At 44.1% G+C, this 72,089-nt stretch overlaps 2 protein-coding genes across 5 annotated transcripts; one reads left to right on the top strand and one right to left on the bottom strand.

The window, feature by feature from the left end:
* The first annotated feature begins 37,582 nt into the window (after nt 1–37,582).
* Nucleotides 37,583–41,890, top strand: LOC123426363 (serine/arginine-rich splicing factor RS2Z33-like). Of its 4 annotated transcripts, none has more exons than XM_045110186.1 (7): nt 37,583–37,685; nt 38,723–38,919; nt 39,620–39,659; nt 39,787–39,882; nt 40,121–40,317; nt 40,403–40,468; nt 41,400–41,890. In XM_045110186.1, the coding sequence occupies exons 2-7, from the start codon at nt 38,729–38,731 to the stop codon at nt 41,656–41,658; spliced, it is 849 nt and encodes a 282-aa protein (XP_044966121.1). In that variant the 5' UTR covers nt 37,583–37,685; nt 38,723–38,728; the 3' UTR covers nt 41,659–41,890. The 4 variants fall into 4 exon arrangements, with proteins under 4 accessions (XP_044966121.1, XP_044966112.1, XP_044966129.1 ...); XM_045110177.1 differs by having other exon boundaries at nt 37,593–37,764; XM_045110194.1 differs by having other exon boundaries at nt 37,595–37,743.
* A 1,417-nt stretch (nt 41,891–43,307) lies between these two features.
* LOC123426354 (receptor-like protein kinase HERK 1) lies at nt 43,308–46,872 on the bottom strand. The gene is made up of 2 exons (XM_045110167.1): nt 46,430–46,872; nt 43,308–46,308 (listed from the first exon to the last, which is right to left on the bottom strand). The coding sequence occupies exon 2, from the start codon at nt 45,965–45,967 to the stop codon at nt 43,442–43,444; it is 2,526 nt and encodes an 841-aa protein (XP_044966102.1). The 5' UTR covers nt 45,968–46,308; nt 46,430–46,872; the 3' UTR covers nt 43,308–43,441.
* Nucleotides 46,873–72,089: the final 25,217 nt, after the last annotated feature.

Here is a 72,089-nt window from a genome sequence, read left to right as displayed (position 1 = left end):
CAAAGTAACAGCAGTAGCAACAGAGTAACAGTAGCAGCAGTGACAGCAGTAGCAGCAAAATAATGTAGCAAGGACCAGTAGGAAAAACTCCTAGGCGTTGGATCGGTGATGGATGATTATGCCGGATGCTATTCATCATGCAACAATTATATCATGGAGAGATATGTAACTAGCTCCAGTTTGTCAATCTAATGTAGGCATGTATTCCGTATGTAGTCATATGTGCTTAGGGAAAAGAACTTGCATGACATCTATTGTCCATCCCTCCTGTGGCAGCGGGGTCCTAATGGAAACTATGGGATATTAAGGTTCTCCTTTTAATAAAGAACCGGACCAACGCATTAACACTTGGTGAATACATGAACTCCTCATACTATGGTCATCTCCGGGAGTGGTTCCGGCTATTGTCACTCTAGGGTTGCAGGGTCATAACACATAGTAGGTGACTACAACTTGCAAGATAGGATCAAGAACACACATATATTGGCGACAACATAATAGGTTCAGATCTGAAATCATGGCACTCGGGCCCTAGTGACAAGCATTAAGCATGGCAAAGTAGTAGCAACATCAATCTCAGAACATAGTGGATACTAGGGATCAATCCACGTCCAAACTAACTCGATTACATCATAGATCTCATCCAACCCATCACCGTCCAGCAAGCCTACGATGAGATTACTCATGAACGGTGAAATGCATCATCGAATTGGCGATGAAGGAAGGTTGATGATGACGATGGCGACGATCTCCCCTCTCCGGAGCCCAGAACGGACTCCAGATCTGCCCTCTCCGGCGCCTCCGTATCGTAAAACGTGATGAACTCTCCTCCTTGATTTTTTTCCGGACGAAACAGACTAAATAGAGCTGGATTTGGAGGCGGTGGAGCGTTGTGGGCCCCACAAGCCTGCCAGGCGCGGCCAGGGGGGCCGCGCCTGGTGGGCTTGTGGGCTCCACGCTCCACTTCGTCTACTGATTCTTGCGCCAGTATTTTTCATATATTCCACAAAAATTCTCCATAAATTTCCAGGTCATTCCAAGAACTTTTATTTATGCGCAAAAACAACACCATGGCAATTCTGCTGAAAACAGCGTTAGTCCCAGTTAGTTCCATTCAAATCATGCAAATTAGAGTCCAAAACAAGGGCAAAAGAATTCGGAAAAGTAGATGCGACAGAGACGTATCAACTCCCCCAAGCTTAAAGCCTTGCTTTTCCTCAAGCAATTCAGTTGACAAACTGAAAGAGACAAAAGAAAAACTTTTACGAACTCTGTTTGATCTTGTTGTTGCAACTATGTCTAACTCATAACCAGAATTTCAGCAAGATCACAAGCAAACCACATAAGCAAATGACATCTAGGTCTCACGGTAAACTCATATCAATGGCATAATCAACTAGCGAGCAAATAATAATAAGTCTCAAACGTCAACACTTCAATCAAAACAACATGAAGCAGTACGGACAGGTGGTATCTTGCTAGCTCTTTCTGAGACCGCAAAACATAAATGGAGAGCACCTTCAAAGACCAAGGGTTGACTAAACATTGTAATTCATGGCAAAGAAGATCCAGTCACAGTCATACTCAATCACAGTTAAAAGCAAAGCATAAAAATGACAGAGGTGCTCTCTAATTGGTGCTTTTATAAGAAGAGGATGACTCAACAGGAACATAAATAGACATGCCCTTCGCAGAGGGAAGCATTGATTTGCACAGGTGCCAGAACTCAAGCTTTGAAAATAGAGGTAATAATTTTGGGTGGCATGCTTTCATTGTCAATGCAATGACTAAGAGTTCTCACCATCTTCCACACTACTAATGCTATAGGCGGTTCCCAAACAGAAAAATAAAGTTTTGACTCCCCCACCACCGATCAATCACACTCCATGACTAGCCGAATCCTCGGGTGCCGTCCATACCAACATCAATCCAGGGGGAGTTTTGTTTGCAATTATCTTTTCGATTTGAGCATGGAACTGGGCATTCCAATTACCGACCCCTTTCTCATGAATGATAGTGAATAAACACATATCGAGGATAACACGCCTAGCATGGAAGATACTGATAGCCCCCTGTCACCACATGAGCGGTTCAGGCATGCAAAACAGATTATTTCTTGAAGGTTTAGAGAGTGGCACATGCAATTTTACTTGGAACGGCAGGTAGATACCGCATATAGGTAGGTATGGTGGACTCAAATGGAACAACTTTGGGCTTGTGGAAGTGGATGCACAAGCAGTATTCCCGCTTAGTACAAGTGAAGGCTTAGCAAAAGACAGGAAAGCGACCAACTAGAGAGCGACAACAGTCATCAAAATGCATTGAGATTAACTAACATTGAGTGCAAGCATGAGTAGGACATAAATCACCATGAACATGAATATCATAGAGGCTATGTTGATTTTGTTTCAACTACATGCATAAACATGCGCCAAGTCAAGCCACTTGAATCATTCAAAGGAGGATACCATCCTATCATACTACATCATAGTCATCTCAAAATCCATGTTGGCATCCAAGACAAACCATTATAAGCTCCTAGCTAATTAAGCATGTCATCAGAAGCTATGATCTCTAAGTTGTCATTGCAAACATGTTTCTCTCACAACAAAGCTGAATCAGGAACGATGAGCTAGTCATATTTACAAAAACAAAATAGATCGAGTTCATACCAGCTTTTCCAGGCTCAGTCGCTTCATCATATATCGTCATCATTGCCTTCCACTTGCACGACCAAACAATGTGAACAATAATAAGCGTGTCGTGCATTGGACTAAGCTCGAATCTGTAGGCAAACACAAAGGAGAAGACAAAGTAATATGGCTCTTTAACCGATAAACAGATATGCATGCGAGAGCCACTAAACATTGTAACCATGGTCTTCTACCTTGACCCAAAGAAAAATAAAACTATGTACACGGGAAAGCTCCCAACAAACAAAAGAAGAACAAGAAAATCTTTTTGGGTTTTCTCAAACTAGACATACACACGAAAAGAAAACGAGAAAAAGAAATAAACTAGCATGGATGATACAGTGGCAAAGTGTGAACACCGACAAACAAAGTGAAAACATAAGCAAGAATATAAAGTCGGTGAGAAACACGTACTCCCCCAAGATTAGGCTTTTGGCCTAAGTTGGTCTACTCCCAAGGATGGTCCGGGCGATACCCAAAATCATAATGGGGGTTATATGGGAGCGCTGCAGCCACTGCCTGAATAGCTACCTCACAGAGACGAGCAGCCTTTGCATCCCTCTCATCCTCTGCCTCTCCTCTGGTTATGTAATATCTCTGTTTTACCTGAAAGTCAAAGAAGGCAGGAGCAGGAAGGGTAATATGGAAAACACGCTGCCGGTTAAATATTAAACAGTATAGGAGGGATTCATCATCCCTCTCAAGGAACTGGTAGCGTGTCAAAGCGACGCGGTCAAGGAAAGTTGTATGGAGCGGGGGATCTCCTTCGCGGATAGGTACTCCAAGAAAATTTGCTATGCGATTGGCATAGTCCCACCAAAGAAATCCCCTTCATTAGCATTATTATTCAGCCTCCTTGCTATTATAGCTCCCATGTTGAAACTTCTATCACCAGTTACTGCGCTCTTAAGAATACTAAGGTCACAGAGGTGACAATGCTCAATCTTGCCGTTAATGCATCTGCCTATGAAGAGGGCAAAATAATGCAAGGCAGGAAAATAAATGCTCCCCATGGTAGCCTGCGTAATATCTCTAGTTTCTCCAACAGTTATACCAGAGAAAAAATCTCTAACCGAAGATTTAGGAGGATCATTGAGACTACCCCAAATAGGTACCTTGCAAATTCTATTGAAATCCTCTGAATCCATGGTATACGATTTGTCATAGAGAACAAACAGTACAGATGTATCGCGGCCAACTAAAAATTTGAATCTACGAACAAAAGAGGCAGTGAGAGCAACATACTGTTCACATTTATCATAGATGAATTCTTCGAGTCCGACGTTGTGAACAAGTGTATCAAACTCGTCCTTGAAACCTGCCTCAATCATGAATTCATGAGAAGGCCATTCACATGGTTGTACCTGTGCGTTCCTTGGTTGGTAAGGATCGGGCTCCCGAATCGCAAGATGAGGACCTCTCTTGCTTGAGAAACCACCATGATAGTTTCTCCTGAACATCTTCCTTTTCTGAAATTTTCAGTGACCCAAAGAAAAAGTGAACAAGGCTCAACTAAACTCGTAGCAACTACTCCCTCAAGTGCCTAGAGGCCATATTACGCATCCAAACTACTTGGGACCAGCTAAAATTAGCATGCAAAGCTCAAGAACGTGGTCACCAAGGCAGCAAAAATACGCGAAGTATAAGGCACTAGAGCAAAAACTAATTGGACCAATGGAGGGGTCACTTACCAAGGAGTAATTTCCCCAAAACAGTTTGGAGAATGGTGCTTTGATCAAGGAGATCGAAAATCCCAACAAGAAGAGCAAGAACACGGGTTTGAGCTGTGAAACGATTTTTTCTGGAGGTAGGAGAACCAGATGGGAGCTAGAATGAGTGGAGGGGATGCACATGGTCCCCACAAGCCTGGTAGGCGTGGCCAGGGGGTGCCCGCGCCTCCAGGGCTTGTGGCCCACTGGTGCAGCCCCCATTCTAGCTCTTCGTCTCAGTATTTTTCAAAAATTCAGAAAAATCATACTTGATTTTCAGGACGTTCGGAGAACTTTTATTTTCGGGGTACTTTTCTACGGGACGCTAAAACAGAAAACAGGGAAAACTAAACTAAACCTATCATTTTTCTTCTAGCAACCAAAGGTGAAAGCTTGGAACAGAGGTTTGTGACTCCTCGATTCATCCATCTCATGGTCATCGAAATAAATCCGTCAATGAGGTTGATCAAGTCTCCTCGACAAACCTTTTCGAATCGTAAAAGAAGACAGATAATTTTCGAATAGTCACTAGGTTACCTCAATGGGGATGTGTATTTCCCCAACAAGTAAATCATACTTCATCTTGACAGGAGGTATAGGGCATTCAAAGCTCCCAATAAGAATGGATGAAGTTTTTTCGATAGCATTGATGCAATGTACTGGATATTGTTTCTTCGGAAAGTGCACCATATGCTCATTACCGTTGAAATGGAAAGTGACATTGCCTTTGTTGCAATCTATAACAGCCCCTGCAGTGTTTAAAAAGGTCCTTCCAAGGATGACCGCCATGGCATCGTCCTCGGGAATATCCAAGATAACAAAGTCTGTTAAGATAGTAACGTTAGCAACCACAACGGGCACATCCCCGCGAATGCCGATAGGGAAAGCAGTTGATTTGTCGGCCATTTGCAGAGAGATTTCAGTGGGTGTCAACTTATCTAGTTCAAGTCTATGATAAAGAGAGAGAGGCATAACACTAATACCGGCTCCAAGATCGCATAAATCAGTTCTAACATAGTTGCCTTTAATGGAGCAAGGTATAGTGGGCACTCCGGGATCACCTAGTTTCTTAGGAGTTCCACGCTTGAAGGTATAATTAGCGAGCATGGTGTAAATCTCAACCTCATGTATCCTCCTCTTATTAGTCACAATATCCTCCATGTACTTAGCATACGAAGACATTTTGAGCATATCTGTCAAACGCATTTGCAGAAAGACAGGTCTAATCATTTCAACAAATCGCTCAAAATCCTCATCATCCTTTTTCTTGGATGGTTTGGGAGGAAAGGGCATGGGTTTCTGAACCCATGGTTCCCTTTCTTTACCATGCTTCCTAGTAGCAAAGTCATTCTTATCGTATCTCTTATTCTTAGGTTGTGGGTTATCAAGATCAACAGGTTCAATCTCCACATCCTTATCGTTGCTAGGTTGAGCATCATCATGAACATCACTATTGATATTATCATTAGGCTCATGTTCATCACCAGATTGTGTCTCAGCATCAGAAATAGAGACATCATTTGGACTCTCAGGGGTAACAGCACCAGGGTTGCTAGTGTGCAAGTTCCTATCATCTTTCTTCTTCTTCATAGGATGACTAGGTGCTTCAGTGCTAACTCCTTGAGAATCTTTTTCAATTCTCTTAGGATGACCCTCGGGATACAATGGTTCCTGAGTCATTCTACTGCCTCTAGTGACGACTCTGACAGAATTTTCATTCAACTCATTGAGCAAGTCATTCTGAGCCTTAAGTACTTTTTCTACCTGAGTAGTAACCATAGAGGTATATTTAGTCAGAAGCTTAAGATCATTGGCGTTTCTGTCCACACAAGCACTTAAATGACTAAGCATACGAGCATTCTGTTCCAATTGTCTGCTAACATAATCATTGAAACTTTGTTGTTTGGCAACAAAGTTATCAATTTCATCCAAGCATATGCTAGCAGGTTTATCAAAAGGAATATCACTCTCATCAAACCTACGCAGAGGATTTACTTCGACTACCTGTATCGGGTTATCAAGACCATGGATCTCTTCGATAGGTGGTAGATTTTTGACATCTTCAGATTTATGGCCTTTCAATCGCACTTAGCTTCTTGCGTATCTTCAGGACTGGGGAATGGAATACCTCTTTTCTTTGGAGTTGGCTTAGGAGGTGGTTCGAGAATAGTCCAAGCATTCTCCTTGCACAAGATATTGTTCAATAGGATCTCAGCTTGTTCTACAGTTCGTTCCCTAAAAACACAATCGGGACAACTATCTAGGTGGTCTCTAGAAGCATCGGTAAGTCCATTATAGAAGATATCAAGTATTTCATTCTTCTCAAGAGGGTGATCAGGCAAAGCATTCAGTAGCTGGATGAGCCTCCCCCAAGCTTGTGGGAGACTCTTCTTCAACTTGAGCAAAGTTGTATATTTCCTGCAAGGGAGCTTGCTTCTTATGGGTAGGAAAATATTTTTCAGAGAAGTAGTAGATCATATCCTGGGGGCTACACACACAACCAGGAGCAAGAGAAGTGAACCAAGTCTTAGCATCATCCTTTAGCGAGAAAGGAAACAGCTTAAGGATATAGTAGTGGCGGATCTTTTCCTCACTAGTGAATAGGGTGGCTATATCGTGCTGTTTGGTAAGATCGGCTACAACCGTTTCAGACTCATAACCGTGAAAAGGATCAGATTCGACCAGAGTGATTAACTCAGGGTCGACAGAGAATTCATAATCCTTATCGGTCACAAAGATAGGCGAAGTGGCAAACTTCGGGTCATATTTCATCCTAGCGTTCAGAGATTTTTCTTTCCACTTGCACAGTAATTTCTCAACATCATAGCTATCCTTACATGCAAGAAAGTCCTCAGCTATCTCTCCCTCCATAACATAACACTCAGGCATATGAGGCAATTCATATCTAGGAGAGCTAGTTCTATCAGGCAAAATAGCAGGTTCTACCTCAATAGTATGAGCAGTTTCAGAAGTATCATCACATCTAGCAGCAACTCTAGCCATTTTTGCATCAAGGGCACCTAGTGGCAAAGCAGTATCAAGCATAGCATCATCATAAGCATCATGGGCAGCAGAAGTAGCATCATCAAGGACAGGTAATACGTCTCCAACGTATCTATAATTTTTGATGGTTCCATGCTATTATCTTGTCAACTTTGGATGTTTTATATGCATGAATATGCTATTTTATATCTTTTTTGGGACTAACCTATTAACTCACTGCCAAGTGACAGTTTCTGTTTTTTCCGTGTTTTTGGCCCATTTTCAGATGGAGTCCAAATGGAATGAAACTTTACGGCGATTTGTTTTGGACCAAAAGAGACCCCCGAAGCTTTGGAAGAAGGCCAGAAGAGCCACGAGGGAGTCACAAGCCCTGACGCCGCCACCACCCCCCAAGGTGGCGCAGGGCAGGCTTGTGAGCTCCTCGTGGGCCCAACCGACGTAATTCCACCGCCATAAATTCCTATAAATTCAGAAAACCCCCAAAAAACCTAGATCGGGAGTTTCGCCGCCGCAAGCCTCTGTAGCCACCAAAAACCAATCTGGAACCCGTTCCAGCACCCTGCTGGACGAAGAATCCATCTCCGGTGGCCATCTTCATCATCCGGCGATCTCCATGATGAGGAGGGAGTAGTTCTCCCTCGGGGCTGAGGGTATGTACCAGTAGCTATGTGTTTGATCTCTCTCTCTATCCTGTTCTTGAGATGTCTTGATCTCGATGTACCATGGGCTTTGCTACTATAGTTGGATCTTATGATGTTCTTCCCCCTCTCCCTCTTGTAATGAATTGAGTTTCCCCTTTGGAGTTATCTTATCGGATTGAATCTTTGAGAACACTTGGTGTATGTCTTGCACGTGTCTATCTGCTGTGATCAACTTGCGGGTTTGTGACAATTGGGAACCTATGCATATGGGTTGGCACACGTGGATTCATGTGAGTACTTGATGTATGTTTTGGTGATCAACTTGCGGGTTCGTGACATTGGGAACCTATGCACAGGGGTTGGCACACGTTTTGACTCTCTGGTAGAAACTTCGAGGCACTCTTTGAAGTTCTATGTGTTGGTTGAATAGATGATTCTGAGATTGTGTGATGCATATCGTATAATCATACCCACGGATACTTGAGGTGATAATGGCGTATCTAGGTGACATTAGGGTCTTGGTTGATAATTATCTTAAGGTGTTATTCTAGTACGAACTCTATGATGGATCGGACGGAAAGAATAACTTCGTGTTATTTTACTATGGACTCTTGAATAGATCAATCAGAAAGAATAACTATGTGGTGGTTTCGTACCCGACAATAATCTCTTCGTTTGTTCCTCACTATTAGTGACTTTGGAGTGACTCTTTGTTGCGTGTTGAGGGCTAGTTATATGATCCAATTATGTTATCATTGTTGAGAGAACTTCACTAGTGAAAGTATGAACCCTAGGCCTTGTTTCCACGCATTGCAATACCGTTCGTGCTCACTTTTGTTACTAGTTACCTTGCTGTTTTTGTAATTTCAGATTACAAAAACCCATATCTACCATCCATATTGCACTTGTATCACCATCTCTTCGCCGAACTAATGCACCTATACAACTTACCATTGTATTGGGTGTGTTGGGGACACAAGAGACTCTTTGTTATTTGGTTGCAGGGTTGCTTGAGGGAGACCATCTTCATCCTACGCCTCCCACGGATTGATAAACCTTAGGTCACCCACTTGAGGGAAAATTGCTACTGTCCTACAAACCTCTGCACTTGGAGGCCCAACAACGTCTACAAGGAGAAGGTTGCGTAGTAGACATCAATAGCCGACATATCAAGATTTCTAGCAGAAGGTGGTGCCGCAAACTTACTCATAACTAAAGGTGAATCAAGTGCAAAGCTAGATGGCAGTTCCTTACCTGTCCTCGTAGTTGAGGGCAAGACTTTAGTTCTTGGATCTATCTGATTCCTCATAGTGACCAGGAGATGTAAATCCCAAGTGACTCAGAGAATATAGCTCTGCTTCCCCAACAACGTCTACAAGGAGAAGGTTGCGTAGTAGACATCAAGCTCTTTTCTGGCGCCGTTGCCGGGGAGGTTAGCGCTTGAAGGTATATCTTCAGATCTTGCAATTGAATCTTTTTGTTTCTTGTTCTTTCGCTAGAAAACTACAAAAAATGGAATTGAGGATGCCGCATATGCTCCACCTTTTCGATGTCTTTCGTGAACATGATGGGAAGGAAAATTGTGCTCAAGTGCTAAAAGAAGAATTACATAGAATGCTTGCCATAGAATATGTGAATGATGAGCATGATTGCAATGTTGTTAGCATGAATTCTATGAATACCCATGATGCTAATGATATGCAAAGCCACAAGCTTGGGGATGCTATATTTGATGAAGATGATCTTTTTAGTTCTTCCACTTTGAATGATCAAAATTATTTTGATGAAAGCATGCCCCCTATCTATGATGATTATTGTGAGGATACTTATGCTTTGAACAAGATGGATGATAAAGCTTGTCATACTTTCGAAACCCCTTTGCTAAACCTTGCTTTTTCATTGTGGACACAATTTGTAGTGCTCAAGTCTTTTACGATACTCCCACTACTATTCTTGAGAATAGATTTCCTTATGTGGAGAGTAGTAAAATTTCTATGCTTGTAGATCATGAAAAGAAAGCCTTAGGTGCTGGTTATATTGTTGAATTCATTCTTGATGCTACTGAAAATTACTATGAGAGAGGATCATATGCTTCTACTTATTGCAATAGTATCAAGCTTCCTCTCCACATGTTGAAATTTTTGAAGCTATGCTTGTTTTGCCTTCCTATGCTAGTTGATTCTTGCTCCAATAAATTGTTTGATCAAAAACTTCATATGCATAGGAAGTGGGTTAGACTTAAATGTGCTAACCATTTGCTCCACGATGCTCTCATTGTGTTTCAATCCTTACCTTTTATGTGAGCATCATTGAAATCAATGCCTAGCTAAGGGCGTTAAACGATAGCGCTTGTTGGGAGGCAACCCAATGAATAAATTTTTCTTTGCTTTTTGCTTCCTGTTTTTTTTTCTCCACACCATCATAAATTTGTTATGATTGTTTCTTTTGTGTTTCTTTTTGTGTTTGTGCCAAGCAAAACCGTTATGATTAGTCTTGGTGATGATTGTTTGATCATGCTGGAAAAAGACAGAAACTTTCTGCTCACGAAAAGAATTTTCATTTTTATTCTATAATAGATTTTGAGTTGATTATTTTTTTTGCTGATTTATATGCAATTTATTCAGACTGTCGTAATGTTTCAAATTTTTTGAAGTACCATAAGTATACGAAGTATAAAGATTGCTACACACTGGTCAGCTGTTAACAGGTTCTGTTTTTGTTGAGTTGGTTCCTTATTTTGATGAAACTATGGATAGTATCGGAGGGTCTTAGCCATGGAAGATTGAAAATATAGTAACCCAACATCAGCATAAGTAGAATTTAAGTTTTCTACAGTACCGAAGGAAGTGGTGGTTTGCTTTCTCATACTAATGTTATCACGAGTTTAAGTTTCGTGTTGTGAAGTTTTCAAGTTTTGGGTGAAGTTCTTATGGACAAAGAGATAAAGAGTGGCAAGAGCTCAAGCTTGGGGATGCCCAAGGCACCCCAAGTTGATTCAAGGATGCCGAAAAATCCTAAGCTTGGGGATGCCCCGGGAAGGCATCCCCTCTTTCGTCTTCAATCCATCGGTAACGTTACTTGGGGCTATATTTTTATTCACCACATGTTATGTGTTTTTGCTTGGAGCGTCTTGTATCGTAGGAGTCTTTTATTTTTGTTGTGTCACAATCATCCTTTCTGCACACCTAGAGAGAGATACATGCACTCACCGTGATTTTGTCGAGCTTCACTTATATCCTTTGGTAGACAATTCAGCTCACATGTGCTTCACTTATATCTTTTGAGCTAGATACTTTTGCTCTATGTGCTTCACTTATATCTTTTAGAGCGCAGCGGTGCATGGCTTGGTAGTTGATCTATGCTTTGAAAGTAGTCTCAAAAGGGGTAGTTATCCAAAGGGATACGAAAACTTCCACCTTCATGTGCATTGAATAGTTAGAGAAGTTTGATTCATCTCAATTAGTTTTGAGTTGTGGTTATGGTAATATTGAAGTCGTGCTAGTAAGGTGTTGTGGATCTAGAAATACTTGTGTTTAAGTTAGTGATTCCCGTAGCATGCACGTATGGTGAACCGCTATGTGATTAAATCTGAGCATGATTAGTCTATTGATTGTCATCCTTTGCGTGGCGGTCGGGATCGCGCGATGGTTTATACCTACCAACCCTTCCCCTAGGAGTATGCGTTGAATGCTTTGTTTTGATTACTAATAAAAATTTTGCAACAATTATATGAGTTCTTCATGACTAATGTTGAGTCCATGGTTTATATGTACTTTCACCTTCCACCATCACTATCTTCTTAGTGTCGTGCAACTTTCGCCGGTGCACAAAACCCACCATTAGCCTCCCTCAAAACAGCCACCATACCTACCTACTATGGCTTTTTCAAAGCTATTCCGAGATATATTGCCATGCAACTACCACCATGACATGTGCCACCACTTCTACATTGCCATTGCATGATCATCAGATAGCTAGCATGATGTTTCCATTAATGTCTATGCCATGCTAGATCATTGCCACGGTACACTACCAAAGGCATTCCATATAGAGTCATCGTTGCTCTAAGTTTTGAGTTGAAAGTGTGATGATCATCATTGATGGAGCATTGTCCCATGTGAGGAAATAAAATAGGCCAAAGAAGCCCACCAAAATAATAATAATAAAGAGGCCAAAGAGCCAACCAAAAAAATGAGAGAAAAAGAGAGAAGGGACAATGCTACCACTTTTCCACACTTGTGCATATTAAGCACCATGATCTTCATGATTGAGAGTCTCTCGTTTTGTCACCACCATATAGCTAGTGGGAAATTTTCACTATATAACTTGGCTTGTATATTCCAATGATAGGCTTCCTCAAAATTGCCTTGGGTCTTCGTGAGCAAGCAAGTTGGATGCACGCCCACTAGTTTTCTTTAAGAGCTTTCACATACTCTTAGCTCTAGTGCATCATTTGTACGGCAATCCCTACTCGTTCACATTGATATCTAATGATGAGCATCTCCACAGCTTATTGATATGCCTAGTTAATGTGATCATCTTCTCCTTGTTTGCCTTGCAACCTCCACCACACTCCATTCCACTAATAGTGCTAAAACCATGGCTCGCGCTCATGTATTGCGTGAGAGTTGAAAAGGTTTGAGAAAGTAAAGGTGTGAAAACAATTACTTGGCCAATACCGAGGTTGTGCATGATTTAAATTCGTTGTGCAAGGATGATAGAGCATAGCCAGACTATATGATTTTGTAGGGATAACTTTCTTTTGGCCTTGTTATTTTGAAAGTTCATGATTACCTTGCTAGTTTGCTTGAAGTATTATTGTCTCCACGTCAATAGAAAACTATTGTTTTGAATCTAACGGATCTGAACATTCATGTCAGGTGAGAGAAGTTACAAAGGACAACTATGCTAGGTAGCATGCAACATCAAAATTCATTCTTTATCACTTCCCTACTCAAGGACGAGCAGGAGTTAAGCTTGGGGATGCTTGATACATCTCCAACGTATCTATAATTTTTTATGGTTCCATGCTATTATCTTGTCAACTTTGGACGTTTTATATGCATGAATATGCTATTTTATATATTTTTTGGGACTAACCTATTAACTCAGTGCCAAATGCCAGTTTCTGTTTTTTCCGTGTTTTTGGCCCATTTTCAGACGGAGTCCAAATGGAATGAAACTTTACGATGATTTTTTAGGACCAAAAGAGACCCCCGAAGCTTTGGAAGAAGGCCAGAAGAGCAACGAGGGAGTCACAAGCCCTGACGCCGCCACCACCCCCCTAGGTGGCGCAGGGCAGGCTTGTGACCTCCTCGTGGGCCAAACCGACGTAATTCCACCGCCATAAATTCCTATAAATTCAGAAACCCCCCAAAAAACCTAGATCGGGAGTTCCGCCGCCGCAAGCCTCTGTAGCCACCAAAAACCAATCTGGATCCCGTTCCAGCACCCTGCCGGAGGGGGAATCCATCTCAGGTGGCCATCTTCATCATCCCGGCGATCTCCATGACGAGGAGGGAGTAGTTCTCCCTCGGGGCTGAGGGTATGTACCAGTAGCTATGTGTTTGATCTCTCTCTCGTGTTCTTGATATGTCTTGATCTCGATGTACCATGGGCTTTGCTACTATAGTTGGATCTTATGATGTTCTTCCCCCTCTCCCTCTTGTAATGAATTGAGTTTCCCCTTTGGAGTTATCTTATCGGATTGAGTCTTTGAGAACACTTGGTGTATGTCTTGCACGTGTCTATCTGTTGTGATCAACTTGCGGGTTTGTGACAATTGGGAACCTATGCATATGGGTTGGCAAACGTGGATTCATGTGAGCACTTGATGTATGTTTTGGTGATCAACTTGCGGGTTTGTGACATTGGGAACCTATGCACAAGGGTTGGCACACGTTTTGACTCTCTGGTAGAAACTTTGGGGCACTCTTTGAAGTTCTATGTGTTGGTTGAATAGATGATTCTGAGATTGTGTGATGCATATCGTATAATCATACCCACGGATACTTGAGGTGACAATGGAGTATCTAGGTGACATTAGGGTCTTGGTTGATAAGTATCTTAAGGTGTTATTCTAGTACGAACTCTATGATGGATCGGACGGAAAGAATAACTTCGTGTTATTTTACTATGGACTCTTGAATAGATCGATCAGAAAGAATAACTTTGTGGTGGTTTCGTACTCGACAATAATTTCTTCGTTTGTTCCTCACTATTAGTGACTTTGGAGTGACTCTTTGTTGCGTGTTGAGGGCTAGTTATATGATCCAATTATGTTATCATTATTGAGAGAACTTCACTAGTGAAAGTATGAACCCTAGGCCTTGTTTCCACGCATTGCAATACCGTTCGTGCTCACTTTTGTTACTAGTTACCTTGCTGTTTTTGTAATTTCAGATTACAAAAACCCATATCTACCATCCATATTGCACTTGTATCACCATCTCTTCGCCGAACTAATGCACCTATACAACTTACCATTGTATTGGGTGTGTTGGGGACACAAGAGACTCTTTGTTATTTGGTTGCAGGGTTGCTTGAGGGAGACCATCTTCATCCTACGCCTCCCACGGATTGATAAACCTTAGGTCACCCACTTGAGGGAAAATTGCTACTGTCCTACAAACCTCTGCACTTGGAGGCCCAACAACGTCTACAAGGAGAAGGTTGCGTAGTAGACATCAACAGCCGACATATCAAGATTTCTAGCAGAAGGTGGTGCCGCAAACTTACTCATAACTGAAGGTGAATCAAGTGCAAAGCTAGATGGCAGTTCCTTACCTGTCCTCGTAGTTGAGGGCAAGACTTTAGTTCTTGGATCTATCTGATTCCTCATAGTGACCAGGAGATGTAAATCCCAAGTGACTCAGAGAATATAGCTCTGCTTCCCCGGCAACGGCGCCAGAAAAAGGTCTTGATAACCCGCAAGTATAGGGGTTCACAACAGTTTTCGAGGGCAGAGTATTCAACCCAAATTTATTGATTCGACTCAAGGGGAAGCCAAAGAATATTCTCAAGTATTAGCAGTTGAGTTGTCAATTCAACCACATCTGAAAGATTTAGTATCTGCAGCAAAGTATCAGTAGCAGAGTAGTGTGATAGTAGCAGTGGCAACGGTAACGAGTAGCAGCAAAGTGACATTAGTAGCAGCAAAGTAGCAGCAGTAGCAACAGAGTAAGAGTAGCAACAGTGATAGCAGTAGCAGCAAAGTAATGTAGCAAGGACCAGTAGGAAAAACTCGTAGGCATTGGATCGGTGATGGATGATTATGCTGGATACTATTCATCATGCAACAGTTATATCATGGAGAGATATGTAACTAGCTCCAGTTCGTCAATCTAATGTAGGCATGTATTCCGTATGTAGTCATACGTGCTTAGGGAAAAGAACTTGCATGACATCTATTGTCCATCCCTCCCGTGGCAGCGGGGTCCTAATGGAAACTACGGGATATTAAGGTTCTCCTTTTAATAAAGAACCGGACCAACGCATTAACACTTTGTGAATACATGAACTCCTCATACTATGGTCATCTCCGGGAGTGGTTCCGGCTATTGTCACTCCGGGGTTGCCGGGTCATAGCACATAGTAGGTGACTACAACTTGCAAGATAGGATCAAGAACACACATATATTGGCGACAACATAATAGGTTCAGATCTGAAATCATGGCACTCGGGCCCTAGTGACAAGCATTAATCATGGCAAACTAGTAGCAACATCAATCTCAGAACATAGTGGATACTAGGGATCAATGCCCGTCAAAACTAACTCGATTACATGATAGATCTCATCCAACCCATCACCGTCCAGCAAGCCTACGATGAGATTACTCACGAACGGTGAAGAGCATCATGGAATTGGCGATGAAGGAAGGTTGATGATGACATTGGCGACGATCTCCCCTCTCCGGAACCGAGAACGGACTCCAGATCTGCCCTCCAGAGGAAGAACAGGAGGTGGCGGCGCCTCCGTATCGGAAAACGCGATGAACTCTTCTCATTGATTTTTTTCAGACAAAACGGACTAAATAGAGCTGGATTTGGAGGCGGCAGAGCATTGTGGGCCCCACAAGCCTACCAGGTGCGGCCAGGAGGGGCCCGCGCCTGGTGGGCTTGTGGGCTCCACGCTCCACTTCCTCCGCTGATTCTTGCACCAGTATTTTTCATATATTCCACAAAAATTCTCTGTCAATTTTCAAGTCATTCCGAGAACTTTTATTTCTGCGCAAAAACAACACCATGGCAATTCTGCTGAAAACAGCGTTAGTCCGGGTTAGTTCCATTCAAATCATGCAAATTAGAGTCCAAAACAAGGGCAAAAGAGTTCGGAAAATTGGATACGACGGAGACGTATCAAACACCATGGCAATTCTGCTGAAAACAACATCAGTTCGGGTTAGTTCCATTCAAATCATGCAAATTAGAGTCCAAAAAAGGGCAAAAGAGTTTGGAAAAGTAGATACGATGGAGACGTATCAGAGCCCGCCACCTCCTTCTCCACATCCGCAGCGGTTGCGAGTTTACCATCACCGTCGTGGACACCGCCAACGTCCTTCACTTCATCCGCAGTCACCGCGCAATGAAGCTCCACTACTAGATCTCCGGTCGCTGCTCCGGTGTTGCCACGAGCGTCCGCCATCGGACAGATGGAGGCGATGAAGGTGAGGAAGAGGATGAAGTGTGGGAGAGCAAGACGGTGCGGTGGTGGTAGTGGAGGAAAGCAAGATGACGCGGTGGTGGAGAGGAAGACGATGCGGCAGGGAGGGGATTTGGGGGAAATGGTAGGGGCGATGCGTTGGGAGGTCGTTCCACCTCTTTATACAATGGGACGTTTCGGGCATGTCCCATGGACACATGCTACCCCACGACCGTGGTCAGTTGCATGTGCGGGAGCGGCCCCACTCGTCAGAGTTAACAGTCAGAGGCATTGACCCGACAGCAACGTCCGTTGTAACTTATTCTGAGGGTTTCGGACAAAGGAGTGGGGAAAAGTGAGCAAAACTTAAGAGCGTGTGGATGAATGAGTACAACTAAGGAACTAGAGGCACGGGAATAAAAAACCCTGATTTTTAATAAACATTCTGTAATACCCAGCTAAGCCCAGCAAACTTCTCAGCTTGGTTACATTATCTGGAGAAGGCCAATCCATGATAACTTTTATTTTCTTGGGGTCAGTTGACACCCCTTCTGCAGATATAACATGGCCTAAATATTCCACTTGTTGCACAACAAACAATATTTGGACAGTTTTGCACACAACTCATTGCCTGTGAGAATCAGTAAAACTGTCTAGATGTGTGCTAAATGCTCTTTGAGTGATTTACTATATATGAGTATATCGTCAAAGAATACCAAGACAAATTTCCTCAGATAAGGGCCAAATATATCACACATAACTGCTTGAAATGTACCTGGTGCATTAGCGAGACCAAATGGCATGACCAAATACTTCAAATGGCCTAAGAATGTTCTAAAAGCTGTTTTAGGAACATCTTCAGGATGCATCCTTATCTGATGATAACCTGCTCTCAAATCCAATTTATAGAAATATTTAGCTCCATGCAGTTCATCCAACATATCCTCTATGACAGGTATAGGGAACTTGTTCTTGATTGTGGCAGCATTTAACTTTCTGAAATCAGTACACGGCATCATAGAACCATCTTTCTTTTTGACTAGCACAACAGGGGCTGCATATGGACTCTGGCTATGTCTGATAAAATGAGCAGCTAATAATTTCTTGATTTGCTCTTCCATTTATTGCTTTTGATGCTGAGGAACTCTATAGGGTCTAGAATGGGGTGGATCAGTCCCAGGTTTGAGAGGAATTGTGTGATCAAACTCTCTATGAGGAGGGAGTGATGCAGGTTCTTCAAACAGATCAGCATAATCCATGAGCATTTTTTTGTAGCTGAGGGGGAGTTTGAAACCCTTTTGGTGCTTCCAGAACTATATTGTGCATTTGCAATAGAAATCCTTCTCCTCCTTTTTCCAAAATTTTGCTAGTTGTTTTTGCTGGTACTTCTTTGACTGTCTCACCATTGTTATAGATAGAAGTGGAGATAGTTTGTTGTCCTTGGAAGGTGAAACTGAAAGTATTTGCTGGGATATTGAAAGCAACAAGACTGATAGTGGCAAACCAATCATACCTAAGATCATACCATGACTAGGGAGAGGAAGTATCCTGAAGTCATGGCAAAACTTGAGTTTAGCTAATTGAACTGTACACTTTGGAGCTACAGAAGTAGACATGAGTTTGCCACCTCCAGCAACAGCAATAGCTCTTGGTTTAACTGGGATTAAATCACAGTTAAATTTGACAGCAAATTCCTGGCTAAGAAAGGAGGTTGTACTGCCAGAGTCCAGTAATGCTACTGCTCTTTTCCATTGATGTGCACAATGACTGTTGGTGTAGTAGTAGGTAACTAATGTCCAATAGCATGAGCAGACATGAACATCACATGTTCCTCTTCTTCATTGTTTCCCTCAAGTTCTTGTTGCATGATTTCCTCATTTATCTCTTCCTGGTCTGTATTTTCCTACTGCATCAAATGGACATTGGGAATTAGTTTATATTTATGACCATGAACCCACTTGTCACCATATCTCCAACATTCTCCAGGTTTTCTGAATTTTTGATTGCTGACAACAGTTGTCTCAGTCTGCTTTATTGATGCTTGGTATTATGGAGTAGCAGAAGTTGAAGATTTAGGGCCTGTTTGGGACTGCTTCAATTCACCAAAACCAGCTTCATTTCATCAAATTCATTTTAGAGTAGTTTCCTACAGAAGCTACATCACTATCAAGAGAATGTTTGGCTTCCATCTAGCTCCAGCTTCAAGAATAGAAAATTCGGTGGAAAGAATCTATTTGATTGGTTGAGGGGAAAGAAATGAAGGGGTGTCCACTTACTGGTGGCAGTGGTGGGTAATTTTCCCCCAACTCCATCTTCTAGAGTTTTTTGGAGCACCCTCTCACGAGCTTCATAAAAACTTTGAAGTTGTACCCCATATTCTAGTTTTTTGCGGAGTAGCATATCGTGGAGCTACCCCGTTTGGCTTGTATTTTCTGAAGCAGAGCTGAATTTTAAGGAGAAGAGCAGTCCCAAACAGGCTCTTATTGTGTATATTGCCTTGGTGTTTGTGAGAGAAATTGTTATAGAATGAACTATGTTTCTTCGTTTGAAGATCTATAGGAGGATGGCAGGGTTCCACCTCTTTGGCTAAACAGTAAGCATCTATGAGTGTTTGAGGTTTGTGAGGTCTGATCTAATAATTGATTCCATCTCTTAAACCATTTAGAAAACATCTGACAAAGCACAGTTCACTCAGTTCTGGATTTTCTTCCTGTATCTCTGCCATTAAATCTTCAAACAGCTTTGTATACTCATGCACTGAAGTATTTCCCTGTTTGAGAGTATTGAATTTTTCATTTAAATCATAGTAACCTTGACTTGAAAATATTTTTACCACTTCTTCCCCAAATTATTTCCAAGACAAATGTTTCTTTAGGAGTCCACATCTTCTCAACTATAATCAGCTTCATCAATGATATACATTTGAGCTAATGAAACTTTATATTCTTCAGGTGCAGCTGACATTTGGAAATACGTGTTGCACTGCCTAATCCATCCTATAGGATCTTCACTAGAGAACTTAGGAAATTCCAAATTTTGGACCCTTGGTTATAGATTTCATAAATTGTACTTGCATCTCCTGTTCATAAGTTTTGTGATAACCTTGTCATGTTTGTCTATCTCTTGTTGGATTATAGTACTTGTTGAACATGGGACTGTGTCCTGCCTCTCGACCAGTCATTGGAGTGGCCACTCTGTTTGTTTGTTCCTGTCTCTGCTGAACCTCATAACCCGGAGGAACTGATTGTGGGTTCACTCTAATGGGAGGTAGATTATGCAATTGCAACACTTCAGTAATTCTTGTCTTTTCTTTTTCTAATTCGAGTTGTTTCTTCAGCAGATCTGCTCTACTCTGGTGAACAACAATATGTTCTTGCTATAGAGTGGGAGACTTAACCACTCGGCTCAAACTTGGGTGATGATCTTCACTTTGGTGCATCTGGCCAACTTGCTTCATATTGCTTAAGGCAGAACTGATTGCTGATAACTGTTTGCTCAGATCAAATACTCCTTTCTCAATGCCTCCCACTTGCTAAGAAATCTCGTCCTGCTTGGATCCAATGGACTGCACATCGGTTTGCAACTTAGTTACCTCTATACGCATTAGTGCGCTATCTTTCTGCAGCACACCAAAATCACCACGAAGGGATAGCACGTCCTAAAGATCCGCGTCATCAATCACCTTCGTACGCCCCATCGCCCTGATCTGAGAAAGAGAAAAGGAATTTTACTGCCGTAAATCTACCGATAACCTAAATCTTGTCCCAGATCCTGCCGCCTTCTTGATCCACGCCTCCAAAACTGCACGAATCAGCAATGGATCAGGAATTTTACTACTAGATAAGGGATCTCTAGCAACCTATCGTCATGACTGATTTGCAGCCGAACAAATCACCGCCTCCCATCGCCGCCCCGGTTCAGATCGCCGCCTCCAGCACCGCCGTAGCAAATCACGCAGAACATTGGGAGGGAAATAGGGCGGGAGTCTCTCCTTCTCACGAACAAAGGGGAAACAAATTTGGCTGATGAAAGACTGGCTCTGAATACCAATTTGTCAGATCCCTCTAGTGGATTCACAGGAACTGAGTATATGGAATTGGGGATTCGAGAGATAAATTAGGGGAAATCGGCTCAATCACGGGAGCTTAGGTATCTATTAAGCATATAGAGGTATATTCTCTGGTCTTAGAAACAAGATAAGAATGATAGATGGTATTCCAGCAACAACCCAGCTGTTATAAGCACTACTAGTGACAGCTGTAAAGGGCTATCTCTATTAGTCGTGGATCTTATATCCAACGGTTGTAAAGTTCTGACACACTCCTCCTCCATGGATTTTCCGCCCCACGGACGCATTATGGTCGCCGTCGTGGTCGCCGTCACCGCCCGCCGCTCCTCCTCTGCTTTCCCACGGGCTCACCGCCATCCGCTCTCCTCTTGGTCGACTGTTGTCCCACAGACACGAGAACGGTCCGCCGACGCTGCCACGTTCAGGGCCTCGCTTGCCATTGTGGCTCTTTAAGAAGATTTCTGTAGAGAATCTTATGTTGTGTTGTTGGCTGCAATATGCGGTTACTAACATATGTTCATGTGTGCAATGACAGCAGCCCCCAGGGTTAGCAGCAAAATCTCCACAACAATGAGGGGGGTTCGAAGAGCATTCTGTCAATGTATGATGTAACTTGTTACATTTTTCTGAAATTTAAAAACTTTCAAGTGTGTAATGAGTTTCACTAACAGTTTCACTACTTTTTTTGTTATATGTCATGGTTTACAGTCAAATGAAATTTTCGGGCATTTGTCGCTTAAATCGTTGCAAGTGAGCTTTAGACTGAGGTCATGACTTCACGTATGGCTCTAAACCAATAGATGATTATATTATTATTTTTATGAATAACAAGTGACTATGGTAATTGAGTTTTTGCTGCATAGTGCATTAATAGTGGTTCTTTTGATTCACACCAGTAGAGCCAGAAAATCTACCATACTATTGTTTTTGCAGGCCATGGCATTTCCATATGAATCTTGTGGATGAATTCTAAAGAGACTGACTAAATGTTACTTATAGGCAATGCTTAGGTACGCATCCCTAATTTATATTTCTACCTCGCACAGCATCCCATCCTATTGTCCTTGCCTCCTATGCCTGAATCCAGAAAAGACAGTGGGGTTTCGGTCCAAGATTGCGATGACGATGAGCGGCTTGGTGGTGCAACTACGGACGGCTACGATCATGTACAACTTCTGTATCAATGAAAATACAACCATTTTAATTCTATTTTTTGGTTCTTGTAGCACATGTTGTCCATACTTGAGGATGATCTGATATAAGGTAACCCTGACCAGTTGTCACTTTGGTTCCTTGACAGTTTTTCAGTCTTTAATCACTTCTGCTATGAAGCATTTTGTTTTCTTCAATTTACAAGATTTAATACAATAGCATATGGCCAGTTCATTACAAGTGTTGCTGATTGCAGCGTATTTCGGCCTAATCTTTTAACATGCTTCACGGCTGCATTGCATACCGTCAAAGTTCTATGCTTTGTTATTAAGATATTGATAAATGGAAACAAGCATATGAAGATTCATTGTTTTGGTTGTACAAACTGAAACTGGATGGCTTTTATTTTCCAGTACAGCTAAAGGAAAGCCACATCTTCTTTCTTTAGTTCTGGGGAAATTTTGGCACAATTTGTACTAACAAAGCGCTAATGATTCATACTTCCACGCGGAAATAATGTACTGACGTTATTTTCTATATGTTATACTACTCAACTATGTTGTGTTAGATGTCGCATGACATCTAACTTTTTTAAGATAAGTAATCATTTGGTAATTGACTTCCTGTGAAGCTTTAGCTCTTTCTCTAATGCATGTGATTCACGAATAATAACCTCCCTCAATTCTCTTTCCATGGCTATTGGTTAATGTTAGTACAATTTCTGTAGTAAGTGTTAGTTCTTTTATTTTGTCCTTAACTTATAGATATCATGGCATTACTTATTTAGTTTCTCTTTCCCTAAGAGAAACCAATTGGAATAAACAAATAATATCAAACACTATGAATTCTTACTTATTTAGCTTCTCTTTACCTTTTATCACTTCTGCTTCTGTATTCCCTTATTGCGTTTCTTTGTTTCTAGATAGTAGGCCACGCCCACCCTTTTCTACTATTTCCACGTATAACCTCGTAATTTCAACAAATAATATCTAACACTATGGGTGTCGCATGATGGAATGTCTTTCTATAGGTATTGGTGTCGAGGAGAACGACGACACCTACGGGAACCTCGACATATCCCTTATGGTTCGGCGGGGAGAGAGGGAATGCCAAGAGCAGAGCTAATGATCAATGTGAGGGGAGATTTTTACCCAGGTTCGGGCCGCTCGAAAGCGTAAAACCCTACTCCTGCTTTGTGTATTGAGTGTGTTTGAGCTTAGGTGTAACTGAGTGTCACGAGCTCGTAATTCGCTGCTAACTCGTGAATAACTCGTGAGTAACTCGTGACTAACCGCCTCAATAGCTGCGCCAGGGGCCTCCTTCTATAGGTCAAAGGGGTCACCAACAGTGGCGAAAAGTGTGCACACGGGGGGTCCTACGGCAACAAAAGTCCTTCCCAAGCAACGCCAGGAATTCTTCTTGCTACTTCTCTTGTTTGTGTCGGTTTTTCCCTTGAAGAGGAAAGGGTGATGCAGCACAGGAGAAGTAAGTATTTCCCTCAGTTTGAGAACCAAGGTATCAATCCAGAAGGAGGGTCTCGTCAAGTCCAGAGTACCTGCGCAAACACAAACAAGCTTGCACCCAACGCTTCAAAGGGGTTGTTAATCCCTGCAAGATTGTTTGCAAAGTGAGATCTGAAGGCGGAAAGTGCAACGAAGTAAAAGGTATAAGGCTGAAAATATGGTGTGGAGTAGACCCGGGGGCCATAGTGTTCACTAGAGGCTTCTCTCATAATAGCAAATATCACGGTGGGTGAACAAATTACTGTCGAGCAATTGATAGAACCGCGCAAAGTCATGACGATATCTAAGGCAATGATCATACATATAGGCATCACGTCCGAGACAAGGAGACCGATACTTTCTGCATCTACTACTATTACTCCACACATCGACCGCTATCCAACATGCATCTAGTGTATTGAGTTCATGACAAACAGAGTAACGCCTTAAGCAAGATGACATGATGTAGAGGGATAATCTCAAACCAATGATGAAAACCCCATCTTTTTACCCTTGATGGCAACAACACGATGCGTGCCTCGCTACCCCTTCTGTCACTGGGTGAGGTCACCGCACGGTATGAACCCAAAACCAAGCACTTGTCCCATTGCAAGAATCATAGATCTAGTTGGCCAGACAAAACCCACAACTCGAAGAGAATTACAAGGATATGAAATCATGCATAAGAGAGATCAGAAGAAACTCAAATAAGATTCATAGTTAATCTGATCATAAATCCACAATTCATCGGATCTCGACAAACACACCGCAAAATAAGATTACATCGCATAGATCTCCATGAAGATCATGGAGAACTTTGTATTGAAGATCCAAGAGAGAGAAGAAGCCATCTAGTTACTAGCTATGGACCCGTAGGTCTATGGTGAACTACTCACGCATCATCGGAGAGGTCATGGCGTTGACGAAGAATCCCTCCATGTCTGAATCCCCCCTCCGGCAGGGCACCAGAACGTGCCCCGGATGGGATCTTGCGGAGACAGAAGCTTGCGGCGGCGGAAAAGTGATTTCAATGATCTCCTAATTTTTTGGGATTTTTAGGGAATATATAGGCGCAACCCCTAGGGCAGAGGGCGCCTAGGGGGGCCGCAAGCCTGTGGGTCGCGGCCTACCCCCCTGGCCGTGGGGTGGGGGCTTGTGGGGCCCCTAAGGCTCCCCTGCCTTGGCTCCCAAGCTTCCTGATCTTCTTCCGGTACATAAAAAATCTTTTCAGGGATTTTCTTCTGTTTGGACTCCGTTTCAAAATCTCCTCTCAAACGGGTCAAAACATGGAAAAAATAGGAACTGGCACTTGGCACTAAGTCAATAAGTTAGTCCCAAAAAATATATAAAAGGCATGCAAAACATCCAAAGTTTGACAAGATAATAGCATGAAACCATCAAAAATTATAGATACGTTGGAGATGTATCAGGGGGCACAGTGAATAGTGCTTATGGTCATGTCACAGTGCTTACTGGCGTCTTAGACGCATTAAATGCCTCGTCAAGCTTCCCTGGCGCCCTGCAGCAGAGTCTTGACACGTACCTAGGTGGATCAACACCTGGACGTCGCGCTGGCGCGGTGGTAGGTTGGCGGGACCTTGCCGGAGCGCGTCTTGTCGGGCGCATGGCTTGCCGGAATCCCTGCCTCTGGTCTTCAGTTTTCTAGATTGTTAACTTGGATGTTATCTTGACGGGCTTCATATCTACCTTCTGATGTCCCCGGCAGGCCTTGCCGCAGGCGTGGCTGCAAGTGCCCATGCACAAGTCTGGGGCACTAAAGGTCCAAACTTTAGTGCACCGACAGGAGCCCACGGGCCTAGGCCATACACGAGTGCGAGGCATTGTTCGGCTAAGCACAAAATAGTGTGCGGGCACACGTGGTAGGAGACCAGGGTAAATAGTTTCGTTACTGCTTTTCCCCACGACGCGCGTTGAATGCGCGACGTGGGAGACGTGGGCGGAGCGGCCGAAACGGGCGCGTGCCTGCGGAGCCGTTGGCTGGATAGCCAAGAGACAGCCCGCGGCTGAGATTCTTTCAGTTGATGTGCCCCCCACTACGCACCTTTGAATGCGCGATGTGGGAGACGTGCGGTGAGTGGCCGAAACGGCCGCGTGGCTGAATTGGCCCACCATGACAAGTCGTTTCCGCCACGCGTGCTGCATGCGTGGTGGGGACTTGGCAAGTGGCGCCCATGACTTAAAGTCCTGATCATGGTAGAAACCGCAGCGCCATGCATTGGGGTAGCAGGGCGGTTACCTGTTTGCCCGTGATCGTGGACGAGGGGATTGGTGGAAATGGGCGGTGGCTCTTGGGGCGGAGGAGAGCCAGCCCCCGCGCTTTTCCCTATAAATCTGGGGGGGTCGCGAGGTGCGATGCTCATCCATCCTCCCATCTTGAGTGCAAACCTCCAGAGTCTGTCCTTCCGCACTTCCCCAGTCCCGAGTGGGGCTCGTCCCTAGCCATGGCTAGGGGGCGAGGGCGGCCACTGTCCTCCGCCTGAACGAAGAGAAGTTCTCGTTTGGATCATGCCAATGCTTCAGCCACAGAGGTGGAGGGCGGCTCAATCCCGTGTGGCGGGAGAGGTATGAGGGGTCGCGGTCGACGTGGAGGCCGCGGTCGAGGGAGGCGGAGCGTCATTCCTCCCTTTCCCCCGACGCTAGTTCCTCCTCCTAGAGAGATCCATGCGGAGGGGACGGCGCTGGAGTTCGTCATTAGGCTGCACGGTCCCCTTCGGGGCCATCTGCACCTCCCTCGCCCTTTTGCCAGGGTGATGGAGGTTGACCAGCTGCCCGGCCTATGGCTGCAGACGCATGGCTGTTATAATGGCACTGTGCGGGTGGGCGTGGAGCACCCGGAGCGCCACATCATGCTTCTCGGGCATGGTTGGAAAATCTTCGCCCGTACCCACAACCTCCTGGATGGGCATGTTCTCCGCTTCAAAATGGTGGAGGCCAACCTGCTCTCCGTCAAGATTTATGGGTGCTCAGGCGCGCGCCTCAGCTGCTGCGAAGAGAGTTCGAGTGGTGTTGAAAGTCCTTCCTCGAGCGACAGCGATGAGGAGGATAGCGATTGTGAAGGCGGTGGTGACAGGTCCAAGCTCCAGGCCGTCAGGTCGCTGTACGATGACGTGGGCTCGGACTGACCGCCGGTTGCACCATTACGGTCAGCTCACGCCCCTCCCCCTCCCGGCAGGGCGCTCTTGTCGGGGAGCCATCTGCCGGACACTGCCTCATCTTCTAGTTGGGCTTCCCTTCAGGCTCGTGGACTCCGGCTTCATCTCCCCTTTCGGGAGCTCCGTCCCACAGAGAGACTAGGATGGGCCTTTTGACGGTCTCTCTGCTCTTTTTCTATTTGTAGCCGCCACCTCATGCCAAAGATAGTATTATCTTAAGTTAGAATCACGGCAACTACCGATGTAATATACTTTGGTATGTTTTGAATGCATGTATGCTATTTCCCTTATTTGATTTCTTTCTGTATGGTGCACCCCTAGCACTTTATTGGAAACTTGTCGGTGCGACTAAACCTGCCATGAGCGCTTCGAGGAACGGATCCTTAGCAGTCTACTAGTGGTGCCGCTACCGGCAAGGTACCTTGCCGCACTCAGTGCAGCCGCCTAAGTCGTTGAGCAAGGCTCGTAATGAAGTAGGGGTGCAATACAACCACCTGAGTTGTTGAGCAAGCTCGAAACAAAGTAAGGGTGGAATGCAGCCGCCTAAGTTGTTGAGCAAGTTCCGAACAAAGTCAGGGTGCAACCGATCCTGACAAGGTTCCTTCGCGTGCAGGTTTTCCATACAAAGGTCTAAATCACCCAAGGGAAACAGCTTTACTGTTCAAGATCTACTTAGGGTTTCTGCAACTTAACTTTTAGTTGCCTCACCCCTTTTGTTGAACTGAACATCGGCTCTATGAGTCCTTGCCGGGGCCTGTTGCTCCCCGGCAGGCTTGGTTTTGTCCCCAGCAACTTCCTTGCCGACAACTTTTGGTAGATCTCCAGGAAAGTACTGGCCGGAGTTCAACTTTCTTCCTTTATCTCGCCTTGCTGGTGGAGTTCTTCTGGCACGTCCTTTATAGCAGTGCAGCGCTCTGGGGAGGCGCACTTGCTGGAGTGTGTGCCAGAGGTCCGGCCAGAGCTCCCTAGCACACCCTCGACAGCAGCGCGGCACTCTAGGGAGGCGCGCTTGTTGGAGTGTGTGTTGGAGGTCTTGTTGGAGCCTCCTGGCACACCCTCGACAACAACGCAGCACTCCGAGGAGGCGCGCTTGCCAGAGTGTGTGTCAGAGGTCTTGCTGGAGCCCCCTGGCACACCCTCGACAGCAGTGCAACACTCCGGGGAGGCGCGTTTGCCGGAATGAGTGTCAGAGGTCTTGCCGGAGCCCCCTGGCACACCCTCAACATCAACGTAGCACTCCGAGGAGGTGCGTTTGCTGGAGCGTCGTGCAAGCTCGGGACCATCCACCTCCTTCGCCCGTGCCCGTGCCGTCTCCCGTTTGTGCAGTCACAGGGACGCCAGGCATGGGTGGGTCCTCTGTTGTTGCACTCCCTTTCTTGGGATCCATGGCGAGCGTCGATGGCGATACTGACGTGCTGATTGCTAGATCAGGTTAGTGCAACCTCTTCCCCCTACCCGGCGTGCCAAAGATGTCATAGAGAATGACGACACCTATGGGAACCTCGACGGATCCCTTACGGTTCGGCGGGGAGAGAGGGAATGCACCAAGATCAAAGCTAACGATCAGCGCGAGGGGCTCCCCAGGTTCGGGCCGCTCGGAAGCATAAAACCCTAATCCTGCTATGTGTATTGAGTGCGTGTGAGCTTAGGTGTAACTGAGTGTCACTAGCTCGTAATTCGCTGTCAACTCATGAATAACTCGTGAGTAACCACCTCTATAGCTGCGCCTTGGGCCTCCTTTTATAGGTCAAAGGGGTCACCAACAGTGGCGAACAGTGTGCACACGGGGGGCATAGTGAATAGTGCTTACGGTCGGGTTATAGTGCTTACTGGCGTCTCAGACGCATTAAATGCCTCATCAGGCTTCCTTGGCGCTCCGCAGAAGAGTCTTGACACGTACCCAGGTGGATTAACACCTGGACGTCGCGCTGGCGCGGTGGTAGGTTAGCGGGACCTTGTTGGAGCGTGTCTTGCCGGGCGTATGGCTTGTTGGGTGCACGTCTTGCCGGGGCCTCGCTTGCTCCCCCGGCAAGGATCTTGCCGGGATCCCTGCCTCTAGCCTTCAGTCTTCTGGCTTGTTGACTTGGATGTTATCTTGACGGGCTTCATATCTACCTTCTGTTGTCCCCGGTAGGCCTTGTCGCAGGCGTGGCTGCAACTGCCCGTGCACAAGTCTGGGGCACTAAAGGCCCAAAATTTAGTGCACTGACAATTGGTCATCCTGAATTAGCAGAATCTTCACCATGCGGTAGGTTATCTATGCAAACAGGTGGTCATATTAAATGGTTGCACACAAATCCCACTTACCAACAACAAAAGAGAGATATTCATGGGGTATTTGACATGACAGTAACTGAAGAGACACATAGGCAAGAAAGCTTTCTGCGAACTCACTTTGTTGTGTTCAAACGAAAGGTATGTTGATGATTCATTACTAACTGACTCATTTTGAGTTCATAGACATAGTATTGTAACCAGTATCGGTTTCAGACGCATCTTTTGAGAAGAAACGTCGACGTACGAGAGAACAATATGTTGGAATGACGCTGGAAGAAAAATAAGTCCTTTTGCATAGGAAACGTGTGTATAAGATGGGAATATTGAAGAGAAACATTTTCTGGTTGACGTGAGCACTCGATTATTTGTTCAAGATGCATCTAAAAATTTATGACTTTGACAGTCATTTTTTTCAAATTGTCATTTTTGTAAAAAAAATAGGTCACTGTGATACAAATGAGAAAGGTATTTTCTTCATTATTCAAATTATCACAATAATAATGGGATGAATCTATGCTTTTATTCTATATGATCCTGCTATATTATTGCTTAGGAGAGTCCAAGAGTACTTGAACCATCGGCCAAACAAATAATACTCAATGCTTTTTATGTGAAGATGTAGCTGTGAAAATTTCATGCATATCTTCCTTTTGTAATGGCCGTATTGTTTACCTTTTCCTCCATATGGTCATAAAATTGATTTTATATCTTGCTCTTTAGTATTTGTTGTTATCCACCACTGTAGGTGTTTAAGGTGGAAGGATTAGCCAGAATAAATGTGCGTGTGGGGGGTGTTTTGAATTCAAAGATAAGAAAGCAGATATGTTTTCAGTCTATAGTTCTGCATCATACTGCGCAGATGGTTTGAATGGAGATAAAGAGATGCCATTTGGTTGCTACATATTATAGTAAAAAGATCAATTATTTATTGAGCATAATATATCGGAGTCATTCTGTTGTTACTGATCACAGTAAAATGGTTAACTAGAGGTTGTTGGTTAACTTTGATGTAAAATTCCTACAAATATTCCAGGAGTTTGCCGAAATCGAATTCATGTAAACAAATAACCTTAAGCCCCCAAATGGTAGAACTGAATGTTCTTTGGTAAAAGTTCTCATTGCAATGAAAGAGGTTCAGCTACCTTCGTGTAGCTTAACAAACTGTGAGTTAGCCAATTAGTAGATGTTGCAATATGCTACATGGTCGGTGCCTAATCTCACAGAACGCTGTTAGGTTGATCTCTCCCATGTGGGCCCAACGGCCCACCGGACCCTTGATCCATGCGCCGTGATCGGGGGCGCCCAACCCATTATGGTTGGTGGGCCCCTGTGATCTGCCGTATAAATAAAGAGGTGGGGGTCGGGGCACACGGTACAAGGTTCACTCACCTCCAGACTCCCCACCAATATCCCCTTCTGATCTAGGGTTAGCGCAGTGCTCGCGGAAAGCACTGCCGCCACCACACCTCTCTCTGTCGCTGCCGCCGTTAACACCTCACCATGGACGCCGGCGGGAGCACCTCAAGTATAGGACAAGGTAAACCCTACCATCACTACCGGAATCCCATGTCCACCGGATCAACAGATCCTATAAACGGTATCAGCCTAGGTTGGTATACTATTTTATTTTCGGTAGCAACGTCAGAGGATCTCCCTCCCCAAAGAACCCTAGAAGGGTAAAGAGAAAAGAAATCAAAAGAATAGCAAAAGACTCACCGGAGAAGGCCTCGGGCCGTCGACAAAGTGCGTCGCCACTCCGGTCGTGCGTGTTCCTCTCGATCCCCACACGCATCGGCAAGCCGAGGTGCGGGGAAGAAGAACACAGCCTCCCCAAGGGGGCAAAAGGGCACCGCAGCCAAACCGCTCGATGGCCGCGCGCCCACCGCAAGGCGATCGCGCAGCCGGCGAGGGGGAAGGCCACGACGTCGCTGTTGGAATCTCCGGCCGCTGCCTCTGCTCACAAAAAAATTTCTATAAAGAATAAAAGGTTCATGAATTTTATATTCATGTTTTTCCGCCGCGTAAATAAATTGTAGTGCTTTTTACAAAGAAAATAACAGTTTAAAGAGCATCAATTTAAAGAGGACATTAAAGTGATTATTAAAATGAATATGATTATGTTATTTTATGACCAGCGTTGTTAATAGCATGATCATGTTGCATTATCGAAATGAAAGGTGCTTTTATTTCTATTTTTGCCTAACAGTAATATAGTTTTAATTGCATAAACAATTTGTATGTTTAATTTGACCAACGTTAGATTAATGCATGCTATTGTTATAATGATCTCACTTAAATCGTGATTTAAGGAGGCTACCACTTTATGAGTTGCCTAAAAGATGTTCCGACACTCAGAGGTGACATCTACACTGAGTGGAGGAATAAAGTTAATTTAGCATTTGTGTGTGCTGAGGCGGACTAGGTTGTGGACACCCCACAGTCGGTCCAACCTCCAGAGCCAGTCACAGATGCAAAAGATAATGATGCTCCATGGGAGAAAAAGAAGAGGGATCATGCTTCAATGGAGATGTCGTTTACCCTTGAAAACCAAAAGTGGCTCACCGCCAACAAGAAATGCATGGCATTTATAAAGAATATAATTGAGAGCGCCGTTGTGGGCTCAATTGCAGAGTGCACTTCCACAGAGAAGTTGCTTACAAAGATAAATAATCAGTTCACTGGTTTAATAATACTCATGTGGGTGTTGCATTCCTACGGGATGAGCTTTATTTATTATCACTCCGTGGAAAAGTGCATTATATATGCAATGTGAATGAGCAAATTTCCTCGTCGAACAAAGAACGAAAGCATAGAAAGAGAACTCATGACTCATCAAAATTATGACATTGTCGCTTGGGCCATATTTCGAAGGGGAGAATATTAAGACTAATTAAAAATGAGATTCTTCCTCCCTTAGTTCTCAGCCTTAGAACAATGCATAGATTGCATTAAAGGAAAATATGTAAAACAAATCAAAAGGCTGCAAACCTTAGCACAGGCACACTAGAAATTATCCACACTGACATTTTTGGACCATTTTCGGTGAAAAGTGTGGATGGATATGACTCGTTCATAACATTCACAAATGATTACTCTCGCTATAGTTATATTTATCCAATCAAAGAAAGACCTGAAGCATTGGATAAAATTAAGATATTCAAAGCTGAAGTTGAAAATCAACTTGACAAACGAATAAAGATAGTGAGATCTGATCGGGGGGGTTCTACGGTCGGCACACTCCATATGGCCAAGTCCCTGGACCTTTTGCAAAGTTCTTGCAGAAGACTCGCATAGTAGCCCAGTATTCGATGTCGGGCGAACCTCGGCAAAATGGAGTAGTTGAAAGGCGTAACCGTACACTTATGGATATGGTGCGCAACATGATGAGTTACTCCAACCTGGCATTGGGATTATGGATGGTGGTGCTTAAAACCCCATTCACATTCTGAATAGAGTACCAAGCAAGTCGGTGCCCAAAACACCGCACGAGCTGTGGACAGGAAGAGTGCCATCCCTGCGACACTTTAGGGTGTGGGGATGCCCAACTGAGGCCAAAATGTTTAATCCAAACATTGCAAAGTTAGATCCCAAAATAGTGAGTTGCCATTTCATTGGCTATCCTGATAGATCAAAAGGTTTTCGTTTCTACTGTCCAGAAAGATACACAAAGTTTGTAGAAACAAGACATGCAGTCTTCTTAGAGGACGAAATGGTGAGCGGGAGCATGGTAGCTCGAAAAATTGATCTTAAGGAGAAGAGGGTGCATGCACCTAATCCGATGATTCAAGAGCCATTTTTCTCACTACCTATTGTCACTCCAACCATGACATCTATGGAAGAAGACCCGAAACATGTCCTTCAAGATCCGACTGAACCTCTTGTTGAACATGAAAGGGGGTGCGGCAGCAAATTGTAGAAAATGTGCGAGAAGCTGAGGCACTTAGAAGGTCTAATAGAACAAGAAGATCAGCTATTTCTACTGATTATAAAGTCTATAACACAGAAATGGTTCATATGGAAGGTGGTACCACCACATATGAAGAAGCCATTAAAAGCCCTCACTCATCAAAATGGCTAGAGGCAATGGAGGATGATATGAAATCAATGAATTTCAACGATGTTTTGGACTTAGAAATTATTCCTAAAAGAGCCAAAACAGTAGGATTTAAATGGGTCTACAAAACTAAGTATGACTCTAATGGGAATATAGAAAAGTATAAAGAAAGACTTGTGGCAAAAGGATTTACATAAAGAGAAGGGATAGACTACAATGAGACTTTTTCCCTAGTCTCATGTAAGGATTCCTTCAGAATCATAATGGCATTAGTTGCACATTTTTATTTAGAGTTGCATCAAATCGATGTAAAGACGACATTTCTAAACAGAGATTTAGAAGAAGATGTCTAAATGAAACAACCCAAGGGTTTTATCATGGAAGGCAAGGAAGATATGGGATGCCGCCTGAAGAAATCCATTTATGGACTAAGGCAAGCCTCTAGACAGTGGTATCTAAAGTTTAATGATACAATTAAAAGCTTTGGATTTAAAGAAAATGTTGAGAATAACGACGTTTATGCAAAGTTCAAAAATGGGAAACATATTTTCCTAGTCTTGTATGTGGATGATATCTTGCTCGCTCTCAATGCTTTTAGTCTACTACAAGAAACAAAGAAGTTTTTATACTCAAATTTTGATATGAAAGATCTTGGTGATGCTTCATATGTTTTGGGCATTGAAATTCACCGAGATAGGAAAAATGGAGTCTTAGGACTATCGCAGAAAAGCATATTTAGAGAAGGTTCTCAAAAAGTATAATATGCATGCGAGTAAGGTCACACCTGCTCCTATAGTCAAGGGCGATAGTTTTGGGAGATTCCAATGTCCCAAGAACCAGTACGAGCTCGATCAAATGAAAGCAGTACCATATACTTCGGCTGTTGGAAGTTTACAGTATGCACGAGTGTGCACTCGCCCTGACTTAGCTTTTATCACTGGGGTACTCGGTAGATATCAAGAGAATCCAGGCCTAGAGCACTGGAAGATGGTAAAGAAAGCATTGCGTTATGCGCAAGGCACGAAGGACTACATGCTAACATACCGAAGATCTGATTCCCTAGAGATAAAAGGGTATTCAGATGCTGATTTTGCGGGGGATAGAGATGATAGAAAATCCACGTCAAGATACGTGTTCACTCTAGCTCGAGGGGCTATTTCGTGTAAAAGCTCCAAATAGACCGTAGTTGCATCGTCCACGATGCAAGCAGAGTTTATAGCATGTTTTGAAGCCACCGGCCAGGTGATATGGTTAAAGAAATTTATACCCGACTTGAAAGTGGTAGATTGTATTCACAAACCACTAAAGATATATTGTGACAACCAGCCCGCGGTATTCTATGCTCACAACAACAAGTCGAGTAATGCTACCAAGACAATAGATATAAAGTATAATGCTGTGAAAGATAAAATCCACGATCACACTATAAGTCTTGAGCATACAAGGACAAAGGATATGCTTGCAGATCCGCTAATGAAAGGCTTACCAACCAATGTGTTCAAGAAACACTTAGCGGGCATGGGTTTAATGGAAAGCCTATGATTCCTGGATCATCAGAGGCCCAAAAGAACAGAATTTGTTTCTGAACAAAACGTATGTTGTAGCTGTATGATTATATCGGCAATTAAGTTGTGACGATGAGACATGCTCTATGTACCAATATGTGATGGAACGAATAAACTAGAAAGTATAAAGTCAAAAGTAAAAGTTGAGATCAAAGGGGAGAATGTTAGGTTGATCTCTTCCCGGACTCTTGATCCATGCGCCCTGATCGGGGGCGCCCAACCCATTATGGTTGGTGGACCCATGTGACATGCGCTATAAATAAAGAGATGGGGCCGGGGCACACGGTGCGAGGTTCACCGCGCTGCTAGACTCCCCACCGACATCCCCTTCCAATCTAGGGTTAGCGCAGTGCTTACGGGAAGCATAGCCGCCACCACACCTCTCTCCGTCGCCGTCGCCGTCAACACCTCACCATGGACACCGACGGAAGCACCTCAAGTGCAGGACAAAGGTAAACCCTACCATCACTACAATCCCATGTCCACCGGATCAATAGATCCTATCAGCCGCAAGTACGGTCTTCTGGCAGTCCATGGCGAGCACAGCACTCTGCGGTCCAACATCAGTTTGTGTTGAAGTACACCCATTGCTATGTATTCGGGAATGGCATGCATTGGACAAATCAATGTGTGCTTTGACCCCACCAATTTCAACTAGATATATACATGATTACAGGTCAAATTGAGGTTAAGTATCCATATATATGTATTATTTTTTCATTTGTTAATGTCTGTTTTATCTTTAGCTATTGTCTGGTTAAAATTTTATCCATGTTTGATACTGAGCCATGTGGATTAAGATGGGTCTGACCATCAACATCAGGCTGGATGCGGAAGGATAGAGAGGGCATGGTACTTCCGGTGCTACACGGTTCACGTTGGTGCTTCTTTTTTCGCTTTTTCTTTTCTTCATTCTCTAGGGGCAAAGTGGATGGATCAAGTAGTTACATGAACACATGAAGCAGCGCCTTAGTGTTTTTGGTGTATTTGTGCAAGTTTGCTGGTGTTGAAGGCTCTTCTATTCAACGAGTAGTTTGAGGGTGTTCTATCTACATGTTCAAGTGATTTAATTTAAGAAGCAATTGCTTTTGACCAGTAGAATATCAAGTGTTCCATCTATTTGTGCAATCAAGGAATAGAGGAAATATAGGCTTTATGCTTAAAAAATTGATGGTAATGATTACAACAAATATAAAATTTTGATGGTAATTATATGGTGTTCTGATTTTGTAAGACATGATTTTACTCAATACCATCTATTTTACTTAATTTGGACGGAAAACATTTACGTTCAGCCGGCGGATCGCACACGAGCGATCCACCGGCTCCTCGGTGTGACGCGTGTTTCTCTTTCTGTAACTTTACCTATGTTACAAAATTTCCCTCCGTAACAACACACATGTTGCAAAACATAAAAACAAAGAAAAACTGAAAATATTTTCTGCAACATTGCATGTGTTGTAAAAAAAAATTAAACAACACACATGTTGCAAAAATATATAATCGGCAACACAATCTCTGTTGCAAGAAAGTTCTGCAACATAATCTATTACACAAAAATTCTATAACGCAATCTTTGTTATAAATGTTTCTGGAAAAAGGTCTTTGTTGCAAAACATTTTTTTTTATCTCGCCACATCCTATGGCTTGCGAGGCGGCGGATCGACGTATAGCAGTCCCCTTAGTGAAGGCGTACCAACTAGATTATTTTCACGACATGCTTTTGTAAGACACGATGACCAAGTTTTTGCATTTTTTTTGTAGTAATAATCATGATGTGTCCTGCTTACTGGCAATAATTGAAGGGAAAATCTAAACTACAACGTGCGCACGGGCTTCGTCCCGTGCGGCGGCTGGTGCTCGTGTAGTGATGGACATGCTGGTGGGCGTGGATGTATGTATGGGCATATATATATATAGTCCCGTCCGGTCAGGTGTCGTTGGGCTGCCCGCGGTGAGCTTCGTGGATGTTGCGTGGCGATCGGAACGGAAATGGGCTAGCTCGCCATGGAGTACGGAGCTTGGCTTGGTCCTGACTGGAATCAACTATGTTTGCTTGAAGCCCGAGGACCATACCTACTTAAACCTGACAACTATCTGTTTAAACATGACAAACACGTGCCTATATCTGATGGCTACATACTGGTTAACTTTGTCAATCACGGCTAACTTTTTTTCTGCAAGAAAACACCGTAACAACTAGTTTTTTATAAACATATAAAAAAGACAAGCATTATGAGACAATATGACAACTAGATAGAACTGAAATGACAAGTACAATAAAGCATTTGTGGCAAGTGAATTTTATAAAGCATCAACACGTTTCATGAGACAACATGACAACTAGTAAATATTAAAATGACAATTACAACAAAGGGTTTGTGACAAGTGGATTTTATAAGCAATGAAAAGCTTTATAAGACAACATGGTAACTAGGTAGCATTAAAATGACAAACACATCAAAAAGATTGTGGCAAGTGGATTTATAAGCATTGACAAGCTTTATAAGACTACATGGCAACTAGGTTAGCACTAAAAATGACAAGCACATTTTTTTTTGTGGCAACTAGATTTAAAAACACCAACAAGCTTTGTACGAAACAACATTGAAATATGGTAATTAAGTTATTTCTCTCAGGCAAGTAAGTGATTAATAATATGACAAGTGGGTTAAATAATGTGGCAAGTACGGACGTGAAAAAAGTTATCGAAACATGTCGATATGAGATAGTTTTGAAGAGCTCGTCGCGAGAAAATCTACGGTAAAAACGGATCATCGATCGAATTAATGCTTTAATAGATAAAACTTTTTAAATTTCAAATATTAAAAAAAATCTTTGATGATATTATTACATGCATGCATGACGGAGTAAGGAAGAATTAGTGACACCATAGTAATATATACGGCAGAAGCAGATATACATAGTAATTAGTTTTGCTAAAGGTGGTAGTGGCAACTCGTTTTTTTTACGCAATGCCGCAATTCATGGCCCCATCACTCTCCCATGACTCTGCAGGCCGTAACCCACAACAACTGGACCCTGGACAGGCCTCATCCAAGCCCAGACGGCCATCATATATACTGCTCCTCCACCGCCGCCGATTGTTCTTCCTCTCCGTGTCCGTCCCCGTCTCCGTTGTCGCCGCCTCGCCGGGCTAGGGTTCTAGCCACGCAGCAGCCGCCGGCGCCGCTTGCATCGCGGGGTAAGTAGGTGGGCGCCACAGTAATCCTGACTGGATTATCTCTTCCGCGAGATTCCCGGTTCGTTTCCTCGGCCGCTCGGTGAGTGCGTAATCTCGTGGGTGTGCGCATTGCCGCGCGCGCGGCTCGCTTCTCGGATTTCGTGTCGTGTTATCCCGTGCCGTGCGGTCGGCTTGGTTCTGTTCGCGGGCTGTGCGTCCTTCTGCTGCGTTTTCTTGTTCTTGGGTTTGCCGAGATCATGCATGGTCGAAACGATGAAAATGTTGTTCTTCGCTAGAAAGTTCTAAAGAGGGGGCCGTTCCACCTTTTCATTTGGTAGCCTTTTGATAGGTTTAGGAAAGATTCGCGCTTGCTAGGGTTTAGCGTACTAGGGCTTTGGTGCTGCTTGATTGGTGGTGCTCTCCGTGTTCATCTCAAACAAAAATTTCAACTATTCTTGTCGTGCTATGCCAGAAATAAATTGGTGTTTGCGTTGCTATGCTATTGAAAAGCACAATTTGATCTTCAATAGGAATGAATTCTGTGTTGTCTGTTCAGTTCCAGCCCCATTTCACATATAGAGGGCAAATCTAGATTATTTTGACGCAATTCCACTGCCGCCTGTATAGAAATTGCATAGAAGTGTCTTAATTTCTGAATAGTTAATGATGACCCAGCAGGCAATAAAAACTTAGGTGCATTTGCATATTTGGAATTTTAGATCCCCTTTCTTCTGAAGAGATGCGCCCAATCTTCTATTGTTCCACGTGAGAAATTTTGAGGATGCGAGTTAATATGCTGTTACAAATCATGAAAACACATTCTAGTATCAGAGTATTTTTTGTGTTACCTATTATGTTTCGCCTCCTCCAGATATATAGGAAATACTTTATTTCAATGTGCCCCCCTTGCCGTTTGTATTGAAATTTTATGGAAGTGTCTTACATGTTAATCACTGGATATATTAACCAATGGTATATTGGTGCATTTGCATGTTTTCATGTCTTTCTTCTACAGTATTTTGGCTGCATGCCTTGATGCGCTCAATTTTGTCTTGCAGTTCAAGATGCCCCGGTATGACGACCGTTACGATCGCTATGATGACCGTTATGATCGTTACGACGACCGTTACGATCGCTATAATGACCGTTATGATCGGTATGACCAATATGGTGGCAACACCAAGTTGTACGTGGGCCATCTTTCTACCCACACCCGGACCAAGGATGTTGAGTACCTTTTCGGCAGATATGGGAGGTGAGAAAATTGGATCTGAATTTACACCTTTTGTGCACTACTTGATTTAACATGTGTTTGTGTGCAATTTGGGAACTATTTACTTGCAGAGCCTGGCTTGCTCTAATTTGTGCATACTTCTTAGGCATAGGAATATTTTCCCTAGATTATGGGTCAATTTAGGTTCCTTGGCATTGATGTAGCCTAGAGTCAAGACTACCACTGTATCACTGATAATGTAATTTAAATCCAGCTATATCAATAGTCTCTGCTAGGTTACTTTCAAGAGTTATCATTTACCTATTTACTGTATTGTAATTGTTTAGCCTTTTATTGTCTTACCTGCTGGTAGAGACTTGCAACTAGCAAGCTTTGGAAGTTTAAGGTTCCTTCTGTTGGGGTATAATCTGCTGATTTTGACCATTTATATAGTGCTACCAGGTCTTGCCAATTTGCCATCACATGTCAGACAAACCTTTCCAGCTTTGACTTGAATAATCTTGTTGAAGGTATTGAGGGGCTATTACCTTGGTGTCAATGCTGTGAGGGTGCCTTTGGTGGAAATTGGTGTCTTGCTCCAAAGTTACAGAAGATTTTGGCGATTCTTTTGAAATATTCTGTTGCCTATTCTACGAGTAGATGTTTACTATGAGTGATGACTGGTGATGCATTTTTCATACCATCTTGATGGTGTTCCTGTTTTTGTCAACCATTTCTACAGAATACGATGTGTGGAGCTGAAGCATGATTATGGCTTTGTTGTAAGTAACTTCTTCCACCTGTGATTTCCATGCTCTATTCCTGGAATATGCGCAGATAATTGTCTACTTTGTTAGATTGTTCATGTTAAGCCCGCCCCTATTTTTGTTTTGCTGGATCATGTTGCAGGAGTTTAGCAATCCCCGGGATGCAGATGATGCAAGGTATGAGCTTGATGGCCAAGATGTTGACGGGAGCCGTATCATTGTTGAGTTTGCAAGAGGGGTAAGCTTACTGTAACCTTTGCCCTGATGCCATCTACAAATGAGCCTTTGATGGACCAAAAAGTCTCCTATGTGCATAGTTTAATACTGTTATTCTAATACATTTTTGCCCCCAATGACTCTGATTTTATAATTGCGGGCTAGGATGATAATGATGTTTGATTACTTGTTGCATTGTTGCTATATTCTTGATGTTGCTGTCTTTGACTTCAGTTGATAAGCCTGTGTTGCTTTTCTAGACCCCGCGTGGCCCAGGAGGTTCCCGCGAGTACTTGGGCAGAGGACCTCCTCCTGGTTCTGGCCGCTGCTTTAACTGTGGGATTGATGGGCACTGGGCTCGTGACTGCAATGCTGGCGACTGGAAAAATAAGTGTTATCGCTGTGGAGAAAAGGGCCATATAGAAAAAAACTGCCAGAACAGTCCTAAGAATCTCAAGTATTCCCTTGCATCCTTTAATGAGCTTCTTTGCGATGTGACCTTTTATTAGTGCACGTTTGATTGTTAGCTCCTGCAAATACAGGCGGGGAAGAAGCTACTCACGCTCCCCACCACCTTATCGTGGAATGAGCCGAAGCAGGAGTTACAGGTATGAACTATGAAGTATGAGCAATGTCTCCTTTATTTGTGCTTTGTTGCCATGGTGACCGATGATTGTGCAATCTTCCAGTGCTTAACTGTCAAGGACGTATGTCTGGGTAGTATATCTTGTTAGCATTATGAGGATTTAACTAAATGTACTATTATGAGAGTTACCCTACTATATACGAGAATGGACGTTTGGAGGCCGAGCTCCATGGTGGCCGAAATTTTTGAAAATTTTAAAATTCGAACTTTTTGGTTTAAAAAAAATCTGAAAAAATATGCAAGTAAGGGAGGATGTTATGTCTATGTGTGTAAAATTTTAGGATGAAATACCTTGAAATACGATCTGCACAAAAAAGACAAATTCATGGCTTGGAACGATGAATAGTATCATGTGTTAAAAAGCCTCAGATTTGTCTTTTTTGTACAGCCCTCATTTCAACGTATTTTTTTCTGAAAATTTACACACATGTGTTGTACGCCTTCACTTATCTCTGTATTTGTTTTCAGAATTTTTTGAAATGTAAAAATATGAATTTTCATGAAATTTGAATTTCAAATTTAAAGGCCTCCATGGAGGCCGAGCTCCAAAAGCAATTTCCGACTATATACTCCTTTCAGTCACATAGTAGTAAGCTTACCTTTGATAGTCATATATATATTCATGCCTGCCACTGCTATATGGTGATATGTGATCAGTGAGTCTGTCTAGACGAAGTATCTGGTTGTAAGTGGATGCTACTGATATATGTATGCAAATTAAATGAATATATGGTGCTGGGTTTGTTCTAAGTGTGGCAGTTGTGTTTTACATTCTTCTCTGCTTAGTTGCTTTCTTATAACAGTATCATTAATCGTCGATGTTGTGATTTTCTTATTAACAGCCGATCGCACCGTATCATTAATCGTCGATGTTGTGATTTTCTTATTAACAGCCGATCGCCTTATACAAGGAGGGATGATTGTGCCGTTGGCCATGAGGAAAGGCGACCAAGAAGCTCTAGTTACAGTCCTAGGAGGAGTGCTTCACCTTCCGGTTTGAACCGCAGCCCAGCACCAAATGGCAAGAGCCACCCACCAAGGGAGCAAGCTGAAGTCAATGGTTTACATAACGGTGTGAGAGGCAACAGCCTGAGTCCAGCTCGTGATAGCCGCCCTGCCACTAACGGAAGGAGCCCCAGCGCGTGGGAGTGACGGTGAATGCCGAGCACTATCTGCAACTTGAATCTTGTTGCATTATCTCTTGGGCTGAACTCTTGTGTTGGTAGACTATGTTTTAGTATGTTTGTCAAACGTTGATTCGCGTCATGCCTCCTCGTCTAAACCTGTCAAAGCTGTCCGGGTCGTGATTTTTTCATGTTTGACAAATGTTAGACGCGTGTTATGCCGCCTTATCTGAATTGATAAAGTTTTTTTGCGGTTGTAACAATGTTATCTAGACTCGGCTGGATTCATACTTTGTTGGCTGGCATGATCAGTGTTGTCCAGACTTCACTACCTAAATAATTGTCACCCCTTAGGAAATGGTAAATTGCATTTCTACCTTTTAGGTGTCGTGTAAAAAAAGTGAATTCAGGATTAGGAAGCCTGTTCTTGTCTAGCAAAGTGTTCCAGTACCTCCATGAGTGTTAAATTTTCTGTCAAGTTCATGTGTTCCAAATAGGTCGATAACACTTGCACATGAAAGGGAAAGAGACTGATAAACTTCTAACACATCAACAATTACTTCAAAGAACAAAACATATAAGCGGATGCTACAAATCATCCGGCTGATGCCAGGGAAAATTAAGGCGTCTCGCTGGCCGTTCATCTAATTCTATCGCACCCTTTGATTTAACCAAAGTGGGCCGTGAATAGCTGACGCATGACTTTGCTTGAATATGCTTCATCACAAACAGTAGCAACCCTCCACATGAAGCTCCATCTCATCATTGGACGCCCCCTCCCTGGCGAAGCTCCATCGCATCACTGAGGTGCCCCGGCGAAGCTCTATTGCAGCACTAGAGGGTCTCGACGAAGCTCCATTGCAACACCGATAACCTCGGCGAAGCTTCATTGCCGAATTGTGTGGGCACCATTGCAGCACTAGCTAGACGGCCTCGACGGAGCTTCATTGCAACACTAGACGGCCGCGACCCCCGGCGAAGCTTCATTGCCGAATTTGTGGGCCCAAGCGAAGCTCCATTGCAGCACTAGACGGCCTCGGCGGAGTTCCTTCGCGACACCGGCGCCTCCGGCGAAGATCCATTGCAGCACTGGACTGCCACGGTGAAGCTCCGTCGCAGCACTCGTGATCCCCGACGAAGCTCCATTCTCGACAGCCCCGCCAAAGTTCCATTGCAGGGGTTGCATGCAGCTTGATGTGGTGCAGGTACTTACCGCAACCAGCAATTGCAGCATTCTTGGCTAGCGGTTGCCTTACGACAACGATGTCGTCTACAGCGTCGGCGGCCGCTACCCCTGTGACCCCACGTCACCGTGAGCAGCGTCGTCGCTATGCAGCAACAGCTCGCCGTCGCTGTTGTAAAAAAAAGTTGTGGTCGCAACGCAGTGATGCCCCTCGTAGCAGCAACAACAACAACTCTGCTGGTCGGGGTGGAAGAAAGGCAGGAAGAGAAAGAGAAGGGGAGGCTCTGCGGTGAGAGGAGAGCAAGGATGGGGAAGGATCGAGGAGAGGAGCAGCAGGATTTACCCTCGGCTTCGAACTTCAGAGGAAGAAGATGACTCGTAAGGAAAAGGATAAGACTGGAGGTGGTACGGCCGCAGGGACATGTGTCGATTCCTCAAGGAGGCTTACGCTCGGCTGAAATCAGTCGGTTGATTACAATCATTTTCCAAACATATATCAGAACATGAATGCAATTAAGGACTTGTGGGAACAACAATACATGGTATAGATGATCAACAGACATCTCTTTCTCTAGGTCAACATGTTTTTACCAACTTCCTTGGTGACACAGAAACAATTCTGTCCAGTTCACCTCCCTTCAGTGTTCATCAGCTGCGAGAAGGCATCGTTGGTCGACATCTGAGAGTAATCCATGTTTGTGGGGCTTTCGTCTGCGGTGCCAATCTCCAGAGAGCCCATCCTTCTGGTGTCCGGAGGAAGTTCAGAGATCTGATTCATGCTGTCAACATTGGAGACGTCCGGGCCGGCCTCCTGCAGCTGGAGCACAAACTCCAGATTCCACAGGACATCACCCATGGTAGGGCGGTCAACGCCGTAATCCGCAAGACACTTCTCGACAGTCTCACCGTACTTCCTCAACGACTCAGGCCTGATTGTCCCAGCGATCCGTTGATCGACGATCTGACCAAGCTCTCCCCTCTTCTGCCACTTGATAGCCCATTCTGCGAGGTTGATCATGTCTCTTGGAAGAGTTGGGTCGATGACTGGCCTCGCGCATATCACCTCCAGCAAGACCACGCCGAATGAGTACACATCCGACTTGTCGGTCAGCTTCTGCCTCCGGTAGTACTCAGGGTCAAGATACCCGAAGCTCCCTTTCACCGCAGTGCTAACATGTGTCTGATCCAACTCAGGTCCCGTCTTCGACAGGCCGAAATCAGAAACCTTGGCCATGAGATTTTCGTCGAGGAGAATGTTTGCAGACTTGACATCACGATGGATGATTGACTTTGCAAAACCCGTGTGCAGGTAGTGGAGGCCCCTTGCAGCCCCTATGCATATTTCCACCCTTTTCTTCCAGCTGAGAGGAGGCATGTCACTGCCATACAGGTGACTCTTCAGCGTGCCTTTCTCCATGTACTCGTACACCAAGATCATCTCGTTCTGCTCATCGCAGTATCCGATGAGTGACACGAGGTGACGGTGTCGCAGCCCTGACAGCAGCTCGATCTCTGTCCGGAACTCTCTGAGCCCTTGGTGGGACTTCTGGTTGCCCCGCTTCACTGCGACTTTGGTGCTGTCCTGCAGAACTGCTTTGTATACCTTCCCAAACCCCCCAACTCCGACAACCATTTGCTCGTCGAAGTGTTTGGTTGCTACTTGCAGCAAAGCAAAAGGAATCCGGTAGCTTGCATCACTGTTTGTCCCAGATGTAAGAGTGGTCCGGCTGGTTGTTCGGGTACCTGTGCTAAGGAAGCTAAGGCCATTGAGGGTGAGTGGTGACCAAGAACTTGAAGGCCGACTTGTCGGTGCCCGCCGCGGCTTCTTCTCCTTTTTCTTTCTTCTGAGGACGAAGCAGAGAATAATGGCAATGCTAACAGCACCAACGCCTCCGAGAACAGTGCCCAATATGATAGCCAGTTTCCTATTTGGCGTTCCTGGTGGCCACACAACATAAACAGTGCCAGTACTGATGTCCATCTTCATGATCTCCAGGCCATTCAAGATGCCATCTGGTGCCACATTGTTCAAGCTGGAAGGCCCAATGCCGACACTTAGCTTACCAGAAGGATCACTTGACTTCAAGACAAATTCCATGTAGTATGGCACAGCCAAGGTACCAAGAACTCTTTCAGAGAGGTCAACATTTTCTAACGCTAACCGGCCATCCACATAAATATCAAAGTAGAGGGAATATGCTGCCTTGCTCACTATGTCACAAAAATGGAAGCGGATCAGATAGCTCGAACTACCATCAACATCAAATTGCCATGTCATGTTGGACACTAAGCTGGTTCTATTTTGCACAGCAAACCGCCTTGCAGTGTTGTACACACTGTCCGGTGCATCCTCCTTGGTTGCAGCACCTTTCTGATAATTCAGCTTCGCTTGGTAAGCAAACAGTTCAGTGGTAGTGGAATTTAGGAAGAAGTTCTGGTCAGTATCCCATGAACGCGAGAGTGTGTCATTGGCAGCGGTCACCTCCCGTCCACCCACATTAATCCTGTAGAATGTCTGAAATGACTGTGTTGTAAGGCCGAGATACTGGCCGGAGGGATTTACAGTTTGCGCTGAATCACGTATCAGATCATCAGGAACAGATATTACTTCAATAGCATTGATGAAAGATGTGCTGTTTCCCAGAGGCACAAATGTGAGAATCAGCTTATCCTCAGTAATATTCAGTGAATACTCCCTGACCAGCGGTGAGGAATTGCTCGGCGGAGTGAAATTGTCAAGTAACACAACATCCTGCGTGGACACTTTGAACTTTGCCACGGCAAGATCATAGCTTTGGTATCTGAAACCGAAGAAGTGCAGCCGGACAAAATGCCGGCCACGGCTCTTCATGTTGAAGGAGTAGGACGACGGCACACTGAATATCCTTGCAGTTTGATACAGCACAGGATTGTCAGAACTTATGACTGCATCCGGCAAGGTATTTGCGGCGACGTTGTGATCTGATTTCAAAATAGTTGAGCCGGAATTGTCTGCTCTGAAGAACCCCTGACCTGGGACATGAACGTCAACGGTGGAACCACAGTTGATGAGGTAGTTGTCTGCAGGGGTGAATTCAGCATTGCAGGTACCAAGAAGAACCCAGATGGTCCCAAGAAGGAGCAGAGCTATCTTTTGCTCAGAAGTGGTGCCCATGATGAATCTGAATGGAAACTGGGGTTAAAGGGACACAGGTGCCATAAATTGCACAAAGATGCAGCCAGCCAGCAAGGAAAAAGGGAGAGCTAGAACAACTGAAGAGAGTAGAGATGATGAAACTGTTCCAGAGCCCAAGGCATGCAATCCCTCAAAACTAATGTCATTTCAGGCAGCAAGAACACTCGAAAATTGAAGCAGTAGAAAGTGTGAACAGGCTTAGATTTTCTGTGTCTTGGTCGGCAGGAGGAGGAACCACCAGAAAGAAACCTTGCTTATCAGGCAAGCAAGAACCTTATCAAGCACACCCGCAGCATGGCTCCATCCACCACGAACTGGATCTGCACAATAGTCCCACAACGACACCATCAGTATCATCTCCAACATGCAGGGGCCAGGAGAAACAGACCAAAATCCTTCGGGTGAAATCAACCCAATCCCCCAGCTAAGACGAGGGTTTACCTTTGCCGTGCAGGCCTCCCAGCAGCTGAATCGCCTCTCGCCTCCGCCCAAACAAGCAGCCTCGCGATTCTCACCGGAGCCCCCGCAAGAACTTCAGCCAGGCGGTTGGGAAATCGGAGGAGCCAGAGCCAGTCTTTTCTTGAAGCCAGCCAAGAGAAGAGGGAGGGAGCACAGGTGGAGCGGAACTGGCGGAGAAGCAGACAACGGCACGCCGCCGCTTTTAACTTTTGAGCGAAGCGAAGCGGACAAAGAGATGGCAACCCAAATGCTCGTCTGGATGGGGATTTTGGATGGAGTGATGGCGATGGTGGCCCGGAGGTTGGCGAGATTTTGAGCAGAGTCTTCTTGGGTCCGGGAGGAAGAAAGAAAGGGTCCTCGCGGGTGAGAAGGGCAGGTAGAACAGGACGTTTTCTGGCCCCTGCGGCGAGAAGCGGCGAATTAATTGGGGTGCAGAGGGCGGTGAGTTGGTGGGAAGATAAATTGAAGAGGCGTGCATGAGCTGGACGCGGGCCCAGGGGGTCGTGAGGTGTGGACGAGAAGACTGGAAAGAGGATTACGACAAGGCCGCTCTGCTCCAAATGGCGGGCGGAGCTGCGTCGACGCGGTTTGTGCCTTTTGGAAGTCTCGGGCTGCTTTTGAAAAGCATGGTTCCGAGAACTTAAACAATGTGAACAGCAAAGGATTGGGATGTCATGTGAAAAAAGGTTGAGGAAGGACCATTTGAAGGACAAAATCATTGTTCTGATTTTTTTGAAAAGATGAGCATAAAAAGAACCCGGTTTAAAAAGATTTCATGATTTAACCTTTTTTTAACGCCACAAGCCGTGTTGTTGCTTCCCCAATAAGAAACGCCAGTGTAATGTGGCGTTGCTGGCCACCACCAATATGCGTGTCCTCCGTGGTGTTTTTCCTTTCTTGAAACGCCACCACATCTGGCGTTTCTAAGCACCACTGCAACGCCAAGCACTATGATGTTTCTTCCTGCCTATTTATTAGGAGGCCACCCTTCATGCACCACTCACTTTCTTCTTCCACCCCCTTCTTCCTCGAGCTGCGGCCCCTTTTCCCCATTTCTCCCTCGCTTCTCCCCTCTCAAATCCTTTCAAAAGGATTGGTTTGGTCCGTGGATCCGGTATCATTTGCATTGCTTGAGGTAATCTCCTTCATCTTTCCATTTTTATTGGTTGGGATTGTCTATTTGGGTGGTTTTTTGCTCATGTGTTTCTAGCCCTAATAATGAGTATAGTTTTTCCAATAATGGGTATAGATGTTCTTAGTTTATCTAGTAATGAGTATAGTTGTTCCAATTTTGTTGCATTGTATTGGTTGGTTTTATGCTTATTGTTTAGGGTTAGGGTAATGCTTAATTAGGATGGACATATATGTTTCTTAGTTGTTTTGTTAGAATGTGACTTAGCATTGGTAATTTTGTTCCCTTTTTTAGATGGACAAGATTGTGAATGCTCATTATGTTGACAAAGAGGCATTCATGAATGTTGATATTGTTGACAAGTATGAGAAAGTGTTGACATTTCTTGAGAGTCCTACTTATGAAGAGGTTGTGGCAGAAACTCAGATAAGATTGAAGTGGGTTGATCCAAGTGACCAAGTAGAATTATTAGGAAGACTAGATCATCGATGGCGCGCGTTGCTGCGCCCGTCTACTATTTCATTGGAATAATAGGAACATAAATATAAGAGAAATGAAATATAGAAATTCAGTTAAAAGTATATCATTCAGTAACCGAAAAGGGATATTCTTAGACTGATGTATTAGTCAGTTGTGACAAGTGATAGTATTCTCACAGGTATAAGATAAATGAAACAAAGAAATTCAATTATGTAAAGATATGTTGTATCATTCAATAATCAAAAAAGGATATATTATGCTAATGTATTAGTCAGTTGCGTGCGCTAAGGTTGTCATGATATAACAGTACCAGAATCACATTAGGTTGATCTGAAACTAATGTACTCCATGTTACTTTATGCAGAAACTGATGTAGTACTATGGACTTTTATTCTTGTAAATAAATAAATTGATAAATCTCACAATTGGCACAAGATATGCATGTATTAACAATGTTTGTTGCATCAGAAGAAAATGCCCTCCACATTATAACTGCAAACTAATAAAGGAGCATATTTAAGAGAACTCCTTATTTTTAAAATGGCCATACTCCATGTCGCAAGTTTTCAAAATATGCAATCCTTTTGTTTCTTCGGCATGCAAAGAAATCGAAGTTGTGTTACTACATCACCACAGCAACCCATTAATACACAACATACAACATCATGCCTTTCTCAACCCAGTTTGCCAGAAAATGGAGCGGATAACATAAAGTTAGTAGTTGTAAGCCTATAAGTTACAAAAACAAACTTAATTGTGTTCAATTGTGATGAACTTCATGTGAGGCTAAGCTCAGGCATACACGGATATCTTAGAGCACTTGGATAAGCTAGTGTGGTCCACCATGGCATATTATCATGTTATCTTGTTTATACACCCTCGTATTCTTATCTTGAAGCACTTGTAAGTTGGTAGAGATTAAAATTCACATACATACAGAATACGGTGGTTGTAGGCAAACATCGTCCTATCTATGCAATAGTACTTTTAAAGATCACAACTTTGCCTCCTCTTTTTCTTATGTTTCCCACATGTTTTGAATTCCTTCTCTTGGTTTCTGATGGCATCTTACATTGACTTATGATCTTCTGCTATGTCTAACAATACTTCCCGCAAAAATGTGTACATCATTTGAAAAACGACCAAAGAGTGCCTAATTCCACTGGAAAAAGTGGCTAGTATTTTAAGATTACAATGTATTGAAGCCAAAAAACAAACAACTTAATGTAGCACACATCTTACATGAAAATATGAGATGAAACTGCAAACAGTTATAAAAATCAAGTAGCCAAAATGTGCAAGAACCAATGAAATATTTTGGAGGTGAAGCCGAAATGAAATGGGAGCGAAAAAAGACTTCTCAAAGATTAAAACATAAGTTATCTTCCTTACATGCTAATTACTTTACAGATGATTCATAAGCATCCGAAATTTAAAGAAAGAAAAACATACAGGTAATATCCGCATATTCATGTAGTACAACTTCTTAAGAGCCTTCTTTCTAGGGTCCAAAGCTTCTGAAAAGCCTACAATTATCTAAATTCGTCATAATTGGTAGACATGAAATTTGCTTCAAAAAAATTCACAATTAAGAGTCTATAGTACAGCTCAAGCAACAAACTAGTGGTTCAGTACATCATCATGAAAGAATATTACCCTTGTTGAAGATACAGTCAAACAAAACATAGTTTTACTGAATCAATGGTCCAGTTTACAATTAAAATATGTACTACAATAACCAAGCATCATCTGCAGCAGCTCAACGTTTGTGAACAGACAACTTGTAACCACCATGCTGCAATGAGAAGGTGCTCGCGAAAAGATATGCTTCCCGAGTGGAAAGCGTGAGCGTTTGAGCGAAAATGGTAGGGAAGGAAGAATATATAGACATACTTGCACGACTCCGCGATGCAAAGGATCAACACATCGCTCACCATGAATGGACGCTCAAAAACTGAAGTATAATTGCATCTTTCAAGTCTCAGTGGAGCAGTTTCGATCAGATGAGGAGTCGGCCATCGCTCGTATCCCCTCCCTTGTAGTCCACCTCGAAGATAGATCGCCCGCTTCGGCTGGAGGAGCGGCCCTTATTCACCCGCATCGCGAGCATCCGCTAGATCCCCACCCACACCGCGCGCATCAACGGGATTTCCTTGGGCGCGCCGGCTAGATTCAGAGGAAGGCATCGTGCACTTTGTCGATTGGATCCCCTCGCAGGATCACCTCCTATCTACGAGTGTGGCTGGAGCTATTCTCTCTATCGAACGACTGCCCTGTTTCGTGAAGTGTCGAGCAAACCGGTTTTTTTGGAGAAAGAAGTCAGCACATCGCTGGACCGTCGTCGGTTATCCAAATGGGCTTGAATAGCAGTCGGTAGAAGCCCAGTTAACCACATGCCTTCGAAAAGGTCCCCAGAATAGCGGCCTGTTAGGACAGCCTGCCCAAATCGCGGTAAACTACACTTATACTCTGGTGGAGCAGGTAACGTGTTGCATATAGCAACAAACAGTACCATAGTGTTCAGCCATGAATGGCACAGACACATAATTTAAGAAATCATACGTCTACATGAAGGCTAAAGCATGAAAACGTGAGTGGCTGTCCGTGTGAAGTACTTACCTAACAAGCCATCTTTGAAGACTGTCTAGTGAAAGAATTCCGCAAATCTTAATGTCAGAATCAGTGTCCAAGATTTTCCTGAAACTAAACATAACAGGGATGAAAACCACATGTACCAAATTAGGGTTGAGAAGATAGTAGCACAAGCCAATCATTCGGTGGAACATGGATCATACATGAGAAAAATGTAGATAGAGAAAAACCTAGCTGAGGACCATGGGGTGAGCCGCAAAAATGAAGAATATACACACACACATGTACAGTGCGGGCTAGAAAATAGAAACGCACAACTCCAATAATTGCCAACGGCGAGTGTGCATCGGCTGCGACAAATGCTCCCTGGAAGTGATGATTGATTGCCGCCTTCAATCCCAATTGTTCAGCTTAAATCCTTCGAATAGTCCACTGCCGCTTTGCCTCTACCCAGTCTTGGTGGCTTGAACCAAGTCAACCTTATGATCTTGCTGGTGACTGGGAAGGCCTAGAATATAGGGGATGAACAGAATGAGGAGACATACACATACCTTAGATGATGGAGGGAGTGACGACGCCGTGAGCTAATAGTTGAGCACACGAACATGCTTGATATTGTCACAAGACCACACACTCGCCTGATATTACTCATCATTTAATCCAAGCACAAATATCATTGCATAACACAAATATTCACCTCAAATTAACGAATTCAGACTTATCAGGTTTCAGTAATTTCGAAGAATCATCATCTCAAAACTGCTTATTTAACACATATCACACAACATGTGGGAATTCCAAAATACTCAGGTCTGGTTACAACAGTACGGGAACAAACCGAATGGAGATTCCTTCTCCCTGACCGAAACCTTGCAGACGGCTTGGAGTCTCGACATCAACCGGAGGCGACGCTCACAGGAACTTCCTGTTCGTCCGGCCTGCTTCCTCGTCCTGCATATGTTGCATCCATTCCAACGACTCGGCACAAAAATGGACAGTAGGAAGCTGCAGAATCTGCCCGAATCAATTGTTTACATATAGCAAGAACATCACCTGCACATATTTTTGTCGGGAGAGGATATGAGTATTTTTTTCCTTCTGTCACACTATAAGGACATTGTAATTGACCGATGCAATTTCGAGGTAACAGACCTGACCGTGTCGCTTAAGAAGATGTTGTTGCTGGAGCTAGGTGTGCATACACAGCCAGGAAGGAAAACATTATATAGAACCACAGGGCACATGAAAGGTTTGCGACTTTACGAGCCATGATTGCGATCTTAGGGAGAGCAGAGCAGTTTCCAATAGAATAGGGTCTTGATTGCGAGCTTGAAAGAGAGCAGAACATTTTCAAGTGCCATCATCTGTGTCGCCTTGGCCGATTCCGTAGCAAACCTCTGTCACGTGCCAGATTGGATCGGATCGACCCGGATCCCGCGCCTGAGGATGTACTTGATCCCATACCTCACCTCAGCTGGACAGATCCTGCTCCTCCGATCATTAGGGATGGACTCAACTCGATCCCATCCGTGCACACCGAACGTCTTCACTGGATGGAATGGTACCGGACGCGCCCGCGCTCCTCTCTGCGGTTTGATGCGGTCTCGCTCCCCTCAGCCTCATCGATGTGGTCTCTCTTCCCCTTCGCCTTGATCGGGATTAGATTAGGGTTCGTGAGCGCGGTCGGGTTCGGGAGTGGATGGTCACACGCGGTCGCTCGTCTGGCTAACAAGCCTTGTAATCCCAGTAGTGGGCCGGCTTTGAATGGTCTCGCGGAAGGCCCAATGCACGAGAGGCCTTGCTTTCGGTCCGTGGAACAGCAGCCCACAAGACAGCTGGGCTAGATTTAACACACTGTGGATCAGATCGACTTAGACAGGAAATCCGACAGCCAGAAACTCCCAGATCGTGAAAACGGACGGTCAAAAACGTAGATCGTTGTGAGGGCAAGGATTAGGTGCGGTTATACTGTCCTTAATATGATGTTGGGTCGGCACACAAGTGTCGAATGAAGACAATGCCTATCAAGTCCAATTTGCATTGGGTTTCATACAAGGAGGCTATTGCATCCTCGGTAGCCAAGTCACTCGAAGTGTTTGCTAATCTCGTGGTCAATGCTCCTCTTTTTCATGTTGACTTGAACCAATCCTTAGTAGATGATTTGAGCCCGTATAGTAGTGTGCCACCTATTGTTGAGCATAAAGTTGAAGTGGAAGCCAATGAGTATCCCCAATATGAGTTCGGAGGTAGTGCACTGATCAAAGCTGATGGTCATGACTCCGACGAAGAGTATGAGAGGCACCACAACATTGTTGGTGACCTAGAGGTTCAAGTAAGGCATGATGACATGGATCCTGACATTGTGTATCAGCGTGCTTGTGTGGATGACTCCGATGATGAAGGCCCGGTGAATGAGTTGGACGAGGATGGCTTCACTAAGAAAGAAGCGGAGTGGTATACAAAAAACACCGGTAGGGATCACAAAGTTCCCTTGTTTGGTGATGTTAGCCTTGCAGATAAGGCTATAGTCGACGGTGGCAAGAGCAAGACAATTGAGGCTAGAATGTTCCTAATTAGCACAACCGACGCGATTTCTATGTCTCACCTAAAGAAAGGTTTGATGTTCGAGCACATGCTAGAATTCACTGCAGGCCTTTCATAGTTGTTCACTCGGACTGCAACAAGCGATACACTGTGAAATGCGAGGTCGAAGAATGCAAATGGAAAGTCAATGGAAGACTCGCGAAAGATGGTTGGTGGAAGATAAGTAGTTGCAAAGCCACTCACCAATGTGCACCATCGACCGATGAAGCATCGACGTTACACCATCAGCTAACGTCGGAATTCATCGGTTATAAATACCAGAAACATATAGGTGAGGATCCAACCATTAAAGTGAAGTTGTTGATGAGTTGGGTTTACGAGAGGTTTGGATATAAGGTCAGGTACAGGAAGACATGGAAGGCCAAGCAAGTCGCTCTTAGAATGTTGTACGGTGGATGAGAAGAGGCGTACAACATGCTACCCAGGTTGCTGGGCGCGATGTCCTATAGAAACCCCGGAATGTACCACTATGTCCAAGATATTGAAGGAGTGTTCCGTCGTGGCTTTTGGACGTTTGGACCATGCATTGCATCTTTTGAGCATTGTCGTCTAGTTTTGTCTATAGATGGAACATTCCTCACAGGAAAATACAAGGGCACACTAATGATAGCAATGGCACATGATGCTAATGATCAGGTGTTGCCTGTGGCATTTGCTTTGGTGTCCGTGGAGAACCAAGACAACTGGGAATGGTTCATGAGACTTGTGAGAACCACGGTCATTCCTCCTAATAGGGAGGTATGCATCATATCCAATCGACACCAAGGCATATTGAAGGCCGTGGATGTTCACATGCCAGGGCATGCGAGGCTTCACCATCGATGGTGCATGAGGCACTTCGTTGCAAACTTTTACAGGGCTTGTAAGAACAAAGATCTGGCGAAGGATCTTAAATCCGCATGTGTGGCCTTCTCTGTAGAGTCGTTCACAAAACAATTGAAAAAAATCTATGAGAAGGCAAAGGAAGGTGGGAAATATTTCCTAGAAAAGAATATTGATGAGAGACACAAGTGGTCACGGGCATGTGACGAAGGAGGCATGAGATATGGCGACATCACAAGCAATCTTGTTGAGTGCTTCAACTTTGTCTTGAAGGGTGCTCGTCAGTTGCCGGTGACGGCAATAGCGGAATATACCTTCTACAAGCTCAATGAGTATTTTTCTGAAGCACTCTAATGAAATCGACAAGTTGATTGCTGAGAGTGAGAAGCCTCCCAATGAGATTTATCCAAAGAAGGTTGCCGAGTGGCTAGAGTTTCAAAAAGAGAAGTCGGCCATGTAGCAAGCCACTTGTTTCAATAATGCTGAAATGAAATACCAAGTGGATGAGCCAGGTAGTCCAACGAGAGATGGGAAAACATATGGTGGTCGCTCATTTACGGTATCCCTTCGGACGCGACATTGCATTTGTGAGCGATCTAGTAAGTACCATTGGATATGCTCGCACATGATGACGACATGCCGCATGAGGAATGTGCCCTTCTTTGATGGTGTAGGTGTGAGGTTGCATGAATTCAACTTGCAAACTCATAAGTTAACATGGGTGTTGAGATTCCACTCTTTTCTTGACCCATCACAGTGGCCACAATATCACGACCCCAATATTAGGCCAGATCCAGAGATGATGGTACAACCGAAGGGTAGAAGGAGAACAAAATGATACATGAATGATATGGATGACCTCATGAGCACCAGAGAGTTTGGTAGTGGACATTTCATGGAGCCACGTGATAGGACCCAATGCGGTGATTGCAATGAAACATCACACAATAAGAGGACTTGCAAAACAAACAAAACTTCAAAAGGTCACGATGGTTCTACTAGTGAAGGTGGTGGCAGAGGTGGTTCAAGTACTGGTGGTAGAGGTGGTTCAAGTTGTGGCCTTGGTGTGGGCCGAAGATCCGACGGTGGTAGAGGTGGTTCAAGTGGTGTCTTTGGTGTGGGCCGAGGATCCGGCGGTGGTAGAGGTGGTTTAAGTGGTGGCCTTGGTGTGGGCCTAGGATCCTTCCTGGTTTCATGAGTCCATGGCTCGGGTCCAACACCAACCAATCCTGCAACCCGTTGTCGCCACCCATCGGACCTAACCTTCCCTGTAAGAGCCCTGCCCTCGATCGGAAGCCCGATGATCATAGCAATATCCTCTAGAGTTATGGTCATCTCACCAAGAGGAAGGTGAAAAGAGTGCGTCTCCGGCCTCCAACGGTCCGTAAGGGCGGTAAGGGTCGTGGCGTTCAACCATGGTGGTGCACCTTTAAAGTTGAGCACAAACTAAAGAAGATCCATTCTTCTAAAATAAGGCTCGTACTGAGGATCATATAAGAGAGATTCGTTCGGGTTGTGCCCCCTCAACCAAAGTAGTGGAGGAACCTAAACAAACACATAATATTTTACTTCTCTCAACTTGTCACAATATAAAAATCAACCAATATACAAAGATAATCATCAAGGCCTGTATAATTACCTCCCTTTTTTCCACTAGCACTGCACGATGCTTCTGCTCGTAGAAATCATTAAGGCCCAGATATTTATCCGGTTGAAGCATCCTAAATCATATGAACAAATACCTTTAGAGCATGCATTCACCATCACATTTGATAACTTAGGTTACACCTAGAGACAAAACCTAGGTTACACCTACTGCCAAAAACCTATCCATTCAACATCACACTTGAAAACCTAGTTACACCTAGTGCAAAAAACCTAGGTTACACCTAGTGCCGAAAAAACTAGGCATTCACCATCACAAATTTGATTATACTTCAAAAACTAGGCATTCACCATCACAAATTTGATTATACTTCAAAACATTGTCATTCACTATCACAAAATCTCAATTTACTTCATAAACTAGGTTACACCTAGTTCCAAAAAAGCTCCACAAATACAAGGCTATTGAAAAATGTAATTGGAGGGATTGGAGGAGCTTACCAGCCTCTTCGATTTGCCCCGAAGATCTGAGAAAATGGTTGAGGGAGGAGGGAGATAGAAGGGGGAATCGGGAGGAGGAGGGAGGAGTTTTTCGTGCAGGGAAGAAGATATGAGGAAGAAAGGATGGGGCGATGGGGGCGGGTCGTGCCTGTTATTGGCCCCAGAAACGCCACAACGGTTGGCGTTTTGGGCGTCTGCGGAAATGCCACACTACATTGTCACAGTGGGTACGCAACGCCACATTACATTGGCATTTCTTACTAGGGCAGCAACGCCACGGCTTGTGGCGTTTCAAAAAGGGTTAGATCGTGAAATCTTTTCAAACCGGTTTCGTTCTGTGCTCATCTTTCCAAAATAGACCAGAACAGTGATTTTGCCCCCATTTGGATGCTCGAGAGCGAATGCATGAACTTTATGATTATGTCTACTTTATTTGTTTGAGGGAAAAGAGAGACAAAACAACACAATATGGGTCGAAATTCTCTTGGAAATTTTGGAATGTCGGATTAATTTCTGTGGTGTCATTTTGTATGTTTGTACGAACAGTAACAGTGGGAATCTCGTAAACTGATAATTCCTTGGATTTTTTAGGACATTTTTTTCTTCTAAACGGGCCCTCATGGTCATGGCCAAAGAATTGATAGAGTGAGTTTTGGTCGTCATCCAAACATACCCTAGGTTTCGTGTTTTGGTTTCGTGTGAGTCTCAAGCTAGTACGGAGTCATATTTTGGTATCCTCCAAAAGCTAGTACGGAGTCATATTTTGGTTTCCTCCAAAAGCTAGTACGGAGTCATATTTTGGTTTCCTCCAAAAGCTAGTACGGAGTCATATTTTGGTTTCCTCCAAAAGCTCGTACGAAGTATTTGTATCCTACGAATTTGCATTGGTGAAAACATATGATTCTAAGTCACCTGCAAAAAAAGTGATCCAAAGGGCAAGGATTGGAATATTTACTTAGGACTGCAAATGTCTATTTTTCCCCTAGATTTTCCTAAATCCAAAGAGGAGACAACATGAGTGTGAAGATGAATTCAAGAGGTATGTGTGTGTAAACTGGGTGGGCCACTGACTTGTGAATGATGGAACGACTGTTTACATTGATGAATTTGGGGTATATATATTGTTGGTGCAACAACTTGTCTCCTTATATTTTGGAGATTGTTGTCATAAACAATGTGGGACTAATGTGTTTGCTAGTGCACACAGAGTGTTAAGTCCCCGAAATCATGAGGAGCTTGGTGCAAACGCCGAAGATAATCGCCTACGTGGCAGCGAAGATTATGCTTATCGAAAGTGAATACCCTCCAAATTGATGATGAGAAGCAATTAGTTTGGTGTGTGTCTGAAGAAATTGATTACAGCAGAGAAGTCTGAAGACAAAGCAAAGATGTAGTATTTGTTTCATATATAGTTCATCTTTCTCTTTCTCGAGTCATAGAACCACCATACTATTAAGGGGAGTATGGTGTTCGAAGCTTACAGTTCTTTGATGTTAAACTCGAATGCTAAGTGAGACAAGAGAATGCCCTCCAGAGGATGAGGTTTTGGAGGCAATCAAGAAAATGCCCTCTGGCAAGGCGCCCAACCCGGACGGCTTCACGGCCGAGTTCCTTTGTGCTTGCTCGGGAATGATCAAGCAAGACTTCATGGAGGCTTTTGATAAGTTGTACTCACTCAATGGGCACACCTTCCAAAAACTCAACGAGGCCTTGATCGCCCTCTTACCCAAGAAGGCGGATGCTACCTCCCTCTTGGACCATCGTCTGATTAGCTTGATCCACCTTTTCGCCAAGCTCTTGGCAAAGGTGCTATCTTTGAGGCTTGGAATACGGCTTGGCGAGATTGCCTCCTCTAATCAAAGTTCCTTCATCGCGGGACGTTGCGTCCATGACAACTTCATGCTTGTGCATCAAACGGCTAGACAACTCCATAGTCTTAAGCTACCGCGGGTGCTTCTTAAGCTCGACATTGCATGGGCCTTCGAGTCGGTCTCCTGGACATTCCTTCTTGAGGTCCTCGAGCACTTGGGTTTCGGACGTCGTTGGCGTGAATGGGTCTCGATTCTTCTCTACACCGCCTCCACTCGGGTGCTCCTGAATGGCACCGCCGGGCCCCCAATCCCCCATGCATGTGGTCTATGGCAGGGTGACCTTGTCTCACTAATGCTTTTTTCCATCGCCATTGACGTCCTTAACTACCTACTCCAACGAGCCACTCAGGTTGGGGTCCTACGACACCTAACTCCCCACCACGTTGCCTCTAGCGTGTCCCTCTTCGTAGATGATGTGGTCATCTTCTGCCACCCCGACTTGGATGAGCTATCCTCGGTGCAAGCGCTGCTTAGCACCTTTGGCATGGCTACCGGTCTACGCATCAACTACAACAAATTCTTGGTCACGCCTATTCAATGCTCACCACCGGTCTCCGAGAGCATCGCGGATGTCTTGACTTGCTCCGTCGTGCCCTTCCCCATCCGATACCTAGGACTACAGTTGTCCATATGGAAGGTCTCCTCCTCTTAGCTTCTCCCTCTTGTGGACAAGCTCCTTAAGAAGCTTGCTACCTCGAAGGCGTCCACGTTCTCTCGCGGTGAGCGGCTTGCTCTCGTTCGGCATGTGCTTTCAGCAAAGCCCGTGCACATCATGTTGGCGCTGGCCCTTTCACCTCTAATTCTCAAGAAGGTTCGTTGTATTATTAGAGACTTCCTGTGGCATGGCGGGAAGGACCCTAGGGGGTGCATGTCTGGTTAACTGGCCAAAGTTCTATTGGCCCATCGAGCTAGGAGGGCTTGGTGTTCATGACCTGTAGCGCGTGGGTATATCCCTTTGCATTCGGTGGCTATGGTTGCAGGCCAACGACCCGACTCGATCATGGGCTCAATTGCCTTTTCCACGTGATCCCGAGGTACTAAACTTCTTCCGGGCCTCAACGTGCTGGACTCTAGGGTTTGGCCGATCTTACAAGTTCTGGATGGACCCCTGGCTCAATGGCCAAACTATTGACCTAATGGCCCCCGCTCTGGCTGCCCTAGTACCGCGCGAGCGCAAGCCCGACTGCACTGTGAGGGAAGGTCTCTTTGACCAAACTTGGATCCAGGACATACGTGGCACTCTTGGGTCGACACCCATAGTTGATTATGTCAATATTTGGCACCTCCTACAGGATGTGACACTCTTTGAGCATCCAGACACTGTCGTCTTGCAGTGGACAACCTCTGCTCATATAGAGCAGCTTCCTGCTACAACGCCATATTTCTTGGCAGCACAACTGCCCCTTGGTGGAAGCTAATCTAGAGGAGTCCCCCCCTTAGTGTCAAGTTCTTTATTTGGCTTGCGACCCAATACCGTTGCTGGACGGCTGACCGACTGGCTCGACATGGACTCCACCACAACCCCATCTGCATTCTATTCTGCCAGGAACCAGAGACCCTTGACCGTCTTCTGGTTGGTTGCATCTTTGCTCGGACGACATGGCATGAGGTGCTATCCTAGTGCCACCTCACTGCTCACCCCCCGGATGGCACCCTGGGATTCTTTGAGTGTCTCACAACCCAAATTCACTCGTCCCCCTTCGGCCGTGTGCAAGGGCTTCACATCGTTGGCAATTCTCACCGCTTGGTCCATCTGGAACCACCGCAACGCCGACATCTTTGACGACCTTCAGCCATCCACCGCATGTCTCCTGGCCATCATTCAGTTTGAAGCGCGCGAATGGGCCGCTGCCGACGAAAGGGACTGCAAGCGATCATTCCTGTAACCCGATCTGGTGCTCTCGGGGCTGGGGACCCCCCTTCTGTTCTGCCTAACTTGTATCCCTCTATGCCTTCTTGTGTATGTAGTCAGATGCATCCCTTGTAACTATATGTAACACTCTTTCTCTATCAATGCAATGATACGCTGTCGAGTGTATTCTGGAAAAAGTGAGACAAGAAAGAATTCTGTGTGTTTCGAATAAATAGTTACCAGCAAGAGATAAAGTTCCTCTTTTCTGTGAGAGATCTGATTCAGACCGAGGAGTTAGCATTTCTTGATCTGCAAGTAATGTTACCATTGTGCTAAACAATGTGATTGTTGGATACGTGTCGGTTGGACATTGGCTGAGTGATCATGTCCAAAATGGGCATTTCCCATTGGAAGACCGCAACTATAAATAGCCCACCCCGCCTGACGTGCACCATTGGCTGCTCCGTGAGATTCTGAGAATATTAATTGAACACCCTCTCTCGTGAGTGATTTGAGTTTAAAATCCACTAAGAGAGAAATAATCTAGAACCGAAGGTTTAGCATCTTTCGAATATAAGTCCAATACGTTTCGTCTATTACTCCTGAGAGTTGCGAACTCTCTAGACGGTTAGGTGTCAAGTTCTTTAGTGTCCAATACGTTTCGTCTATTACTACTGAGAGTTGTGAACTCTCTAGACGGTTAGGTGTCAAGTTCTTCAGTGACCAAGAGTTATTACGGCTCATGAAGAAGAAATATGTGAAGGTTTGGAGATCACCTCGAGCATCTACCACGATTAATCGACACTGATTAAAAAGTAGTTGCCGAGGAGAATAGGGCAAAGAGAGTATATCTTTTTGTTGGAAATATACCCTAGAGGCAATAATAAAATAGTTATTATTATATTTCCTGTTTCAAGATAATCGTTTATTATCCATGCTATAATTGTATTGAATGAAAACATAAATGCATGTGTGGATATATAGACAAAACTATGTCCCTAGTAAGCCTCTAGTTGACTAGCCAGTTGATCAAGGATGGTTAAGGTTTTATGAACATATACAAGTGTTGTCACTTGATGACTGGATCACATCATAGGGAGAATGATGTGATGGACAAGATCCAAACTATAAACATAGCATGTGACCGTATCATTTTGTTGCTATTGTTTTCTGTGTGTCAAGTGTTCATTCCTATGACCATGAGATCATGTAACTCACTGACACCGGAGGAATGCCTTGTGTGTATCAAACATCGCAACGTTACTAGGTGACTATAAAGGTGCTCTACAGGTATCTCCGAAGGTGTCCGTTGAGTTAGCATGGATCAAGACTGGGATTTGTCACTCCGTGTGACAGAGAGGTATCTCGGGGCCCACTCGGTATTACAACATCACATATAAGCCTTGCAAAGCAATGTGACTAAAGTGTTAGTCATGGGTTCTTGTATTACGAAACGAGTAAAGAGACTTACCGGTAACGAGATTGAAATAGGTATAGTGATACCGATGATCAAATCTCGGGCAAGTAACATACCCAAGGACAAAGGGAATGGTATACGGGATTATATGAATCCTTGGCACAGAGGTTCAACCGATAAGATCTTCGTAGAATATGTAGATCCAATATGGACATCCAGGTCCCGCTATTGGATATTGACCGGGGAGTGTCTCAGGTCATGTCTGCATAGTTCTCGAACCCGCAGGGTCTGCACACTTAAGGTTCGGTGATGTTTTGGTATAGTTGAGTTATAGGTGCTGGTGACCGAAGTTTTGTTCAGATTCCCGGATGAGATCACGGACGTCACGAGGGTTTCCAGAATGGTCCGGAAACGAAGATTGATATATAGGATTGTTGCATTTGGCTTCCAGAAAGATTTCGGGCATTGACAGCAGTGTACTGGGAGTGACGAATGGGTTCCGGGGTTTTACTGGGAGGGGCCACCCACCCGGGAGAGAACCTAATAGGCCCATGGGTGGTATACCAGCCCTTAGTGGGCTGGTGTAGCCAGCCCAATAGGGCTATTTCGGCCAAGGAGAAAAAACAATGCAAAAGGAAAAAAAAGAAGAGGTAGGAAGGAAGGGACTTCTCCCTCCAAACCGAATTGGAGGAGGATCCCTTCTCCTCCCACTTCGACCGACGCCCTAGAGTCTCCCTTGAGCCTCAAGGCTAGCCCCTCCCCTCATCCTATATATACTATAGGTTTTAGGGTTTTTGAGACACAACTTTGCCACGTGCAACCCTAAACCTCTACTTCGTAGTTCTTCCTCTAGATCGGATTTCTGCGGAGCTCGGGCGGAGCCCTGCAGGAATAAGATCATCACCATCACCGGAGCGCTATCATGCTGCCGGAGAACTCATCTACTTCCCCATCTCTCTTGCTGGATCAAGAAGGCGGAGATCGTCATCGAGCTGTACGTGTGCTGAACGCGGAGGTGCCGTCCGTTCGGTGCTAGATCGGGACGGATCGTGGGACGACGGTGATTTGAATCACGAAGCAGTTCCACTACATCAACCGCGTTTGTTAACGCTTCTCGCTTAGTGATCTACAAGGGTATGTGGATCCGGTCTCCCTCTCGTAGATGAACATCACCATGATAGGTCTTCGTGTGCATAGGAAAATTTTTGTTTCCCATGGAACGTTCCCCAACAGTGGCATCATGATCTAGGTTCATGCGTAGATGTAATCTCGAGTAGAACACAAAAGTTTTTATGGGCATTGATGTTCGATTTTCTGCCCTCCATAGTCTTTTGTCGATTCGGCGGTATTGTTGGATTAAAGCGGCCCGGACCAACCTTACTCGTACGCTTACGAGAGACCGGTTTCATCGACTAACATGCAACTTGTTGCATAAAGATGACTGGCGGGTGTCTATTTGTTCAACTTTAGTTGAATCGGATTTAACCGAGGCAGTCCTTGGAGAAAGGTTAAATAGAAATTTGCATATCACTGTTGTGGCTTTGCGTAAGTAAGATGCGATCATACTAGATACCCATAGCAGCCACGTAAAACATGCAACAACAAATTAGAGGACGTCTAACTTGTTTTTGCAGGGTATGCATGTGATGTGATATGGCCAAAGACATGATGTGATATATTGGATGTATGAGATGATCATGTTGTAATAGTTAAATATCGACTTGCACGTCGATGCTGCGAGAACCAACAGGGGCCATAGGGTTGTCTTTAAACTAATGTTTGTGCTTGCAGATGCGTTTACTATATTGCTAGGTTGTAGCTTTAGTAGTAATAGCATAGATAGCACGACAACCTCGATGGCGGCACGATGATGGAGATCATGGTGTGGCGCCGGAGACGATGAAGATCATGCCGGTGCTTTGGTGATGGAGATCAAGAAGCACACGATCATGGCCATATCATGTCACTTATGAATTGCATGTGATGTTAATCCTTTTATGCACCTTATCTTGCTTAGAATGACGATAACATTATAAGGTGACCCCTCACTAAAATTTCAAGATAAAATTTTGTTCTCCCCGACTGTGCATTGTTGTGACAGTTCGTCGTTTCGAGACACCACGTGATGATCGGGTGTGATAGACTCAATGTTCACATACAACGGGTGCAAAACAGTTGCACACGCGGAACACTCGGGTTAAACTTGACGAGCCTAGCATGTACATACATGGCCTCAGATCACAAGGGACCAAAAGTTCGAGCATGAATCGTATGGTTGATATGATTAACATAGAGATGTTTACCACTGAAACTACACTCAACTCACGTGATGATCGGACTTGAGTTAGTGAATTTGGATCATGCCACACTCAAATAACTAGAGGGATGTCTATTTGAGTGGGAGTTTGTTAGTAATATGATTAGATGAACTCTAATTGTCTTGAACATAGTCTAAGTAAACTTTGCAATATTTTTATGTTGTAGATCAATGGCTCGCACAGTAGCAACCCTGAATTTCAATACGTTCCTAGAGAAAGCTAAGTTGAAAGATGATGGTAGCAACTTTGTAGATTGGGCTCGTAATCTGAGGCTTATCCTACAAGCTGGGCAAAAGAATTATGTCCTTGATGCAACGCTAGGAGATGAACCACCCGCTATAGCTGAACAAGATGTTTTGAATGCTTGGCAAGCGCGTAAGGAGGACTACTGAGTAGTTCAATGTGCAGTCTTGTATGGCTTAGAATCGGGACTTCAACGATGCTTTGAACGTCATGGAGCATATGAGATGTTCTAGGAGTTGAAGTTTATCTTTGAGAAGAATGCCCGGATCGAGAGGTATGAGACCGCCGATAAATTCTATGCTTGCAAAATGGAGGAGAATTTGTTTGTGAGTGAACATGTGCTCAAAATGTCTGGGTACTCAAACCGTCTAGCTGAGCTGGGGATTGAACTCCCGCAAGAGGCTATCACTGACAGAATTCTTCAATCACTACCACCTAGCTACAAAAGCTTTGTGTTAAACTATAACATGCAAGGGATGAATAAGTCACACGGTGAGTTATTTGCGATGCTGAGAGTCGCGGAGTCAGAAATCCAGAAAGAACATCAAGTGTTGATGGTCAATAAGACCACTGGTTTCAAGAAAAGCGGCAAAGGCAAGAAGGGTAACTCCTAGAAGAGCGGCAAAACCGTTGCCCCTCCAACGAAGAAACCCAAGGCTGGACCTAAGCCGGAAACTGAGTGCTATTATTGCAAGGGGATGGGTCACTGGAAGCGCAACTGCCCCAAGTATTTGGCTGATAAGAAGGCGGCCAACGCCAAACAAGGTATATGTGATATACATGTTATTGATGTGTACCTAACCAACTCTCATAGTAGTGCCTAGGTATTTGATACCGGTTTTGTTGCTTACATTTGCAACTCGAAGCAGGAACTGTGGCATAAACGAAGGCTGGCGAAGGATTAAGTGACGATGCGCATGGGAAATGGTTCCAAGGTTGATGCAATCGCCGTCGGCACGGTCTCACTTCAGTTACCATCGGGATTAGTTATGAACTTAAATAATTGTTATTTAGTGCCTGCGTTAAGCATGAACATTATATCTGGATCTTGTTTATTGCGAGACGGTTACTCATTTAAGTCAAAGAATAATGGTTGTTCTATTTATATGAGTAATATCTTTTATGGTCATGCACCCAATGTGAGGGGTTTGTTCATATTGAATCTTGATTGTGGTGACACACATATCCATAACATTGAGACCAAAAGATGTAGAGTTAACAATGATAGCGCCACCTTTTTGTGGCACTGCCGCTTAGGTCATATTGGTGTAAAGCGCATGAAGAAACTCCATGCTGATGGGCTCTAGGAGTCACTTGACACATGCGAACCATGCCACATGGGTAAGATGACTAAGAATCCGTTCACTGGAACAATGGAGCGTGCAAGTGACTTGTTGGAAATCATACATACTGATGTGTGCGGACCAATGAGTGTGGATGCGCGCGGCGGATATCGTTATTTTCTCACATTCACTAATGATTTGAGTAGGTATGGATATATCTACTTGATGAAGCACAAGTCTGAAACATTTGAAAAGTTCAAACAATTTCAGAGTGTAGTTGAAAATCATCATAGCAAGAAGATCAAGTTCCTATGATCTGATCGAGGGGGTGAATATCTGAGTTACGAGTATGATGCTCACTTAAGACAATGTGGAATCGTTTCACAGTTGACACAACCTGGAACACCACAACGTAATGGTGTGTCCGAACGTCGTAATCGTACTTTATTAGATATGGTGCGATCTATGATGTCTCTTACCAATTTGCCAATATCGTTTTGGGCTATGCATTAGAGACAGTTGCATTCACTTTAAATAGGGCACCATAAAAATCCGTTGAGACGACACCATATGAGCTATGGCATGGCAAGAAGCCAAAGTTGTCGTTTCTTAAAGTTTGGGGATGCGATGCTTATGTCAAAAAGCTTCAGCCTGAAAAGCTGGAACCCAGAGCGGAAAAGTGCGTCTTCATAGGTTACCCAAAAGAGACAGTTGGGTACTCCTTATATCTCAGATTCGAGGGCAAAGTGTTTGTTGCTAAGAACGGAGCTTTTCTTGAGAAAGAGTTTCTCTCAAAAGAATTGAGTGGCGCAGGGGAGAGGGAAATCTCTGTCGAGGCAACACCAGTTGAGGAGGATGCTAATGATGATGATCATGAAGCTTCAGATCAAGTTACTATCGGACCTCGCAGGTCGACAAGATCACGTACTGCTCCTGAGTGGTACGGGAATCCTGTCTTATCTATCATGTTGTTAGACAACAATGAGCCTACGAATTATGAAGAAGCAATGGTGGGCCCAGATTCCAACAAATGGTTAGAGGCCATGAAATCCGAGATAGGATCTATGTATGAAAACGAAGTGTGGACTTTGGAAGTATTTCCTGAAGGGCGCAAGGCTATTCGAAACAAATGGATCTTTAAGAAGAAGACGGACGCGGACGGTAATGTGACCTTTTATAAAGCTCGACTTGTGGCAAAGGGTTTTTCACAAGTTCAAGGAGTTGACTACAATGAGACATTCTCACCGGTAGAGATGGTTAAATCCGTCTGAATCATGTTAGCAATAGCTGCATCTTTCGATTATGAAATCTGGCAGATGGATGTCAAAACGGCGTTCCTTAATGGGTTTCTTAAGGAAGAGTTGTATATGATGCAACCCGAAGATTTTGTCGATCCAAAGAATGCTGACAAAGTATGCAAGCTCCAGCGATCCATTTATGGACTGGTGCAAGCATCTCGGAGTTGGAATAAGCGCTTTGATGAGGTGATCAAGGCGTTTGGGTTTATACAAGTTGTAGGAGAATCTTGTACATACAAGAAAGTGAGTGGGAGCTCTGTAGCGTTTCTAATATTATATGTGGATGACATATTGCTGATTGGAAATAATGTGGAGTTTCTGGAGAGCGTAAAGGATTACTTGAACAAAAGTTTTTTAATGAAATACCTAGGAGAAGCTGCTTACATATTAGGTATTAAGATCTATAGAGATAGATCGAGAAGCCTGATAGGACTTTCACAAAGCACATACATTGAGAAAGTTTTGAAGAAGTTCAAAATGGAACAATCCAAGAAAGGGTTCTTGCCTGTGTTACAAGGTATAAAGTTGAGTAAGACTCAATATCCAGTAACTGCAGAAGATAGAGAAAAGATGAGTACCGTCCCCTATGCTTCAGCCGTAGGGTCTATCATGTATGCAATGTTGTGCACAAGACCGGACGTCAGCCTGGCCATAAGTATGGCAGGCAGGTTTCAAAGTGATCCAAGAGTGGAACACTGGGCAGCGGTCAAGAATATTCTGAAGTACCTGAAAATGACTAAGGAAATGTTTCTCGTTTATGGAGGTGATGAAGATCTCGTCGTAAAGGGTTACATCGATGCAAGCTTTTACACTGATCCGGATGACTCTAAGTCTCAAACCGGATACGTATTTATTCTTAATGGGGGTGCGGTAAGCTGGTGCAGTTCCAAGCAAAGCGTCGTAGCAGATTCTACATGTGAAACAGAGTACATGGCTGCCTCAGAGGCGGCTAAGGAGGGTGTCTGGATGAAGCAATTCATGACGGATCTTGGAGTTGTGCCGAGCGCACTAAATCCAATAACTCTGTTCTATGACAACACTGGTACCATTGCTCTAGCCAAGGAATCAAGGTTTCACAAGAAGACCATACACATCAAACGACGTTTCAACCTCATTCGCGACTATGTCGAAGGAGAGGACGTAAATATTTGCAAAGTGCACACGGATCTGAATGTTGCAGATCCGCTGACTAAACCTCTTGCACGAGCGAAGCATGATCAACACCAAAACTGTATGGGTTTTAGATTAATTACAATGTAAATCACATAGCAATGTGAGACTAGATAATTGACTCTAGTGCAAGTGGGAGGCTGTTGGAAATATGCCCTAGAAGCAATAATAAAATAGTTATTATTATATTTCCTGTTTCAAGATAATCGTTTATTATCCATGCTATAATTGTATTGAATGAAAACATAAATGCATGTGTGGATATATAGACAAACCTATGTCCCTTGTAAGCCTCTAGTTGACTAGCCAGTTGATCAAGGATGGTTAAGGTTTTCTGACCATATACAAGTGTTGTCACTTGATGACTGGATCACATCATTGGGAGAATGATGTGATGGAGAAGACCCAAACTATAAACATAGCATGTGATCGTGTCAATTTGTTGCTATTATTTTCTCCGTGTCAAGTATTCATTCCTATGATCATGAGATCATGTAACTCACTGACACCGGAGGAATGCCTTGTGTGTATCAAACGTCACAACGTTACTAGGTGACTATAAAGGTGCTCTACAGGTATCTCCGAAGGTGTCCGTTGAGTTTGCATGGATCAAGACTGGGATTTGTCACTCCGTGTGATGGAGAGGTATCTCGGGGCCCACTCGGTAATACAACATCACATATAAGCCTTGCAAACAATGTGACTAAAGTGTTAGTCACGGGATCTTGTATTATGGAACGAGTAAAGAGACTTACCGGTAACGAGATTGAAATAGGTATAGGGATACCGATGATCAAATCTCGGGCAAGTAACATACCGAAGGACAAAGGGAATCGTATATGGGATTATATGAATCCTTGGCACACAGGTTCAACCGATAAGATCTTCGTGGAATATGTAGGATCCAATATGGACATCCAGGTCCCGCTATTGGATATTGACCGGGGATTGTCGCAGGTCATGTGTGCATAGTTCTCGAACCCGTAGGGTCTGCACACTTAAGGTTTGGTGACGTTTTGGTATAGTTGAGTTATAGGTGTTGGTGACCGAAGTTTTGTTCGGAGTCCCTGATGAGAGCACGGACGCCATGAGGGTTTCCAAAATGGTCCAAAAACGAAGATTGATATATAGGATTGTTGCATTTGGCTTCCGGAAAAATTTCGGGCATTACCGGCAGTGTACCGGGAGTGACGAATGGGTTCCGGGGTTTTACCGGGAGGGGTGCTACTTCTCAAACAACAGCGCCAGAAATTGACACGTTGATGGAGACTTGCTTGCATTGGTTTTTCCCTTGAAGAGGAAAGGGTGATGCAACACAGGAGCAGTAACTATTTCCCTCAGTTTGAGAACCAAGGTAACAATCCAGTAGGAGAATCTCGTCAAGTCCAGAGTACCTGCGCAAACACAAAAGAGCTTGCATCCAACGCTATAAAGGGGTTGTCAATCCCTTCAACATTGATTGCAAAGTGAGATCTGAAGGCGGAAAGTGAAATGAAGTAAAAGAGTAAGGCTAAAAATATGGTGTGAAGTAGACCCGGGGGCCATAGTGTTCACTAGAGGCTTCTCTCAAAATACCAATAAAACGGTGGGTGAACAAATTACTGTCGAGCAATTGATAGAACCGCGCAAAGTCATGACGATATCTAAGGCAATGATCATACATATAGGCATCACGTCCGAGACAAGTAGACCGATACTTTCTGCATCTACTACTATTACTCCACACATCGACTGCTATCCAGCATGCATCTAGTGTATTGAGTTCATGACGAACAGAGTAACGCCTTAAGCAAGATGACATGATGTAGAGGGATAAACTCAAACCAATGATGAAAACCCCATCTTTTTACCCTTGATGGCAACAACACGATGCGTGCCTTGCTACCCCTTCTATCACTGGGTGAGGTCACCGCACAGTATGAACCCAAAACCAAGCACTTCTCCCATTGCAAGAATCATAGATCAAGTTGGCCAAACAAAACCCACAACTCGAAGAGAATTACAAGGATATGAAATCATGCATAAAGGAGATCAGAAGAAACTCAAATAAGATTCATAGATAATCTGATCATAAATCCACAATTCATCGGATCTCGACAAACACACCACAAAAGAAGATTACATCGGATAGATCTCCATGAAGATCATGGAGAACTTTGTATTGAATATCCAAGAGAGAGAACAAGCCATATAAATACTAGCTATGGACCCGTAGGTCTATGGTGAACTACTCACGCATCATCAGAGAGGTCATGGTGTTGATGAAGAAGCCCTCCGTATCCGAATCCCCCCTCTGGCAGGGCACCAGAACGTGCCCTAGATGGGATCTTGCGGAGACAGAAGCTTGCGGCGGCGGAAAAGTACTTTCGATGATCTCCTGATTTTTTTCTCGGAGTTTAGGTAATATATAGGCGAAAGACCTAGGGAAGGGGAGGCCTAGGGAGCCCACAAGCCTGGGAGGCGCGGGCCCCCTGGTCGCGCCATGAGGGCTTGTGGGGTCCCTCGCGACCCTCTGCCTTGGTTCTCAAGTCTCCCGATCGTCTTCTGTTTCGGAAAAATCTTTTCGGAAGTTTTATTCCGTTTGGACTCCGTTCAAAATTCTCCTCTGAAAAGGGTCAAAAACACGAAAAAATAGGAACCGACACTTGGCACTGAGTTAATAAGTTAGTCCCAAAAAAGATATAAAAGGCATACAAAATATCCAAAGTTTGACAAGATAATAGCATGAAACCTGTAGCGACCCGACTCAAAACGAGTCAAGCCTCTGTGTTTCTCTGCCATCCCTGGATCAGTATGCTGGCACACACAGTACATCAATGTATATATCAAAGTGCAATCACATGTAAATAGCGTAAAACTGATATATACCTTAAATATCTCAATGGAAGCAGTCAAGGGAGTGGAGTCCCAATAAACACCAACGACAAGTTGAGTGTAGACCGTAACCCTGAATCGTACTCTTACTCGTCGAAGAAAAATATCTGCAACGTAAGACGTTGCAGCCGTGTAGGTCAGCATATGGAATATGCCGGCAAGTCACATAAGAGAGGGGTGAAAAGTAATCATCTATACTATATGCATATATGGTAGGTGGGGCTATATGTTTTTAGCGAAAATCAAGTTTTCTCCTACATCAAGAGAGGACTAAAAGCAAAATGTTACTACATTGTTGGTTGTTAACGAGATGGTTCCACCAACCAATTCTCGTACCCATGTTGTCAATAATACCCACATCAATATTGTTATTTGTGTTGAGAATTTCAGATAACTTCAGTTCCTTTGGCTCAAGTTGTCCATGACCATGGACACGGCTAATCGATTAGGTTTGAGTACTCTGCAGAGTTTTGCACACGTTCCCCACAAGATTTGATCGCCTCCGTGTATGTCCTCGCACTTCAGGGTGTTTGAAGAACGGATGATAAAAACATGGTCTTTCAACGGGTCCCTCTGAATCCCTGTCGGTGCCCATCCAATCCTACCGTTCTTCTACATCTGCTAGCACCGCCTGTCCAGAGTCGCCGCGTTGTCCAACCAAGCCAGAGCCCATAATGACTTGTGGCTGTGCTGGTAAGCCTTGGGTCTTGAAAATATCCGTCCGTCTCTTTGAGCCTGGGTGAAGCTTTCCGCAGGATGTCATGGCCGTCCCGAGGCCAAGTATCAGGGTTGTTGTGTGCCTACCACATGATACTACAATCTATACTAAAATTTCCAAGTACCTAAGCAGCATGCAATTGGGCATAGGATGGTAGAACTACGATGCATAAAACATAGGTGATAGTATGATCAAAGTGACTTGCCTGGTGATGTTGACGAAGAAGAATTTTTCGAGAAAATAACTTGATAGACTACTCGTCACTCTCCGATGAAATCTATATAACAAACATATCATTCACATAAGCACTCATACTAGCAATCATTCTAACAATCAAAACAAAAGAGGGAGCGAATAGGAATCCGAAAGAAACTTCAAATAAGACTAGGGAGTCTTCTACTACGTCAAACACTAAATAGTTTTTGTCTAACAGAAATTATTAACAAGGAACTAAGATATAAATCTAACTAAGATAAAATAAAGTATTTTTCACAAAACTACTTGAAAGGATTTCCAAACGGGATTTGAAACAATGCGGAAACCAATTGCAAGTTACTAAGGAACTAGAATTGATTTCATGAAAACAAATAAAAATAAAATAAAAACTTGTTGCAAAACTACTGTTTAACTAACATAAACAAAACATAATAATCTTTCTGAAATAATAAAGAAAATATTTTAAAACAAAAATAGAAAAGGAATTAGCCGAAATCCTAAAAGAGGTGAAATAGAAATTGTTTCACATGAAACAGTGAGCTAAACTACTCAAACAAATCTGAAATTTTTACCCTCATAAATAAGATCACTAGTGATCAATACCAAAAGGAATCAAATTAAAATCTATTTTTAAACTCCTGGAATA

This window comes from Hordeum vulgare, chromosome 1H (assembly GCF_904849725.1).
Source record: "Hordeum vulgare subsp. vulgare chromosome 1H, MorexV3_pseudomolecules_assembly, whole genome shotgun sequence".
In the NCBI taxonomy this organism is placed as follows: domain Eukaryota; kingdom Viridiplantae; phylum Streptophyta; class Magnoliopsida; order Poales; family Poaceae; genus Hordeum; species Hordeum vulgare.
The sequence above is the reverse complement of the archived record's forward strand: the minus strand, read 5'-3'. Positions and strand labels throughout refer to the sequence as shown.

What these genes read in the sequence shown, in the direction of transcription:
- LOC123426363 (XM_045110186.1), top strand. Translation starts at nt 38,729, where the DNA reads ATGCCCCGGTATGACGACCGTTACGATCGCTATGATGACCGTTATGAT. An exon ending in AACAGTCCTAAGAATCTCAA is followed by an intron (nt 40,318 to 40,402) that starts GTATTCCCTTGC and finishes CTGCAAATACAG; the next exon opens with GCGGGGAAGAAGCTACTCAC. An exon ending in AGCCGAAGCAGGAGTTACAG is followed by an intron (nt 40,469 to 41,399) that starts GTATGAACTATG and finishes TCTTATTAACAG; the next exon opens with CCGATCGCCTTATACAAGGA.
- LOC123426354 (XM_045110167.1), bottom strand. Translation starts at nt 45,967, where the DNA reads ATGGGCACCACTTCTGAGCAAAAGATAGCTCTGCTCCTTCTTGGGACC.